At 43.3% G+C, this 71,683-nt stretch overlaps 2 protein-coding genes across 2 annotated transcripts; one reads left to right on the top strand and one right to left on the bottom strand.

Annotated features, from left to right (window-relative positions):
- Positions 1–11,754: 11,754 nt before the first annotated feature.
- On the top strand, positions 11,755–50,474 carry CDHR3 (cadherin related family member 3). Its single transcript, XM_014963368.1, has 20 exons — positions 11,755–11,803; positions 16,940–17,112; positions 21,090–21,285; positions 23,794–23,888; positions 25,911–26,005; positions 26,110–26,214; positions 27,161–27,299; positions 29,771–29,972; positions 31,285–31,474; positions 33,143–33,311; positions 34,813–34,912; positions 35,058–35,156; positions 36,292–36,518; positions 38,221–38,392; positions 39,505–39,749; positions 42,364–42,545; positions 45,247–45,260; positions 46,712–46,743; positions 47,285–47,333; positions 50,149–50,474. Exons 1-20 carry the CDS (start codon positions 11,755–11,757, stop codon positions 50,472–50,474), a joined length of 2,859 nt encoding a protein of 952 aa, XP_014818854.1.
- Positions 50,475–65,277: 14,803 nt separating this feature from the next.
- Positions 65,278–69,609, bottom strand: SYPL1 (synaptophysin-like 1). Its single transcript, XM_014963544.1, has 5 exons — positions 69,541–69,609; positions 68,695–68,813; positions 67,315–67,519; positions 66,278–66,466; positions 65,278–65,403 (listed from the first exon to the last, which is right to left on the bottom strand). The coding sequence occupies exons 1-5, from the start codon at positions 69,607–69,609 to the stop codon at positions 65,278–65,280; spliced, it is 708 nt and encodes a 235-aa protein (XP_014819030.1).
- Positions 69,610–71,683: the final 2,074 nt, after the last annotated feature.

Below are 71,683 nucleotides of genomic sequence, written 5' to 3'. Positions count from 1 at the left end.
AGTCTAAATGAGAGGATTGTTTCTTGCTTTATTAGAAAAGAGTGTCCATCTTTGGATTTCCCCTCCAATGGAGCAAAATCATGCCAGTGGACGGGGTCTTTAGTAACTGTTTCCTGACTTTACACATGAGAGAGCAGAAAGCTTGCAGCTTCCTGTTTCATAAATGAAGAATATTTTCCTTATGATCACTTAAAAAAAATTAAAAACTCCCCAAATCCCACAAAAAATCCGCCAACTTGCATTGAGGGAAAAGGTGGAATCCAAATACTTATCCTTGATTTCTCCCTGTCTAGGATAAGCATTTCATCTTTTGGTCTTTTCAGATATGCCATCAGAATGAATGGATAATGACCGTAAGCTTACCTCTGTCTGAGATGGTGATACCACCCATCCAAACTTGCACTCAAAGAGTTTGTTAGAGTAACACAAGTCAAATATACAAGTCAGTATCAAAAAAACCCCATGTCCAGAAATGAACACATCTGCCAGATACTGTATGGAAGCAGCCAAACCAAAAAGACTCATAGAAAAATAAACAAAATTCTGAGGGCTTTGAAAGCTGAGTCAAATGTATTGAGCTCAGTTCAGAACTGTCAAGCAAGTTAAAAAGGGATATCTCAAATACAATGTATAAATTAAAATTCCTGTATTAGTCATAGTTATTATATCCCAAATTTTGTTTGGATAAGGAAAGGGAGCACTTAGATTTTCTCGCCTCTCCACCCCCCTAAAAAAAGACTTCCCTTTGCTTGCAAGCATTTTTTTACACTGAGAAAAACGCCTGGTTTACACTCAGAGGAAAAGTTTAATTAATTCTCATTTTACAAATCCTCCACAATATTTATTCAAAAGATTGGCAAATTCCAGGAATTTCACCCATCCCTGAAAGAAAAGTTTTGTAAACAAATCTGGCAACAAATTTATTTTAACAGCAACAACCCTGCTAATCTGTTAAGATGTAGTTTATTTCTGACACTTGATTAAATTCTTTTTGCTTAAGAATAGAAAGTAATTTGCTACAAACAAACCATTTAGCTGGGACACAGTGACTGCCCCTCTGATACTTCACAGGCCATTTAGTTATTTTCAGGAGAAAAAAGCTAGTGGTATAAAGTTTAGCACATAAATATTATTTTATTTTAAGAAGCAAAGCTAAATTTCTGTATTCACAAAACAGCAACAACATGAGAGGTTTCAGGGTCTGTAAAACCCATTTATAGTGTATGCCACAACCTGGAACAGCGTTACTCCACATCCTCTGGACACAAATGAGGGGAGTGTTTCAGGCTGTGGTTCCACAGGCACTTTCTTGCCCAGACCCCCTATTTCCTGACCATCGGTTTCAGACTATGTCTTCCCCTCCTCAGCTCCTATCCAGCACCAATTCACTGACCCAGTTCCTTGTGCGGCAACACCAGCGGTTGTGTGGCCACATCAGCCTGGGGTAGCCCAGGCTGAGATGAAACAACTGGGTGGCCGTACAACTTAGGCTGGTTTTGTCGAGAAAAACGCCCATGTCCAGCAAAATGGTTTATGCAAGGAAACAGTTTGCAAATATCAATAAGCAAAACAGCTAAACCCCACTGTCAGCCATTAGTGTCAATTGAAAGAAAAGATACATAGGTGCTGCTGTGAAACGTGTATAGACATTACCTGTCTTTGCATTAAGGCTGTCCATCCAACTGGACTGCTGGGTGTGTGAACATTTTGGGGCATCCACCTCTTGATTTGAAGAGATTTGGCATCTCTCCGCTGCCCCTTAGTCGAGGAAAACAATTTGTGAATTTATTTTATGTCGTAACTTCATAAAGCTGTACACCTCCTGGTGTAAATGCTTGGCTCATGTCAGTAGAGCCATGACAGCTTGTACCAGAAAGGAAAATGTCCATCCTTCCTGCCACTTCCCCAGCTCCTTCAAACCTAAAAGGCTCATCCAGATTCCACTGAAGTCGGTGGGAACTTTCTCTGGACACAGTTCTAGGCAAGTAGGAAACCTTGTAAGTATGGCCATTAAGATTTTGGGCTAACGTTAGTAATCCTTTCCTACCTGCCTAGAACATTCAAACTGTCTGAGCTAGCCTTCATCTCAGGCAAAAGCCTGAGGAAATCAAGCGTCTGAAAGGTCAGTCCTTGTCCCCATGGACTAAGAGGTATGGGGGCATTCCAGAGTTTGCTGCCAGCTTCTTGGTATTTATTTCTGGGAGCTGTTAGCTTAGATTTTTTTAAGCTAATCTTAGTTATGGGGAACTGAGATGATAAGAGTGAGGGTTTTAGAAAGTCACATTTATAGGTACTTTAAAATGTGTTTATAAACCTACCATCCTTGCTTTTCAGGTTCCTTTTTAGATGGAATTTTAATTCAACATTATTTATGGATGGTGAGGATAGTGTGCACACATCCTATTTCTTTTCTAATACTACATGGAAGGACTTTGCTAAGTGAACAACCTCTAAAGCAAATCCTAAAGCAAATCCCCTAAAAATCCTGGCAGAGTTTTATATCAGTAACTTTATGCACTACTATTATTGTGAGACACTTTATTACCTAAATAATTCCTCATTTGGGGGAACTTGTGATACACATTTTTGGCAGCATATTTAAAATCAGCATAGAAAAGGAAAAAATCCCCCATAAGGATTTATATCTGATGCTGTGAAATAATGAATTTTTAAAATATAAGCAAATGAATTTAGCAGCTTCTTGCTTAATTGGGATTCATGCTATTTAAAAGAAAATGGAGTAGTGGGTGTCTCAAATATTCTAACCCTTCTCAGGCTGAAAAATAACATTACATTATTGACTCTGATTCCCTCTGTGATTTAATACTTTTCTTTACATGGTCAGTGGGTAGAAATAGTGGGAAAGTCACAACCATGAGCAATAACATGGCAATTAACTGAGAGATACTGGTGGGCCTTTTAAGTAATTTTATGTCAACATATATAAACATTACATTGCTGTCTTGAAAATCTGGACATTTTTTGCAGCTGGAAGATTTGATTGCTTAATTGATTTTGATTTTTGAATTGCTTTTGAAAATTAACCAGTGGTTTGAATCTGCTCCAGATGGGCAATGGCTGAAAATTGTTATAATTTGGCACATATTTGGTAGCATAGATAAGTGAGCCGACGACCTCATTAAAAGTGTCTCAAACATATGCACTGATTAAAAAAATCCTCATCTCTGGCTCAGCAGGGTCTTGGCTGAAAGGAACTGAGCTGCTCTGTCACCCCTAAGGGCTCTTTCTGGCATGGTGGTGGAAGGAAGTTCATAATGCTGTTGCACACAGAGGTGAATATAAATTATGTCGTGGCCCGGTGTGTCTGTCTATCAGGGAATGCAATGGCCAGTGCTCGTTTCCACTGTGATCAGTGGAACTCTTGTGTGAGTACGTGTGTCCCCCCCACCTGAATGAGAATCACACAACTAGATCATCCATTTTAGGAGTCTGAAAGTGGCATTTATTTTTCCACCACCGAGTCACCAAAATTATTGCCTGCTTGGTTAAAAAACAGTACAGAGAGACAGACACTGGGGTTGGAGGGACCTGAACATCAGAGTAATCTCAAGCCCCCTTTGTTGTCACTGTGGAAAAACAGATGTTTCAGAAGTTCAGCGCTCCCCATCCTAAAGGCGATGACTAAAGTTGGTCACACCAATTGTGCCCTAGTAGTGCCTCTTTGTTTCCAAAAGAAGCCTAGGGTGACTATATAATATTAACATATGCAGGTTTATGTTTTAGTTATTTCAAGGTAGGAAAGATAAATTCCATCCTCAACAGCATCCCATTATTTTGACTGCTACTTGCTAAAACATTATGTGAGAGCTTTTGCACTTTTTTCTCAGCCTCTGAACAACTGTGAACAGGGTCTCTCCTCCGAAGCTTTATGACTCAGTTCCCACAACACACTGTCATTTTTTTTCAAAGGAGAAAATGTACCGTTTTCAATAATAAGCTTGGCAAAGACACTGACCAAAATGATGTCCCTGGCACATAATGTCCCTGGGTTTAAGTATGCTTTGTAACCATCGCCTACATGAATTAAATGGCTCTTTTCTGTTAAGGCGGCTGGATTTCTGTGTGGCACTAGATGGCAATATTCCCTCAGCTCCAGCAATGGTCAGGGGAGCCATACACAGCAAAGGGACATATTCTGACCTTGTTTCCTTGTTATGATGCATATACCTCATATTATGGCAGCCAGGTTTTGTGTGACTATGGTCAGTCTGGGCTGCAGAGGTTTTTTTTCTCTCTGTACATTCACCCACCTACCTTTATGGCTTCACAGTTCTCTGTCAAAACATTTGTTGGACAGTAAGCTTACTGTGTGGGGTCTTTGGTTTCATTAAGTAAGCTCTTGTTGTCTCAGGCTGTTCCATGACCTTGATGAGAAAATCCACAGGCAAGAAGTATCTACATCTGGAGTATTGCACTGCTTTCCTGCTGCCTTTTGCCTATCGATATGGTGGCAGACTCAGTCAAGACATTACTCAGGAATAATGTTGCCTCATGTCACTCCTAAGTGGCTCATTTTTTTTCACTCATGTTTGTTCTCAAATAAATAAGTATAATCTAAACTCAGCAACTCTAAAAAAAGTGATTCTGTGTCTGTACCCAGATGAATTTTGTCCTATCCCTATGTGATATTTCTAAAGGCTTTCTCTAGTCCCAGAGCTTACAGGCAGCAAGGAACAGAGCCAGTGATAAATACAGCATCTGTCTCCTGTGCGTGATTAAGATTTTGCTTGCCTTTGGGTCACTTTATTCAGGCCCAGGTCTATTGAAAACACTTCTTTCAAAATCAGGCTTGTCGTTGATCTTTGTGAGACCAGGATTATTATAATTATTTTCCAATAGCCTAGATGAAATGGTAGTGCTACCCAAATGTAAAAAGATTCCAAGGATGGCTTTAGACAATGTATGTCCCAGGCAAGATATTGAGGTAGAAACTGCATTACTGTGGAAAAGTTTTTTTCTGTTCCCTCATTGTCATAGGACCTCTCAAGCCTCCTCTTCAAGCTGATGCCTGCCATTACCTGTTCATCCCACCACACAACCTTTTTTCCAAACTTATACACCTTCTTCCATGCTGTTCTGCCACATACTTCTCAAAGCAAAGATCATTCCCAAACCACACCCACTATGTCCCTCCTCCTCTCATTGCACATCTCCATGTCCTCAGATCAGGACCCCAGTTTCACATGTCCCTCCTTTTACTTTTTTCCACTCCTCAACTTTCCCAACAGAGATCCAACTTTTTCTCCACCAAGTCCTTTCACTGTCTCACAATTCACAGCCCCACCTTGCAGTTCTTTGCCTCACAAGTCCTCATGTCCTCACATCCTCACGTAGCTGAGTAAATCATGGTACTACTGCATTGGTGATTGCTAAGCATGAGAATAGAGCAGAAACGACAGTGATACACCAGATCCTCAGGTGGTATTTGGCTGCTGCATGCTGTCTGATCCACAGTAATGGTAGGATTGAGACCCTGTGCATGCTGTGGTAACCATCAGTCAGTCATTTGATGGGAACAGAGGCTCACAGGAACACCAGAAGCCCAGAACCCTGAGCTGTCACCCGCAGTTATTTAAGGTCCCACATAGAAGAGTAATGCCCTGCTTTGGACAATTCAGTCCAAGAGCCAGACTGCAGCTTATATTGCGCTGTGAAAAAAATGGGGAAGAGTGTGAAAAGTCCCTCCTTTGCCACACGTCTTCTAGGTGCCAGGTACAGACACAGAGGAGGGCAGAAACCAGGGGAGGCTTATGCCAGGAGGCATGTGCAGTACTTATCTTTTCTTCAATGGCTTTGCTGTGCCAATACCTGGAGGAGAATGTCCTTTCCCAGCTGTGGGCTGCCGTTGGGCTGCAATCTGCAAAGAAGTCAATAGAGCACCCCTTGGGACTTCAGGCAAAGCCCACTGGAGCCCTGGAGCAATGAGACAGAAAAAGATGAGGCTCAGGGAAAAGCAGAATCAATTGAAAAGCAAGCAGCAGAGGTAGAAATTTGCTATTGTTTTGTGCTACATTAGATTGAAAAATTAAAGCCCATAGGAGAATACAGAGTTCCTTCTGGTCAGTGTCTCTGGGGAAACAGCCACTGAGAGAGGGTGGAAGTGAACAAAGACGATTATAATACACTGTGGCACCTCAGGGCTCTGACAGAGGTCAGTCCCCACCGCAGCCTTGGCAGCCTAAGCAAAACTGGAGTGTATCCAGGGCTACATGCCCTTCTCTCATCACACGTCCCGCCTCTGCTCCCCTGGAATGCTACAGAGACCAGCTAAAGATCTCAAAGTTCTTGAAACTGTAAACAAAACTTCACACTGTTAGGAATTAGTGAATTATTCTCATTCCTTCTGTTCAAAGGGTGCGGACACTTAGGTGTAAAAAACTGTCCACCTCCAAGTGAAATTCCACCACCTGAGCCCTTGCCCAGTGCCCAGCCATGCTCTTTTCTGTTAATTCCATATTCTTTTTATTTTTTTTTTCCCCAGAGCCAATAGAACAACATTTCTGCTAAAATGCAAGGTTGCTTTTGCTAACTGTGATCAATTCCCTTTTGCTAATCAATAGGTAAGGTGTAGTATGTTTCATGATGCAAAGGCCTGTTTAAGTAATTCTCGGTGGTGCATTAAAATACTTGACTAAGTGAAGTGCATCATGCTGTGTACATAGAAACCTCAGAGTTTCTGTACCCGTACTTGCCCAGAGCATTCTTTCTTGTTTCATTTGCATCATTGCTACTTCACATGCTTGTTTATATATTTACCAATCAGCTCAGGTGGCCAAGCAATTACAATAACAAACTCGTAATACGTGGTAAACGCTGTATCATGAGGTACAAGGAGTTGCCACATGGGTTCAGGCCCTGATCCAATATCCAGTAAACTCAGAAAGAAAGAAAACTTCACTGGCCCCAACAAATTTTTCACTGAATCTTCACTTATGCTAGAACTCTTTTTGGAAGAAAAATCACAAGACTAAAATTCAAGCAACACACATGATTGGTGTGGACAAGTGACACCATTTCTCAAAGGTATTGAATGTTCTACACCACCACAGGTTTTTGATCTTGAACCAGAAAACACCAAGTACTTGCTAATAACACCTACTTTTGCCCAGGTGAATGAATATTGAAGCTTCTGTTTCACTGACTTTCATGTTGTGTTAACACAGAAAGATGTGGTATTTTCAAGAAGCATGAGAACTTCTTAAAGAGAAAAACTTGGCAGCAATGTGCTTTTTACAGTCATGGTGTCTTATTGTTGTCATGATTGAGCTTGGGAGTGGGAACAAGAAGTTTGGCTTTTGTGGCCTTGGATAAGTCACTTGACCTTTCTGTAGGGAGGATTCAAGTACATCTAGAGCTTTCTTGAACTTAGGTCCTTGAAGTCATCTATCTGCCTCAGTCCACAATGACAAGAAGGAAGACAGAGGCAGGCAAGATGGAGGAGATGGAATGGGAAGGATCAGAACAATCTCCGCTATCTTAATGCCTTACATACTCCCCGTCCTCCTAAAGTAAGTGCTCAAATTCTTTGGTTCAAAAGACAGACTCCCGGGATTCCTTCTTCTTTGGCAAATGCTTTCATCCCTCAGGTGTATAGCTGCTGGAGCAATAGGAGATTTGTTTTCAGCACTGAAAACGTCTGTGTTTTCAGGCTTCTGTGTGTACTCGCCCAGATTTTAGGCTGTTCTTCACATAAACCTTGACCCTAAAAAAGCTCTTGATGTGATGGAAGCACTTCTTATTAACAGATACCTCAAATTAATTATCAAGGAGGTGAATAGTGGGTTTACGTGTCTACAAGTCAGTGCTAGAAAACAGATGTTCCAGATATCTGTCTGGGATTTTTTGCATAATTGCATGGGTTACTAACCTTGCTAAGCCGGGATCGCTTTAGGTGAGATTAAAGTTGCCTGGGTAGTACTCATGACTTTTTGTTTGCTCTTGTCACTTACAAATGGTACATAGGAAGCTTTTAGCTGAGAAATCAAATGAAATGGTGCATAAGTTTTTGGTGTAGGATGCTAAGGTACTGTTTTAATATTTTAGGAAAGGTTACCAAGGCAGCGGATGGAGAAGCTGTACTGCTTAAAGAGAAAGGCGATGAAAATAAAACCTGACAGTTGAGGTAATTTGATTCAAGAAATAACAATAAATACTCTTGAACTGAGGTTGGATCAGGTGCGTGAAAATTCTCCTTAGACTGCTCAATTTTTGGTGAGCAATTACCACAGTAAGAGCAAAACGTCTCCTTTCCTGTGAGTTGGCTAAGCAGATGAGAGCCACTACTCTGGCTGAAATAGCCATTAATGGGAAAATTATGTCTTGAACCTCTGATGCGTTTGAAAAGTGAGAGAACATTTCTTTCCTGTTGACAGACTGGAAGTCAATTGAGAATTAAACACACAGAAAAAAGATTAATGTCCTGAACCTGCACATTTTGTTATGCAAGTAGACTACTTCTCTAAAGCTGGCCTCTGTTAAAATCTCTCAGTTCCTGAGGACAGGCAATTGATCGCTGGCACATCAAGTTCTGCTCTGTCCCACCCAATAATTCCTCACTTCCCATGTTCTTTCTCTCTGCTTCCCAACCTAAGACCAGTGCAGTCTCTTGCATTCTGATTTGTTGCTCTTTCCCCTGTAACCAAGATTCTTTAATTTCTTGAAAGATGTAGCATCTTCCTCTCATTCCCCACCTTACTTGATAATCCAGAAGACATTTTTTCAGAAGTACAATTTTTTCTGTACTGCTCTAAAATGCCCAGGTTTCAAATAATCTTGAAAACCAAGGAATTATTAAAACCCTGCTTTGTTCCTTGACCTTTTCATTTGCTCCAGTCAAATTTTCTTCCCTCTATTTTGCCTGCAAACTCCCTGGTTGCATTCTTGCTTGCTCTGCTTTGACCTCTTTTCATCTAGCTGCTTTAAATTCCCAGGAATCTCATTCCTGACCTTCCTGCAGCAGCAGAGCTACTGCTGCCAGCCTCGCCAGGGAATTTCTGCCTTGCTCACCTTTCCCTAGCTCATCAGTTCTTAATCAGCTCTATATTTGATGATATGCATATACTTATTTTTACTTGATTTTCAACCAGTTCAGGGTTCTCTTAGCTCTGGCTGCTTTTTCACTGTGTTCCTCACAACCTGTCAGGACCAATCAGAGAACCACAGAAACACACTCAGTGGAGGAATATAAGAAAAGAGGTACCTAAGGCAGGTACTAAGAGATACTGGCAGTGACTGAAGGAAGAAGAAGGAGCCAGAGCCCTTTCCATTCACACTCACTCCACCCCTGAACGGCCCTTTTTTCTGCACTCTCCTCCCCCACTGTATGCTACACTTGGCTCTCCCCCTGTCTCCCTGGTCACCTCTACAGACTCTTCTCACAACATGCTTGAACTGTGAGGCTTATCAGGGACCACTTGAAAGCCCTTGGAGATATATTTAGATAGAAAACAGAAATTAACTACTCCATGGGTATTCCCATAGCACCTGAAACAATTACCTATTGCACTTACAGGTGAAGCTGGGGAAAGGCTGGCATTTCAAGTGCATCTGTATTCCAGATGCCTTTGCCATCCGTATCTCCCATAACCCTCTATGGTGTCTCTATCACAAGATGTGCAGAGGAAAGTCTGATTTATGTGTATGCACGCTGAACTCGTGCCAAAAGTAGATCTCTGTAGGTTCTCAGATGAAGCAAAGACAAAACAAAGAAGTTGAAAAATATATTTATAGGGAAAAAAAAACCCACACCAAAACCCAAACCCCCAGAAACCCAGCCCAAGAAGTAAGGGAAAGGAAATAAAGGGCAAAAATTGTGACCTCTGAGTTCTGGAGAAGGCTTGGCTATTCAGAGTGTAGGATGGAAACAGTCCTATCACTCAAGCTAGATACTAAACAAATTTAAACATGTATCGGAAAGACGGGCTATTTTAAAACTTAGCCCAGATGTTTCTATAGTTCTTTCAAGATTAAAAGAAACAGCAGTATAGATAGATTATACATTGCAACTAAAAGGAGGAAAAAAGCATTTTTACAGTGTTCTGATAATTAGTAAAAGGTCACAAGCTTATTGTACAAGCCTGGTACATGTCTGTGCAAACCTCATCTTTGTGGGATGTCCAGTCAGATCAAAAGCTTCTTTGTGGACCCAGGAAATGCATATGAAGGAATGGGCAATGATCTGGTAGGTAACGAGACAGGCTAGATTTTTGCCAATATAAATACATTTACATTAGTATCTTATCAGCATAACTAGGTCATTTGAGGGTGACGACTTCTATGTATTTTTTTACTAATGTAGATTCTAGGCACACATTTCCTGGGGCAAAGGAAGATTAGCTTCCTCGGTTGATGCAGTGTGTGTTTCCAGATGACATGGTAGTGGTCACATCCACTTTAAACCCAGGCTGCATCTGGACTTGGCAAGGACCTAGAAACACTTTAAAATAAATGCAGATCAACTATCAAATGAATGTTTCTTATGATTCCCCAAACTAGTATCAGATATGTAGGTATGGCTCAGTTCCAATCAGTAGGTTTCACCGATGCATCTTTTCCAGTTTAATATATCAGCAGAATCCTCCAGGGCACGTCTGTATGATTGTTTAAGGTGTTCATGCAGCAAGCAAAGGCAACGCACGCCCCAGCATTAAACTAGCTGTTCATGTTCAGCATGTTCAACTAACGTGCTCATACTACACCAAACATAGGAGCACAGGACAGAGATTTCTGAACTATTGTCAGCTTTCACTGGGACAGCCACAGAGTGTCATGTGGAACCAAGCAGAGATGCTAGCTTGGCTCACAAATCAGTGTGGTTTCCCCAGAGCTGTGTTACACCTGAATCTCTAAATTCCACATCTTTGCAGGGTTGCTAAGTTTGTGTGGAGGTGTTTGAGAATCAAGTAGACGAATCCCTGAGCTACCTGATCTAATTAAGCCTGCTTTGAGCCCAGTGTTTGACCAGATGACCTCCAGAGGTCCCTTCCAACCTGAATTATCCTGAGCCGATGCTAACGCACCTATATTGCATCCAGTTGCAGTATTAGTGTCACCTCTACATAATGCTCCACAAAAACCTGCTAGGACTGCCCTTATATAAAAAAAAAATAAAAAAAATAAAAAAAATGCATGTGTGTATTGTGAACTAACTGGATAAATGCTTCATCTAAAAGAGGCCAGGGCACTTTTCCTAGTGGTCCATGCTCTTCCTGAGACAGCTACAGCAAAGCTAACTTCGTCATGTATCTATGCTGCAGTCTCCCCTCCAGGTGTGCAGTGTGTGTGGTCTGAGTAATTCTCTGATACCCAGAGAAATGTGAAAACTTCAGGTTCTTGGTTTAAGTAAGAAAGCATGAGTATTGAACCTGGTGTGTGAAGAGAGCACCTCGTTTGCCAGAACAATGAAAGCAGTATTTCCAGATTAAGAACATACTAGATTTTTTTCATAATGCTTCAATAAATAAGATGATTGCAGTGAAAGGACTATTAACGACTGTTTTCTCAAGTGTGGCCCAGGGCTGTGGACGAAGTGTCAGCAAGGAGCAGTTCTCTGACAAGCAAACAAGCTGACGGTGTTTAGAAACTCCCTTAGAGACACGGGGCCTTTGTTTTGTTTCTCACTCCACAACATGACAAAGAGGAAGAATTTAGGTGGAGCTGATGTAACCTAGGGAAAACACACTGCGATCTTCCTCCAGTTTGCATCCTGCAAACATGAAGGACAGGGTCGTAAAGATGATGAAGAGCATGTTCCTTCTGCTCATTTTGCTGGGAGTAGTGACTGGTAAGAACATGATTTCATTATGTTACTAAAATTAGAACACTGTTGGCTGTTATACTTTCTCTCGGGAGCTTTATAATATTTAGGGATCAGACACAGATGGAAAAAATCAAGTAACAATTATTTTCCTACTGAAATAGATTGAGCTCTGTGGTTACAGCACTATAATGAAGAAGAGAATATGACTCCTTGCTAAGACACTTTGCTGGATGAGGCAGTTCACAGTGCAATAGCCACTGCTCAGTATGACAGTGTTGGAGTGGGAAAGGAGGTCACTTCTCCGTGAAACAATATCTCATATGAATACTCCGGTGTTCTCCTTTCTGCCCAGCAGATGAAGGGAAGGTGGTGGAGATAGTTTTTCTGGATTTTAGTAAGGCTTTTGATACTGTTACTGTCAGCATCCTTCCGGACAAGTTGTCCAACTGTGGGATGAGCATTACAAGGTGCACTGAATGAAGAACTGGATGAAAGGCAGAGCTCAAAGGGTTGTAGAGAATGGGACTACATCTGGCTGGTGACTGGTAACCAGTGGAGTTCCTCAGAGTTCAATTCTGGGGCCAGTTCTGTTCAATATATTTGTCAATGGCCTGGATGCAGGAGTTGAACGCACCATAAACAAATTTGCTGATGGTACCAAACTGGGAGGTGCTGCTGTCTCTTGAGGGACAAGATGCCTTGCAGAGGGATCTAGATAGGTTGGAGCATTGTGCTATGATTAATGGGTTGAAATTTAACAAGTCCAAATGGCAGATTCTGCACCTAGGATGGAGTAATGCCCTGCACAAGTATAAACTGGGAGAGAAGTGGCTGGAGAGCAGCCCTGCAGAAAGGGATCTGAGGGTGCTGGTTGACAGCAGGCTCAACAGGAGTCAACAGTGTGCCCTGGCAGCCAAGAGGGCAAACTGCATCCTGGGGTGCATCAAACAGCATCACTAGCCAGTCAAAAGAGGTGATTATCCTGCTGTATTCAGCATTGGTGTGGCCTCGCCTCGAGCACTCTGTGCAGTTCTGGGCCCCACAGTTTAAGAAGGATGTGGAGGTCCTTGAATGCATCCAGAGGAGGGCAACAAAGCTGGTGAAAGGACTGGAAGGAATGTCCTTCTATGAGGAGCAGCTAAAGACTTTGGGCTTGTTTAGTATGGAGAAAGGAGGCCAAGGGGGGACCTCATTGCTCTCTACAGCTTCCTCAGGAGGGGAAGCGCAGAGGGAGGTGCTGAGCTCTTCTTCCTGATGTTCAGTGATAGGACATGTGGGAATGGTTCAAAGCTGTGCCAGGGGAGGTTTAGACTGGACATTAGGAAGCATTGCTCTACTGAGCGGGTGGTCAAACACCAGGACAGGGTTCCTAGAGAGATGGTCGATGAGACAAGATGCCTTGCAGAGGGATCTAGATAGGTTGGAGCATTGGGCTATGATTAATGGGTTGAAATTTAACAAGTCCAAATGGCAGATTCTGCACCTAGGATGGAGTAATGCCCTGCACAAGTATAAACTGGGAGAGAAGTGGCTGGAGAGCAGCCCTGCAGAAAGGGATCTGAGGGTGCTGGTTGACAGCAGGCTCAACAGGAGTCAACAGTGTGCCCTGGCAGCCAAGAGGGCAAACTGCATCCTGGGGTGCATCAAACAGCATCACTAGCCAGTCAAAAGAGGTGATTATCCTGCTGTATTCAGCATTGGTGTGGCCTCACCTCGAGCACTCTGTGCAGTTCTGGGCCCCACAGTTTAAGAAGGATGTGGAGGTCCTTGAATGCATCCAGAGGAGGGCAACAAAGCTGGTGAAAGGACTGGAAGGAATGTCCTTCTATGAGGAGCAGCTAAAGACTTTGGGCTTGTTTAGTATGGAGAAAGGAGGCCAAGGGGGGACCTCATTGCTCTCTACAGCTTCCTCAGGAGGGGAAGCGCAGAGGGAGGTGCTGAGCTCTTCTTCCTGATGTTCAGTGATAGGACATGTGGGAATGGTTCAAAGCTGTGCCAGGGGAGGTTTAGACTGGACATTAGGAAGCATTGCTCTACTGAGCTGGTGGTCAAACACCAGGACAGGGTTCCTAGAGAGATGGTCGATGACCCAAGCCTGTCAGCATTTAAGAGGCATTCAGACAATGCCCTTTATAATATAATTTAACTTTTGGTCAGCCCTGACTTGGTCAGGCATTTTGACTAGATGATGATTGTAGGTCCCTTCCAACTGAAATTATTCTATTCTATTCTATTCTATTCTATTCTATTCTATTCTATTCTATGCCATTCCATGCCATTCCATGCCATTCTGTTCCATACTATGCTATGCTATTCCATGCTATGCTATGCTGTTCCTTTCAAATATTGATGCTATGCTATTCCTTTCAAATATTGATAACATTTCTATTTGTTGAAATGAAACAAGCAACCAAACAGGATGGAACTGAAAAATACTTGTGGAGAGTATTATTAGGGTAATATCGGTGTCTTTGCCCAGTGTAAAAACAGGGGAGAATTGCCAATACAAATATGTGCGCACTAGCATCTTAAAGTAGATCTTCAAACTGCAGTCTGTGGGGCTACACGGAGCACCTTTTTTTGCTTGTAGCAAGCAAGCTGCTCAGGTAGGGTCAGTTTGCTCTCAAGGAACTGAAAGAGTTCTGGTAGCCCTCAGAAACCTGTCAGTATTTGGTGGTTTTCTGTGATGTCCCCAAAACTGTGGTTGGGACACTGCATGTGGGTCTCAACTTTCTGTGAAGAATACCATTTTTCTAACCTGCATGGTTGTGGAGAGAGAAAAACTGGAAGGTGTCACTCAAGCACACTGTAAAGACTAACAAACCACACACAAATAAGACTTAAATGTACATGTACTTCACAAAGCCAGTCTCATGATTGCTTTGTCTTGGACTCAGCATTTGTCAATGTTTCGAGTTGGTAATTCTGATAAATAATGTATTAAATTGCTTCAGGCATGTTTTGTTCTCCAAAGTAAGGAGGTAAGCAAGGACTTGTGAATATGGAGGGAGGGACTTTTGTAAAATCAGTTTGAAGAAGAAGAAGCCATTTAGATGCAGTACTGAAAAATTCAGTTAAAAATAAAGAGCAAGAAGTAAGAACTTATGATTTAGGAAGGCAAATCCTGAATAAACAGCCAATGAAATCTTTTGAGATAATATAAAAATAGCAGCTCTTTTCTTTTTACATTTCTAAATGTTATAAATGATTTCATTGATTTTATGAATGGTTTCCATTAATGAATTGTGGCTTGCTGAGAGAACCGGTTTCATTAGGTATTGTCCACAGGAGATTAAATTCAAAGCTCAGCTCCACTTATGGAAATGTATCCCCGAAAGCCTCTCTCAGCTCAGTCTGATTTGCAGGGGCAATTTTTGTTGCTGATGTTTACCAGAATCTCTAAGAACATTGATGAAACCTCAGTGCTTCACTGGGTCTTGCTTCCACTGACATGAATCAGTAATGCCTCAGCTGAATTTAGTCTTCGTCCATGTGAAGTGCCATGCAATTGTGGAGAGGCACCAGGGAAGTGCCTCAGCTCTGCCTCTTATCAGTGAGGCCCTGTGCTCAGAAGAGGTCTTCCTGGAGATGAACTCTTTGGCCACAGCCTAGTATGGCTGGTTCCATCAACCCCACCCTCCATGCTCCCTCCTTCTCCTCCCCACAATGCAGTGAGACTTGCAGGCTGCAAGAGGAGGGACTGGAGGTGTCTGATGGAGTCATGCTGCTTAGAGGTGCTCGAGGAAACCTTGCAAGGACAAGAGCACCTTGCAGGGGGATGTGGGAAGAAAGGGGACCATGGGGCTCCATGCATTGTCTCATGAACTCAACAACTGCTATTAGTTTTCCTTCTCATGTAGCAAAGGCACTGGGACCCTAAGTCTTCTCTAATCTTTGAGGAACAGTTACTTGAGAGGCCAGTGATAGGAGTAATGTCTATCACACAACGGCCATATGTGGTCTATCCCTAAAACACTCAAAAATTTTGCTAGGAATGCAGGGAAACAAGATTTTGGATAGTTGGGCAGAAGTCACCAAGGCTCCTTCTAATGTCATTGGAAAGCATTGAAGCTGAACTCTCCCCCTCCAGATTAAAGATCCTGCTGCCATTGGAGGAATGGCAATTAGGGTGCCTCTTTGGTAGCTGCTATGGGCCATCCTTTACCAGCTACATGAGAAGGGGCAAAGGGAGATGGTTCTCTCCCACACCACATCGGTGCTGCCAAGCAGCAGATTTCCCCTTGGCACTACATTCCCAAGTTCCAGGCTGAGCCTGAGCATCCAAACAGAAACACACTGCGGCCCTAATGGCTCCAGACTAGTTCCCGTAGCAGCTTTTTACTTTGCAGCTGCCTAGCAAAAATAAAGACTTCACAGAGTTTTTGCTACAGTAATTGCTGGTGTATGAACAGCCTGGCCAGGACAGGCTGTATCTGCCTCTGTCTTGGCACACGGTGTGTAGGAGATTTTACTGAACACAGCCAGCTGTTGTCTTATTCTTGGCCAACCTGGCCCAAACCATGACAATGAGACTATCAGATACCACAGCACACTGTACTGCTTCAGGGTGCTTTTGGGGGCCCCCTCACATCTCCTCCAAGGAATGGAGGTTGCTCTTCCATTCTCAAAGCTGAAGACACAACAGCACAACATCCCAGAGTTGTTGCTGACTCCCACTACTGATGAGGCAGACGTGCACATAAAGAGAAAGAAAAGGGGAAACAAAGGAAAAGGACACTGTGGATGGTGTAGTTCACATAAAAATTTGCTGCTTTAACATCCAGGTCTGTGTGACTCAAGGTGCTTTTTGATGTGATTAGTGTATAGAGGCAGACATTAGCACAGGGATGAGATGAAATCATAGAAGCGTGTTTGGTTTCTTTGCTTCTATATAAAGGCATATATGAAGGCAAATGATGGATTAACAACAGTACTTCAACATCAGCCACTCTAGGTGACAACAGCAGAGTACTGAATTAGAGACAAGATTGATTCTTTTGCCATTAGTACTGCATTTACTACTGTGTGATGCCACCGTTCATTAGCAAAAGGAGAACCATGCCATTTTGTGCTCATTAATGGCAGCTCTTGGCACAAGCTGTGTGCTCCTGCTACCCTAAGATTCCCAGAAGTAATTTTACATTCATTTTCGTCTTGCAGGAAGAAGAATCCAGTTGCTTCAGGGCTTACCTGCAACAAGCACTATTGAAGAGAATGCGGCCGCTGGTGTTTCAGTTTATACCTTTAATGTAACGGTTTCTCCAATGTCTTCTGAAGGTGTTGCAATACCTCCTACCATAGTAAACTCAAATCCACTTACAGAGGCTTTTGATATTGAACCGAAAGGAGATCTTGAATTCAGTGTGAGTTTTACATTTAGCTTGAGCAATGTTCAGTCATGTAGGCTGATGTTTCCTGGATTACTGAGCACTGACAGCGCACAGTGACTCATCTTTTAATCGGAAAAGAGTTGCAAATGTGTTAGTATTTGGACGTGCTGTAATAGATATGACAAATGAGTAGCAGTAGTGATTATAATTTTTAATTGCATCTAGGCAAAAAACACCTATCACAGTAATTCCATTTATTCTGTAATAGAAAAAATGTGATTTTTGGAAAAGAAGAGTGAAGAAGGACATATAGACCTGCTTCTGTTTTGAGGATTTATCAGTAGTTTCTCATCTTAATTTATACAAAGTCACTGTGAATTTAAAGTGGCTTAGTTAAACCACATGCAGGTTCTGTTTGGCCATTCTCACCTAGAACTAAAATGAATTTGACTCACTTCCAAAATAATGTAAGCTGAGTCAGATCAAAGTCATATTTAATTCTGAATGAAGGCTGTGACACATGAGGAAGTTTATCTTGAGGTAAGAAGTTATCACACTTCCACACATCTGTGGTCTATTTCTGTCTATTGCGTGCTCTTGTCCTATGGCAAATGCAAAGCCATTTCTATTACTTCACGCTAATTTTCATTGCTGGATAAATTAGCAAGTATTAGCTCCCATTTGTCACTGACAATGAGTGTTCAGATGCATGATAACTTGTCATCCCATTGTAACTCACTTGTATGTCTGAGCCTGAACAGTGACGCTGAGGAGTGTCTTTGGAAGATACGGATAGACACTGAGTAAAGACTTTAAAAGTTAATTTGAATACATTTTTTCTGGGTATTTCCAAGGAAGTTCAGATTTTCACAGAACTGAAACTCTTTTCTCTCTGAGTTCTTTTCTCATTCTCTTTGCTGCTTTTTCTGGGAGAAAACTTGGGGGAAGTAAGACAGTGATACCAGACAGTTTTGGCTCATTGACCTGACCTGCCTGTGGGGAGCTGCTTGTGTTCCCGTGCTCCCACCTCCCTGCAGAGCACAGTCGTGCCAGCTCTGCTGGTTCTTTAGCTTCTCCCCAGCCAGATCAGTGAAATGGTCAAAAAAAACCTCTCAAAAAAAGCCCTTTTTCACCTGTGAAGCATAGGATGTGGCCACATAAGCTCTCTCAGCTGTGGGGATGTAACAGCCAGATGGAAATGGATATGTCCCTTAAGCTGGCTTTCCTGACAGAGAATTCATGGTATGGGACTCCCTTCCTAGGCTGTATTTTGGCATTTGGAATTAAAGCTATCCCTTCTGCTGTGAAACATAGCCCTTTTTTTATATCTGCTCATTCCTGTCCCGTGCCTTCTCTACACTGTGCAGCACAGGCATTTGATGTTGCTGCTTGTTGAGTGCAGCTGAGAAATTAATCTGGAGGAAAAAAGTATCTTCCTTGTTTTTTCGTTCCTTGTTTTGTTTTCATGGCAGGGATGATGGAGAGATTCTTGTTCTAGCACAGTGCAGAGAGTGACACAAGGATAAAAATGAATGGCTGAGAAAGGTATAGGCTGGAGACTGCTTCTTCCAAAGTGTCAGTTTATATCCATTTCACACCACAGCCCCATTACCAGAATGGTCTGTGAGGACTTAGTGTGTCTTGCTTGAACTGTAGCTATTTTCAGGGTTTCCTAACTCACTCGAGGGACTAGAACAAAGCGGTTGGGCCAGTGAATAACAGTCATGAGCAAATCGTAAGGAAAGCTACATATGAATTCTGGAAACTAGCAGCTGAGCGAACATACACAACTCATAAGGCAAAGATAAATACTCATGAGTGTCCTTAGCTTATTTGATGAGCATTGCTGCTTTTAATTATTTATGCTATGTTGCAGCATATTGGTATAATATTTTGCAAAAGTCATGTGATCCAAGATGAGATACCTCAGCTCTACTTACTGCCATTAAATCTTTGACAGGATATAGAAAGAGGCAGTATTTCATGTATGAATTATGGGGTTTGCAGATTAGCTAAGTACCTGTTACCACAGCCTTTTCTGTATTTCTGGAGCACATCTACTCCTGTTGCAGCAAGCCTAGGCAGTATCACATTTCTGGCTGCCTTTTGAGATTTCTGAGAAAGCCACAGTTAGTGAGATCTGAGCCCTGCCCATACCTCCTCTCTCTACTTGTTTGAAGAGTCCCACAATGTGCTGAATGCGTGAAAGCATCCTGCTGCCCAAAGTTGCCTTGAGGCTGCTAGTGATGCTTCCTCTGCACCCTGGGCGCGGAGCAGGGAGATTCTCAGGTGGAATGAGGGGTAGACAGTCACAGGCTGACTCCCTTTCATGAAGTCTGCAGCTGCCTCAAGTGTGTGCAGTGCTGCATTTAACAGTAAGTATTGCTCCTGCTGGAGGAGAGGTGAACTGTGGCTTGCAGGCTATGCCACTGACAAGCTGTCCTCGAAGGCAATCTAGAAATAGACCATGTAGATTCACATCTTCACTGGCAAGGTCTCTGTAAAGGAGGGTAGAAGATGTGTATTTAGGCTGTCTGCCTGTAGTTACAACACCAATGAAAATATTTGGCTGTGAACTGTAGGGTTGATCCCCAGAGCACATAAGTTCTGCTTAGAATTGGACAGTTTCTCATTCTGAATTCATTGTGTCTGTTTACTGTATCTAGATCTCCAGCAAACATTCATTTTGGTGAGCTACCTTCCCATTGGTGTTACAAGCTTTTGTGGGATGTTTTTCCTGAGTTAGCATCACTTTTATGGGAAACTGCTATTTGCACAATATAGGAGGGGAGGAGACCATCCAGGACACAGTTGTTTTCTCCTGCAGTATTGTAACAAGGAGAACCATAATGTTCCAGAGAGCAACTCTTTCACATAACAGAAGCATAAAACATTTGTGCCCCTGTTTGCTCTTCTCCAACTGTCTTCGTTAATTGGCTCTATTTTGGCTTCTGTCTTCTAATTTTGCTGACATCACTTTTTCATTTTTCCTCTGGCCATGGCATCTCACCTAAAATTAAGGAAGTGTTCTCCTTCTGCATCCTCTCCAGGCTCCTCCACTCTGCAGTAGTATGACTACACTGACACACTCCTTGTCACACACACCTGTGAGAGCCCATTCTTCTCCAGATCCAGAGCACCCATGCTGCTGGTACTCAACCTTCAGAGTTTTTTTAGCTACACAGCAAATTTAACAGTCAATTTAACAGAAAGGAAACTTCTTGTTTCTTTCTTAGTTTCGGGAGTGAATGTCATAGCATACAACTTCAGCATCCTGCTCTTGCTCTGGTCTCCTCCTAACTCCAAAATGAATGTATTTAATGTTTTTTCATGGAATGTCGGTCTTGTGCTTGTAAATCTTCTGTGTTAAGAGGTGATATGCAGAGCTGGAAGTCTTAAAAAAAATCCTCTAAAGCAAATGTTTGCTTTACTAAGGCAGTACTACTTCCTAATAAAACTTCAGGCCTATGTTATTTTTTCATTAGTTCAACATTTTCACCAAACAGCTCTGGTCCCTCTCTCATACAGTGTGCTTGTGCAGCTCCCCTCTTTGTTTTCCTGCAAGTCTTCTCCCAGACACTGCTTATACAAGGAAGGGGCTGCTACCTGCTAGACTATACAGTCTCCTGCCCCTCCACTTCTTATCGCAAGTAAAAGATCTTCCCCCTTGTGCTCCTGACTCATAGACACAGTGAAGCTGCCCTTGTGTCCTGCAGGGCTTCCTCCCATTTTTCAGTCTCATCACACCTCGACTGCTCCTGAAGCTTGGTCAGAAAAGCTGAAGACTTGGTACAAGCAAGGACCTGCAAGGTGCAGTCATGGCCTTGAAGGCAAAGCATTGCTTGTGGAGCAGAATAGCTCCTTCCAGGCTTTGTCCTCCTGAAACTGTCCCTCACACAAGAGGTCCTTACTTACTGATGGAAAATGTCCCTTCACTTGTATTCACTCGTATAGACTATAACTTATATTTCTTGCATCACGTGCTAATAATAATATTTTCTTTTCAGGTTGTTACCACTGGAAATCCTGTCCTAGATTATGAAACTATGCCAAAGAGCTTTGATTTACAGATTTTTGTTGAAGATACAACTGGGAGAACTGACCTTAGCGTACTGACTGTCCAAATAAAAGATAAAAATGAACGTCCTGTATTTCGAGGAAATTTGGCAATTCAAAGTAAGATAATGGTGGTATTTGACAAGGACAATACTTGAAAAGACAGCCTCAGATTAAAAAAGTCCTATAGCTGCATACAATGCCTGTAGCTAAAGTGATCTAAGCATTTTCCTTTAGTAAAACAAAGGAGGAACAGGAAACTGTCCTTATTGGACCTTTATTTTGCATAAATATTTGGTATGAATCATCCCTAGAAATGACCTTATAGTTTTCTTGAATTTTTGACCAAAAATGATTTAACCATTTGAAGCACCTGAAGAACTAAAAGAAAATGAAAAAGTTTTTTGTACCAATAAATATATATGTTCTTTTTTGATGAGATGAATACCTACCTAGACGTATGTATAAGAAGCTTGAAGTTTTTTGGGGATATAACCATTAAGTACAGGTACATGTTTCAGTAATTTGTTGCAACCTGGACTGATTTGGAGAAGCAAGATAAATTTAAGTAAGGGTATATTGTGCATGTGCAAGAGTTTCTGAGAAAATGATAAAAACATTGCCAGTGTTTTACACCTGTATATTGCGTTTGCACCTGCACATGAGAAATTAAGTGGAAAATCAGTTTGAAGAGTAAGATCTCAGAGATTGTGATCTATGGTGGGGCAAATGGAAAGATGCAAAGCGTTCTGCCTCCTGTGTGGGGCAGATGCTGTAGAATGGGTTTGCTTTCAGACCATGGGCAAAGGTACCAGAGGGAGGAGAATGCAGTAGCTGTAGGAATGAGGCTGGAGTGCTTGGTCCCCGCTGTCATCAGTGCAGGCTTTGCATGCCATGGAGTACCTCATATCAGTGACAACGCCATCAATAAAAAGGACAGGAAATAGTTGTCTTACTCTCTGAGCAATTTTATCTTGTTTATTTACTAATAAGAGGAACCTGTAAAAATTGTACCACGAGGTGACAGAGTATAGCGATGTATTTATTATGTGTTCACACACAGACAGAAGAGTTCAGGTAGTGAGTAAAAATATGCTCTTTTTGTTTCATAAGGTACTGAGAGTCTGTTTGAAGTCTTGATATTCTGACAGCACTGTACGGAAAAGCATTCAATAATTCAATATTCAATTTTTTTTTAATTTTTCTATCTGAAAATATCAAACTGTGATCCATCTGTGGGAGGTATTCCGAGCTGGCTGCTGACCCCCCCAAGATGTGGACCAGCAGCAGGGCTGACCTTGGAGCGGTCAGCGGTGCAGCGTGGCTGCAGCCTCCACTTCTGCCCGCTGCAGAGGCCAGGGCATGTTTGCCAGGACGGGTCCAGCCCAGGACCCCCCAAATTCAGCCCGCTTCACTGATGCCTCCCAAGCACAGTGACTTTCCTGCTTCCGTACAATACTTAGTTTGTAAAGCAAATTATCTTCCCCTAGGGAAGAGGCTGTGTCATCTTCTCAGTGTAGCTGGTGTCTTGCATATCATGGGTGCTGCTGGAATCTAATAATAATTAAATGTGACACTTCAGGGGATCGGCACAGCATGAAACACACTCTACGTGGGAGCTTGTTACAAATAAATGCATCAGCTTAACTCTCAGCTAGAGCTGCCATAAATTGGTGAGCACAGATGTCTGATCTGTCCAACTGTGTGGCTTTAGTTAACGGTACCAGCTACAATTAGACACTAATTGCGCATTCGCTGGTTATGAAAAAGCATCTCCCTCTCATTAAACTTTATATTCATATTGTTGTCCTCTGGGAACAACTCATTATGCTGCTCTGGGATTCCCACTGCTCTGATGAGAAACAGCAGTCAGCAGGGGTCACAGTGGAAATTAATAGTCCAGAAACACCAGGTCCAGCAGACACAAAAGGGCATAAAGCAAATAATGTGATCTAAAGACCTGTTGTTCTGTTAATCGCTATGCCCAAGGAGAGCTCAGCCTCTTTCCAGTGGCCCAGTATGGGGTGGCCCTGCTCTGGGAATTCCTGCCATGGAAAGCAGTACACCTTGAATTAGCCCCCTTAATAAAGCAACCATTGAATTAGCCCCCTTAATAAAGCAAAAATTTAAGTCGGAGCCGACCATTCCCTATTTATTTACCTCACAGGTGTAAAGGAAAAGCAGAAATTAAGAGGAAAGGCTCTGAGGTCTTCTGGCAGAGAGCAGGGGGTGGAGCAGGAGGGGATGGCAATGAGGACCTAGTGCAGGGTTATGTTCTTCCCCTCTGCATAGTAAAGAAAGATGCAGGTGTAGCACAGATGTCCCATTTTACTCCGTACCCTGTGAGCAGCTCAGGATAGGCCGTATGGAAAGATCAGTCTTTCTCCCGAAGGCACAGTTCATATTGCAACTCACAGCGATGTCTGCCTGTTTACAGGTATGTAATTGTTTCATTTTCATTTTTTGAGTATTTGCACTCTTTCCTGTGAGGATTTTGGAATTACACTGGTGAAGTGGGAAGACGCAGCAGGCAGTAATAGGTCAGGACACCTTCAGTGTATCAGTATGTTTGCTGTTGTGTCCTTTATTCTTACCCAATTAACACCAAGTATACTTGTATCCACGCAGCTGTAACAGTCTATGTCTTGGAAGGAACAGAAGGAACAAGTGTGGAACGCATTTACCAAGTTTATGCAGCTGACCCTGAAAATGCTGAACTCAAAGTAAGTTGTATTAAGGAAAATAAAACAGAGATAATATAATCCACTGTATCTGAAATGCTAATTGCCAGGGTCTTTCAACAAATTCCTTCCTTATCAGGAGTACAGGAAAAGGTTTAGTCAGGAAAAAAGAAGTGTTTTCAATAATAAATGAAGAAAACCCGGTCCCAGTGTTTGGGCACAAATTGCATTTTGAGTTCTCAGCCCTCCAAAATTAGGGGATATTGAAGGCAGAGTTTGATACAGTTAATCAGAGATACAGTGAAAATTGTCTCCCCCCACTTTTTTTTTATATCTGGCTTGCAAAACATTTCTTGTAAATGAGAACAACTAAAAGTAAATTGAATTTTTAACCTTCTGTATCGCTATGTAAATTCTTTTAAGTGAGACAGTAAGGAAATCGCTTACAAGGCAACTGCATCTCAGCTTTTTGACAATCTGAGGGGAAACTGTGACCCTCAGTTAAGACAAGGTGTTAGCTGATCTGAAAATACTCTTGGCATCGACTAAAAATTCTGGAAGGTGATAGGTTTGTTTGCAGACGGGGGAGAAGTAACTGCACTTACCTAAGAATTGTGTTGTAGCTTTGCTTCATTGGCTTTACAAAAGACAGCACGTTCAAGAGCTGAACCTGAAGATGCTACTTCAATGTGCAGCATTACTCAAGAGAGCAATTAGCTTGAAGTCTGTCCTCAGGCTTTGCCCAGCCAAACCACCAAGGCTGAGCTGGTGAGGAGGGAAGCAGAGGCCGGGGGCTTTAGCTCTGCTTTGTTTCTGAAAGCAACAGCTGTGAGTTCCACACACCTTCTAACCCCAGACGAAGCAAAATGAGAAGCTAGAAATATAGAAATTCTGGGCAGCAGGTAAAATAATAATCCAGAGAGGGAATTTAGAAAGGTCAAGTTTGAAAATTTTCATAGAAGAATTGTGATCACCTAGCTGCTTTTTCCAAAGCATTTTCAATTAAATCTGGAGGGAGCAAGTTGTTTCACTCAGCTCTCTGTACCTCCTGGTTTTTTTCCAAAAGGTAACACGAGAGCAGTTGCATCCCCTGGACAGGTCTGCTCAGTGGGTTTCACAGATTGCTTGTGTGGTGCACGGCCCTCTGATGTTCCATACTTCAGACTTTATGGGTATTATTAGCACCAGCAAAGGAAATGTCCTTAAGGGCTTACTGGTGGTGGCCTGGCAGGGGCACATGGTTAATAGCAGGGAGGACATGGTGTGTGTGGTAGCTACCACGTAGCCCTGGGGACCAGGGTGCTGCCTTTCTCCTTCTTGTGAAGGGTGTCATGGTTCTCAGCTCCCTCCCACACCTGTGCACTGCTGTGTTACCCCTTTGTGTTGCGCAGGGCACAAAGGGGCTGCTGCCACGTGCCACCGCTCAGTAGCCACCTTAACACTGAATTTCATTGAATTTTTAGAGTTGGAAGGGACCATAGACATCATCTAGTCCAACTCCCCTGCTAAAGCAGGACCACCCAGAGCTTGTCAGAGCATGTTACTCAGGGCTGTCGTGAACACCCTTCAGCCTCATACCCTCCTGTACTCCATGAAAGCCCACTCTCCCCTCCTTGCCTTCTACCATCATCTGGGCCATCAAACTTCATTGCCTCCTCCACAGCTCTTATGCCCCCAAGTCCAGCCTTAACCCTTCTTGTCCTTTGTGCGTGTACTCTGCTACCACCACAAAGCTGTTTTTTGCCTGCTGTGCTGTGGCTCTGCTGGCTGGCCTCTACGTTAAATTCTCATTGCAGACCTGGAGTTCACAGAGATGGAGAATAATGCGAGCTTTAACGTTGTTCAGTGTCTGTGCCTCTCCACTGGCTGCCAAGCAAGGCATGTATGACCAAGTTTGAGCTGCTGCAGCTCAGATGATCAGGGCTTGTGCTGGCGTCTGTATGTTTCACTACACAGAGTTTGGGGCAAATGCTGTACTATAACTTCGCCCGTTCTACAAGGCAAGGAATGAATGGAGGGATGTTTAAAGATACAAAGACTAATTCCTTGCTCTCTTCATTTCAGTATTCGCTGCTCCCTAAATCAGTGCCATTCTTCATCTTGGAAAGTGGAGCCATTTTTTCCACAAAAGTATTTGATTACGAGAAAGATCCACATTGGTGAGAATGTATTTTATTTACATGGTCTGTTATCTTACAGTAGGCAGAGAAATGTTTTCCTACATAACCAAGAATTATTCTTGTTTTGTTTTCTCATTTAATAGTTACTTTTTAAATATAACAGTAACAGACCCAGATGGTCTCAACTCAACTAGAACAGTGAATGTAAATATAATTAACATCAATGATGAAAGACCTTACTTTACCACGTAAGTGAAAAACTTCCGTTGTTCTCAAAATGTAGATGTTTTCCCAGCTTTACTGCTTGAGCACCAACGGGAGGGTGTAACATAAGGGCAAGCAAATATAACAACAAAATACTACTGAAAACAGTATTTTCATTTTGTTGTGATTCCTGTTCTTTTACTGGAAAGTTTTGACCTCATTTCCCTCTTTTATTCTTATTCATATTCTTAATAGTTTCAAGTTTTCCAGGCTATGCCTTCATGTTAAGAGCAGCCAAACAAGCTTGTTAGTGTCTAGAGAGGTTAAATCTATGCAAAGACCTTTGGACAAGTTCAGACAGGGAGATGAATTTTACCCTGTGTGAACACAATCATATAGACTTTACCCTTCATGCAGATGTGCATTTCACCATAATGATGTTTATTCATGTGGAAATGTCTAGACATAAAAAGGTCTGTCTTCCTCTTCTTCCCAGACACTTACCCTTGTAAACGATCCCGGTGATATCTGAAACATTTCCATCCCTTACTGTGTCATAAGCAGGAAACTGTGTCATAACACACAGGTCAGAAGTAGCTTTTGAAGATTAATGGAGTTTTGGTTGGAATCAGGAATATTGTTGAAAATTTGGAAAAACGGGAAAAAATATACATGTGCCACCAGCAGGCTGTTTTGCAGTAGAAAGCATGATGGATGATTGTTTCTGAAGCAGGAGCTTGGCAATTTCTGCAGTCGATCTGATTCTGTTGTTGATTTATCTTTGTCACTTGCATAAGCCACTGGTTGGATTCAAGTCACTCTCTTTATGTCTCCTGATCCTGAGGCTCCACCAGGTCCCTGCTGAGAATATTTATGGTGGCTGCTCTCCTGCCATCTCTGCAAAGGAGAAGACAGTGTAGCACCTGGGCCATGCCCAGAGGTTTCCAGCCGCTTGTTTGGAGCAATCTTCTGGGTGCTTTGTGGATACAGAGCAATGCACGGCTCCTGGGCCGAGGCAAGGATCTGGACCTTGCTGGGTAAAGGGGTGGAAAATCTGAAGAAACAGAAGAATGAAATGTTAGAAAAACATGGATTTTTTGTTGCTACTTATTTAATACTTGAAAATCATGTCTGCAATAATCAATAAGGTTAACAGCTCACTCCATGTTACTGTACTGCAACAAGCTGGAGGAATCCTCTTCCCAGTGCCAACATTTGCACATTGTGTTCTAGACTGATCATTTCCTCCAAATGTTACCATTTATGTTTATTTATCCTTATGTCTGGAATGCTAAAGGAGCTCTTTTCATTATTTATCTACTTGTTTGAGTTAGTGAAAGCTGCAGTGACATGAGCATCCATAACACCTATGGTCTAAGACTCAGTTCTCATATGGCACAAATAAAGCCTGGTATTTGTTTGAAACTTCTCCCTTTTAGATTGACACTACAGACCAAAAATGCTGCTCAGTTTGTAATGAACTTCAGATTAAATTATTCTTCATGATCTGTCCTCAGTATGCACATGTATGGCCCTTCCCCTGCTAAAATGTGAGCTGCATGCTGGGGCTAAGTACGTTCTGACACTATAATAATTAGTGCTGGGATGGGAGCTGGGAAATTTGACGAGTTAGCAAATCTTCTTTATTTTCTCCCGATCAAAGCTGTCAAGAACCGAGTTTCAAAGGGTCTTTTTAATTGTTCCCATAGTATATGCAAGCACATCTGGTTCTGGTGTTCACAACACTGCATTGGCATTCAGCCTTTTGAAATTCTGGCTGTTAAAATCAATGGAAAACTTGTGGAGTCAGGAAAACAAAGGAGAAGACAAGAAAACAAACATATGCTTCCTTCACAATTACAGTGTGGTGTCTAAAAGGTCTGCTTGAACCGTCCTGTAAAAATCCACTGGCAGGTGGCAGACAGATGGACAACAGGACACAGCCCAGACGTAGCTGCGTGGGAAGTGGCCCCCAGCTCCTCCCCAGCTGTACTTGGTGCTATGGGGATATGCTGGATAATGTCCTGCTTCTTCCCAAGACAGCTGGTGGGGACAGGACAACAGCCCATGCAGGCTGCAGGAGGGCCAGCAGGGCTATCAAGGTGGAGCTGTCGGGAGTTTGCTGTCCACAGAGAGGTCGTAGTTGTGGTCCCCATGGGCATAGGGAGTTCCCTGCTTCAAGCCAAAACCAGAGCTGTCCCTCCCATGCTCCTCAGTGATCAGAGAAGCATTTTAGGGCGGCATTTTTGGTAGCAGTGAAGGAGATCTATTGCTATTTGTTTTGTTTCTAAGTGACTCTGGAAACAACAGGAGAACAAGGAAGGAAGAGATCCAATGCCAAGAGTGAGATAGAAACTTAATAAATACCCTGGCTCTGCAGCCTTCACAACCTGCTTGTTTACTTCTGGCTGGCAGTTAGGTGCTTTTGCTGGGAAAACCCTATGTGATTTCTCTCCTGTGTGCTTTCCTCTTTCCACACGAGATGACAAAACAGTCACAGATACTGTGTCTTCTTAACCATTCTTAAAATTGCAAGCGGAGACCTGGACGCATGGAATCTTCTGTTCTGGCTCTGCAGTTCTCTACTCAAATTGCTAAGTGCCCCATGACAGTGATTTTCAGAGGACAGCAAAGGGCTCATGTTTTCCTGTACTGGGAACTATAGACTTGTCAATTAGCTAAGTGGTGACACAGGACGTTTAAAATGTGCAAAAACGATTCAGTCTTGAAACATACTCCTAATGCTTTTCTGAACTCTTGAGCACCTTCAACTCCCTTTGATATCTAGAAGCAGGAGATATTTGTGTGTGTTTCAGTAGTATAAATCAGCCTTTATAAATTCCTTGCACAATTTTTGTGTGCTTATCCATGCCTGTTTTTGCATGTGGTTCAAGTGTCATTGTATACCTGAGTACCCATGTGTTCATGCAACTGCAACCATTATAAGCAATCCTGCTCAACTGCTGGCCATACTGTATCTGAGCTATAAAATTCACTAAATTAATGGGAAGTTTGGGAGCACTGACTGGTATACCAAAGAGCAGCAGTAAGGAACCTTTTTCACTGTGTAAAATGAATTGGACAGACAAATGTTGCTGGGAGATTGGAGCATGTTCATTTGGTGGGCACCCACAAGAGTGCTCTTCCCTCCAGCTACTGCAGGGGCAATTCAGCTTTTTAGCAATACCGTTGTGCCTCAAAAACCTCTAGCATTCATTCCAAAAGACAATTAATTACATTACTGCTTCTATTTTTGTTTTTCTCTCACAAACTGAAGGAATTAAAGCGAGTGGTTTTACAAGCTGGTGGCTCTGCAGGGAGATGGACCGCATGACTTAACAGCCCCTTCCATCTTCAGCTTCCATGACTCTGTGAAAGTCAAATAGTTTTTACTGTGAAAAAGTTGCAGGGGAAGGAGACACTCGTTTGTGTGGCTATGTCCTGCCTTATGACCACATACCACTTCAGCTATTGCTACACGTCCAGCTGGCAGAACCAGCGACAGGGACATTTACCTCGACGTGCAAACAGCCATCTCTGACCCCAGCGTGGCCATGCCTCTGCTGCTACAATTGGCTGCTCAGCTAAGTCTATAATCAGCTTCCCTTGCAAACACAGATGTACGCTTTGCTGAATTTTGTTTTATCTTGTAGAGAACAAAGAATCTACAGGATTCCAGAGGAGCAAAGGCTGGGCACTGTTGTTGCTAACATAACAGCTAAAGATCCTGATGATGAAGACTCTCCCAGCAGACTTTTCTACAGCATCCAGTCTTCTGACAGATATTTCTCCATAAATCCTTGTAAGACAAACAAAAACGTGCCTTCTGATCCCCAGAAAAATAGAGTGGCTACTTGGGAGAAAATGTTTTAAATTGACTTACATTATTCTGTGGCTACCCCTAGAAATAGAAAATGCTCGGTATATTATTAGGGTGAAATTCTTTGATCAGATGACCAAGATTCAGTAAGATATCTTGAAAAAAGTAGACCAAAGGTGACTTCTTGACAAATACTGACTTACAGCTAGAGAGTGAGGATTAGCTGCCTTCTTTTTAATCTCTGAGGACTGCCCTGACCCGTCTGGGGCTCTTGAACCAGCTGCACATAGTTAGGCTGTAATGTCTTCTCTCCTGCCTGAAATCTGCTCTGGCATTGAGGTGCACAGCAAATCTGCGCTTCAGCTTCGTTGCTTGATTCATGACTCTCCTCAGGCAAGGCCATCCAAAGGAGTCCTGTTTCTCATCCTCGTCCTATCTTCTCCTGCTCTCTGAGGTTTGCACACCACTGCCCTGAGGTTTTAGCTCCAGGGCTGGCATTCAGTGACTGCATTTGCTATTGCTTTAGAACTGCTTATCTCAACTGTTAGAGATGCCACACAACACAGTACTGTGGGGGATCAGGATGATCCTTAAATGCTTTGGATTCCCTATGCCCTTTGGCCAGGTATTTCCACCCTAACCCTCAATTACACTCCAGGAGGCAGAGGATATATGGACAGTTCCTTTACCTCCTTTGTGCTCTGGGAATAGTATTGTGCTGTGTCGTAAAAACCTTTTCTTTTTGAACAGAGGCTAACAGAAGTGAAAAAAAAATAAAATAAAAATTAAGTGAATGGCTGACCAGAGAATTTGGCACAATCTGTCACAGCTAAGAGCAGCTCTGTTGATGTGCGTGTAGATTTAGAGGTGCTGAAGGATGCTTGAATGATTACAGTAGGAAGTGAAGTGGCCTCACCAGATAGAGAGCAAGGACAGCACAGGCATTAGCAGCTTATTGTCCTTGATGCTCCCTGTGAGTGCCCTCTACTCTGACTTGCACTAGCTCTTTGAGAACATAAGGGAAATCTAACTGCTTTCCAAGCCCTTTGCTGAGGCCATGTACGGCGTATTTTTGAGCCATGGTTATCTATCCATTAAAGTCTTACGTAGAACCTTCAAAGCCATTTGATATCATTTTATGAAATAAGTAAACCAGCCATGATTTGCACAGCAGAGCATACTTTTTATTCTGCTACCTGTCTGCTGAGATACCCTGTCCTCTTGCATATGCTCAATGAGTATTTGTTACTTCCCTCCACGGTGAGCATGTAACTTCTGGCTGCTTTCCACCCAGCCACTGGAGTGCTGCAGGTGACTGGGAGAATCGACCGAGAATCACACCCACTGCGGCTCCATCCTAACGTTTCAGTGATAGTCCGGGTGGAGGACAGTCCCAGCGGTGGTCACTACAGCGAAATGGAGATCACAATCATTATTGAGGATATCAATGACAACCCACCAGAATGCAATACTTCAGTCTTCAGGTATTGAGGCCCTTCATTGCCTTAGTGCTGCCTGATTGCCCCAGACCAGCATGCACTCTAGGACTCATCAGTTAGGGTCCCCAGACCTACAGCTAGAGGTTCAAATAGACATTTATCTCTAAGCCTTTAAAGGTTAGTGTTCACTGTAAATGTCTAAGGGCACAAAATTCAATTTCCTGACATGTTCAAACTGGAGATTTGAACTAAAAATATCTGTATATGATCAGATACTTTATTTATCTTTCTTTCACATACCTAAAGCCTATGTTTCTAGAGTTACCACAGAGTTGCCATGTATTATAGAGCTGCTTTTCTCATACAGATCACTGTACAGATGCAGGCTCCTCCTTTCTTGCTTTATGCTAAGCTGTGGGGAATCATTTACCAGGGAAAGCTTGCCAGTCAGTTCTGGAGTTTTATTTTAAACTGCCTGATCTTCTCTTCTAAATCTCTCCCTGGTGATCTGCATAGTTTTTGTCTAATGCAATCTGTAAGGTCCTCAGAACCCAGATCACCGCCTGTTATAGGTGTCCTCTGTGCATAGTGATTTAGTCATGGACTTTGCTATGGCTATGAGCACACTGAGACCATTGCTACAATCAGATAGTTTATGTTTGCAGATGACGACATAAAATTAACTCAATTTTACAGATGAAGTGTGTCATAGAAAGACTGAACCTACAATTGCCCATCTGAAATCTTTGTTTTGATGTGCCTGGGCTCTGATCTTTCAGGACATACCACATTGCATAGTGCACTTCAGGTGCACTTGTTGTAATTTGACAATCCTGCAGATTAAAATCCAGCATCTCAGGCCAAGAACCTGTGCAATGAGGAATTCCCAGTTAGTAGATACCTGACTAGATTGCTTCCTTACTGCCTAATAGAAATGCCTTGTATTTAAATCACATGATTTTACATACTGGCAGGAAGATAATCCAATTCTTCAGAGTGCTGCTTAGTTACAACATCCATGACAATAACACAATAGCCTCTTGCTATCTAGTGAACTTAAATTTTGATCTGAAGGAGACAAAAATCTTCAGGGAAAAAATGTGATCAAATAAAGAACTAGCTTTATAGGGATTGCACAAGGGAACAAGGGCTTAATGGTATTTCAGTTGGTTCTTCATTTTTTTGTATTTAATTGCCTTGACTAAAAAAAAAAAAGAAATTGGCACCCTCTGCCCTCAATTCCATCATGTGCATCACAGGGACTCTCACTGTCAACAGCAGGGTCAGAAATCCTTGTTTCACAAAACAGCAGAATGATCCAGCTATTAGTGAAGGAGAAAAGAACTAGCTTCTCATCAGGAGAACACTATAACATACTGAAGAAAGAAGTGTTTTAAAGATGTTCTGAAATACTAATTACTAATTGAACTAATCTTGAACATTAAGACCTTGTGGCAGCTTCTGAAGTTTAGCCGAGTTCAAGGTTTATGGTTTGGATCTGGTTAAATGTTTATGTCCTGCCCACAGTACAGGGCTGTTGTCCACCAAAGCATATGGATCACATTCTGGGTTGCTTCATCAGCTGGTGCCTATTTAGATGTATGATTTCACTTACAAAATAAATGGAAGTCAATGTTTTGGCATGAAATATATGAAGAGTTCAAGAGGAAAAATATAAGTTGCCCTGATGGGATATGTGTTTGTTTTAAACAGGAGAGAGGCAAATGAAAATACGACTGCTGGGACATTTCTTCTTGATCTCAGAAATTACTGTACAGATAATGATGTTGATCCATCAAACAATCAATTTAGGTTCACTGGATTATCTGGTTTTGGAAGCAATAACTTCGCTTTGGAGTCCCCTGTGTCTGGAAGACTTTTGGTCAGTCATTTGTGGCTTAATGTTAGATTGTCCCATTTCAGAAGTCATGTTTGTGAAATATGATAGGTTCTTTGAATTCACTGTCTGTAAAAGAAAAAAAAGAATTACTATAATTCATGTCACAGTGGGTATGATGTGGAGAATAAGTGTTTTGGCTGGATGCGAACTACCCTTTGGTTGATGCTTTCTATGGATCCTACAGAATTTGGTGAACAGAGAACTGCTTTCTCCAGTTTTAAATAAATGTGTTAGATATGATTGAAAAAAATAATCCTTTTCTAGGGAGTGTGAAGCATCAACTTTGATATGGATAAATACGGAAATGTGATGTCATTTCATACCCATTTTTTCATGACAGACTGTGGAAGATCTTTGCTATTCAGCATGAAGATTTGTAATACTTTAGAAATCCCACACTCAGTAACTATTTCCCAGCTCCATTGGTCAGAATTGTAAAACCACTTTGAGTGGTAAATTTTCACAAAAGTGTGGTGGGATTTGCACTTGTGTGATTTTGCATGTCAAAACATGGGTTCCTTATGTTGATAGCTGCAGACAGATTTGCATTGGCCAGAACCCCCACCGGTTGCTGGACACATGCAATGGTGGTTGTTCCGTTGCTTTAAAAAGAACTGTGAATAACTTCAGAAAAAGGGAAACATAACAAAAATAGACATGCTGTCTAAATGACAAGAGTGCTACAAAAGGAGTAAAATGATTTTGTATGGAATACTTTAATTTTTGATCTGAGGTATACACGTCAGTGAGCACTGCCCTTAGTTGCTTCATCTGCCAACATAAAAAGGATTTTCATTGCTGCACAGGACACAATTGTTGTCAGCCCTTTGATCACCTGTATGTATAATGAAACAGGCTATCTGAAGTGTCTTGATCCTCCAGGAATTTCCTGGTAGACAATCAACAGATGGCTGTGCTTTAGTCCTACTGCCCCAAAGTTTACGAGTCTCCTACAGAAAGACAGAGAGTCCAGGAGATAAGGATTTAAGTCTGCGTGAGCCACTGTTTAGTAACAACTTGGTTCCTGGATAAACACTCACAGCTGAACCTGATGCCTTTAATACATGTCTGCAGGCATGAGCTCAATGAGTAACTACTACTATTTAGCAACAGCAGATTCTTGTTGAGCCAACAAAGGGCAGAGTAAATAGCCAACTCATTACATGAGCTTTGAATTAACCAGGTAAAAGGCCAAGACCTCATGATCCAAATGATAAAACTTCCTGCACTTAAAGGGAAGAAATTTTGTTGGCAGAAGGAAAGAGTCTTGAATTTCCAAGAGACACCAAAGTGTGGACATGCAGAAAAAGCCTAGAATTCTATCCTGTAGTTGATTAATAGCCTATATTTCTCCTTCAGGACAATTCTATGTGTCCAAGGGGGAGACCACACTTAGTGAATGCTGAAAAAAGTAATTGCCACCATGTGTATTGTGAGTTTATGTAAGGAAGTATAAATACAACTGTGTTTCTTTTTAATTTAGGTGACTGAAAGTGTTGATTTAGAAAACCCGGCTAATCCAGGAGTTGAAGTTTATTCTTTGACTGTCAGAGTGCAAGATATTGCCAGTCCTCACTACACAAGCAAGTATCCCTTTTACACTTCTTTTGATATTTTCATGTGCTGCAACAGCATGAGGAGAGGAATACCATATGTATTTTGAATATATGCATGAGAAAATTTCACAGCCATACTTAACTATGATTTAATCTTCTGTTATATTTCCAGATATCATCTACATTTACATCAGGATAAAGCCAGTGAATGAATTTTTTCCAGTCTTCAGTGATTTATCATATGAATTTAATGTTCCAGAAATTACTAAAGGTAGAGTAAGTAGCACCTACATGATAGAAATAATGTTGTCATGTTGGTAAGTACCTTTTTGCTCCAAATGTATTTTCATATATTTGAATGAGAAGAATGGCTCAAAGTTCCAGTTCAACCAGGGTCTCACCATACAACCACCTACTACCCTTAAATAGACAAAGCTGGCAACAACTCCAATTGTACAGATGGAAACTGAGACATAGAAAAATTCAGTGATTGCACAAGAAGCCTGTGACAGAGCCAGGAATTGAACTCAGATGTCTTGTTTTAGGCCGTCTTTCTGCTCTTGTTAAATTAGCCTTTTGGAGGGACCGTGACAGTGCAAAGAAACCACTATAGACTGACAGAGATGAGTGAGGACTCCCTTGACCCAGGCATGGTGCAGGATGGACACCCCACTGTCCCCTTACACCCAGCTCACCTCAGGTGCAGTGGATGCCCTGGAGATGGGGTGGGATGGGAGTGCTCGGATGGGGAGACTTCACTCAGAGAGACGGCAGCCAGAGCATCTCCTCATGCCCAGAGCCAGGGTCCTTCCCATTCCTGCAATAGCCCAGGACCAGTGGCTACAAATGTGGCCTTAAAACTGAATTTGTTGAAACTGTTCACATGTTACTCCTACCTCAGCACCATTCCTGTCCTCTGGTGAGTCCTGTGTCTCATGAATTTGCAGAGCAGTGCCACGGCATCTTGTCTCCTTGGTAATCCTTGTGTGCTGGGTTTGACTGCCAGCCAGCTCTGTGCTGTGCTGCTCGGTACGCGTACGCAGAGGAGTTGGCACGGGAATGGCATCTTCCCTAGCTTCAGCCTCTTCCTCATGTGACCTGATGTACCAAACATGGTCCTTCTTCCCCAGGACCTCACTTACTGGCTTTGCTCTCTTGGCTAAATAAAAATTGACAGGTATGTTAGATACATGCTGGATAAATCTTGACCCTCATTCTGAACTTCCTAGAAAAATTGAAGGTGTAAGGGACCTCTGAAGGTGTCACGTCCAACTTGTGCTCAAAGTGATGTTAGTTTCAAAGCTAGATCAGGTTGCTCGGGGCCTCATCCAGTTGCATTTTGTTTGTTTGCTCTGTACTTCCTTTTCCTTAAAATGTTAATGAAATATGGACTTTCTGTCTCTCAGTTGGATCCATCATTGGAACAGTGAATGCCAGAGACGACGACTGGCCACCCAGTGTCATCACTTATTCCATTGTAGCTGGAGGAGGCACCAGGGATTACACAAATATTTTCTGGATCAGCCCAACTAAAGGAGATGTGAAGATTTTAGCTAGATTAGACTATGAAACAACTCAGAAACACATTTTCACAGTACAGGCCTCAGACCAAGAGAAGACTGCAACAGCATCTGTGAGTAAATCCCCTCTACTTCTCCCCTTCACATTTTTCTCTCTTCTTCCTGACAGGAATGGTAAGACATTGAGCAAAGCACTTCGGTCTGTAAAAGGCAAGCCCATCCTTGCACAAAGTTATATATTAAGTCAGATGAAAGAGGTGGTGTTCACTCAGTCTTGCTTTATTTCTTACAAGAAGGATTCAAGTAATATTTTTATCCTTTTAACTCTGTGGGTTTTGTTTCTCGGTCTTTCTTTCTTAGTTTACCTGGGTAGTGATATAGTTTTGTGTGCCCCAGACAATTTAAGATATTCCTTACTGCTACTTATATACTGGAAAATAGAAAAAGGAAAGTGTCTTGAGGCTAGGTAGCACAACCTAATTTTAGCCAAATCCTTTTTGGACCTTGTGTAGTGCCCCTTGGCCCTCAAACATACTTTTGATTTTGTATGTGGTGCTTTTTCGCTGCAAAGTGCCCAAAGTAATGTAAGAATCATGTTGCAGCCCATCAGAATTGTATTCTCATGGGGTAGGACAGAGGGGATGTGCTGCGTATCTTGGGGATGGGATGAGGGCTTGGGCAGCTTCTTGGGATGTCAAAAGGTCCATGCAATACAGCTGTGTCCACATGGCCTACTGGGGATGGACCTTTGCACATGCCTTCCCCTGACCGTAATCTAGCTTTGTCCCCAACAGTGCTATCTGACATTAGCCAAGAGCATGCCAGGGACCATAACATTAAACAGTAGGGTTGTGCTTGAGTTTGCTGCTCAGGCCTATTTTATTTAGAAAAAAGCCCAAATATAGGTGGTATATCTACAAAAGTATTTTATAGTCACTTCTTTCAAAGAATCTCAGTGTCCTTCACATACGGACTCCTTTTTACTCCTTTTCACATCTTCTCCCTCATGACTGCCTTATATTTGATTTTTGCACATCTGTTGGAAGGAATACATGTAAGGTCTGCTTTCTATTCCAGCCAAGCACCACCTATGGAGATGTTAAGTACTTGATCTCTCTATCACCTGTATTATTTCAGGGTGATGATTAAGGAAAATTTAGCATCAGGAGCCTTTTAACAATGGCAAGTTTAGCTGTTGCCTGTTAAAAACCAACAGACATTAGAGGAAAGAGCTCTGTGAATGGTAACCACCTTCTCAGCCAGCTAACCCCAGCTGATGTTAAGCACATCTGGTGCAACCTGGGGTGCTCCCAGCCCTGGAGAAGGCCATTACCAGCATTTCTGTCTCACAAGGAACAGTCAGGCTATAAGGAGTCTTCCTTTCTTCCATGGATCATGTTCTGAATTACTATTAAATATGCTAAGAAGCCTAACTAATGACTGTGAAGCAATTTGAGAGGTTTGAAAGGAAGTTTAATGAATATCTGGTACCATTATTGTTTCTCATTCTTTCTATGACACGCTTCAGGAAATTCAAATAGTCAGACACACCAGCTCAAAACCACCATGGTTTTGCCAAGATGGTTTGGGTTAAAGAACCTGTTCCCAAGTAAGTGCTGATCACAACAAGAAGCAAAGGTCAAACAATCACAGATATTTTCTGGTAGAAACTAGGTGAGAGGGGAGGTTCATTGCTCTTCAGCTGCTGTTGATCAAAAGAGCAAAATGGGAAAAGTCAAGCAGTTTCTGAAGTTAATAAAATTCTGGCTTAGCACAGTGGAGGAGCTTCAGCTTGCTACTGCTGTTTTCTTTCAGGTAACTGTCAATGTTTTGGAAGTAAATGATGAAGAACCAGTTTGTTCACCCAATTTCTATTCGTTTCAAATCCCAGTTAACTTAGCTGTTGGGACCAATATTAATGGCTTCAGGATTGAATGTCAAGATCGTGATTCTGATCCCAGGTCTTTCCGTTACTTCATTGATGCAGGTACTGAGTCATGGTGTGTGAGCCATGAGCTGTAAGCAGTGCAAAAATTCATGACATGTTTATATCAGTATAAATGTGATACGTGTTTATATCAGTAAGTCAGGGCCTGGCATTGGACCACGCTGCTGAAGCATTATTTGGTGACATGATTTTGGTCTGTGCCAAGCAGTACGTTCCTCAAAAGATCCTGGGCATTGCTGAGGGATCAGGGACCTTGCCCAACAGATGCTCTGTATGGTCTGACCAGGGTGAAGACCCAGGGGTTTGGCAGTACAGATGTGAGCTGTGCCATGCAGTTGGCCTCGGAGCCAGAGGGCAGCCCATGGCTGATAGACATGGTCTTCAAGGTCACTTCAGTTTCTAGAGCTCTATGTGGCAGCAGGAGCAAAACTCAATCCTTTTCATGTCTCTGATCTCTCCTACATGTGGTTTGCTTGGAGCCTGAGAGCTGGACCTTGCCCAGGCCACTAGCAGATTTCCAGATACATGGACAGAAAATGAGGGCCTGAGGGTTCAGCATCACTGAACTCTCCTTTGTGCCCCCACAGTGCAGAAAAAACCCTGGAGACAATTAATTTCTCCTGAGTCATTAGCTCTCTTCTGGGGGACCTGCTCAAAGGTCTCTGCCTCTGGGCAGAGGGAGAAGCCATGGAGAGGGGCTGCAGGGGCCTCTGGAGACACTGATTGTGTACATGTGGCCTAGGGGCCACTCCAGGGGACACCCCAGTAGTGAAATGAGCCCTGCAACAGCGTAGGGTCCTCACCCTGGCTGGATGCTGTTGCTTCAGGGTGCTCTCCAGGCTGTAAGGACAGGTCATTCAGGTGACTTCTTGTGTGTCCCGTGCCTCTGAAGTGTTTCCACAGCCTCTTCTCAGCTGTGTCCCCAGACAGGGTCTTATTCCGTATTTTAATACTTTTATGACTACATTGTTTTATCTGATTTTATATGATATCAGGAAGATCAAGGAGCTGTTCTTACCAATATTTAACTGCACAGGTGCATAGTAATCCATAACAAGTTGTCAACAGAAACTGATCTTTTTGCTTGTTCCAACCATTTACTTTAATGTGGAATTGTGTGTATTGTTTTTGTTTTTTGCTACTGCTTGCAGGCAATGTGAACAATCATTTCACATTTTCACCAAGTGCTGGCTCCAACACATCTCGGCTGATTCTTGCATCGAGGTTTGACTACGAGAGTGGACTTGATACAAACTGGATTTACAGACTGCGCGTCTATATAACAGATGACAATTTACTGTCTGCCAGGGACAAAGCTACACACCTGGTTAAAACTGGAACAGTGACTTTAAACATCAGAGTTATCCCAAACCCAACTACTGTCGTTGTCACAACAGTAAGTTCGCTGGAATTTATGTCCACTTCTGTGGTTCTTTCATGGGCTGCTCTCCATGGGGGTGAAGAAAAGAGGGTAGATGTATGCAAAAGAAAACCAAAAACCTACAGTGGGTCTAGTCCTTGGAAATGCTGAGCCCCGTGCTCTTACACTGGAGCCAAAGGAGGTTAAAGTGCTCAGTGTCATGAAGGATTGGGCTCAGGTACAGAGTCATAACATATGTTTTGTATTTTAGTTTCTAAAACAAAAAGGGCAAGTAGCCAAAGTACCGGGCATACTGCCATTACCACGTAACTGGAAAGTTAAAGATTCTGGCAGCTTTATTAATAAGGAAAGAGCAGAGGTTAACCTTTGCTTGGAACCTTGAAATTACCTCATGCATTTTGCACTACCTCTTTTTTTTTTATTCATAGCTATTCACTCTGCCAACTGTCTTGCAATCAAATGTGCTTCTTTAGTGGTGGGACACATTAATCTGTGGCTACCAAAATTGAAATGGGCAACAATAACAACAAGAAGAAATCCTCATCACTTAGAAGGGTTTTTTTTTCCCATCCCTGAGGTCACCGTCGTGTAAAACTTTGAGCTGCCTGTCAGGCACTGAAGTGGTTGTGCACAGCATCAGCATGTTGATGAGCTTTCAGCAGGTTTCAGACAGCAAATCCAGAGTGGTGGGATGGGTCTTTCCTGAGTTCCCTGCCCACATGGTGGTCCATAGCTGAGCTGGGGAAGCCAGCACAGCTTTCAGCAGCCAGGGTGGGATCTGGCCTTGCACAAGCTGTGGAGCTGTGGGCCTGCGTCCCAGCAATACACTCTACTCCTCCACACAGCCATCCCAGGCAAGTTCTGGCTCACCAGTTTCATTTTGGACCTGATTTTCATCTGGCTGGTGCAAGCTGTTTGGAGAGCTTGCTTTTCTCCTGCCTGCAGAAGGGGCACAGCCTGAGGGTCCAGACCACTCTGTCCCCATCTGTGTGCCAGCCACCACCTTCATCCCTCCCTTCACCATCTCTCCATCAGGCAGAGCCCACCCATTTTCTGCCTGTCTGCAGATTGTGTTACCCATTTTTCACTTGCAGGCAAGAATGAAAACATGAGTACGTAGGTGAAGGGGTAAAGAGCTATTCGTTGTAAAATGGTCTGGATCTGCTGGGGCTACTGGTAACTGAGGCAGAACCAAGGGGATCCTGCAAACAGCACATGCAAGCCTGGATGCTCTGCTATGAAAATGCTTAAATCTGAAGTCGCAGACTGATTAATAACCCTGTTATTATCTAATGCTCTGTTGGGAAGGAATAAATGGTTTTCTCACAGCCTTCTCCTCCCCCTACTTGATGTGGAAATGAAAAGTTAAGCTGAATAACAAACCTTATTCTGTATTTCTTTCCCGTGCTTTACCACAAATACAAACAGTCTAGACCACATACCACAGCGTTAAATCTGCCTCCCCAGAGATATCAGCCTTCCACTCTCAGTCTGTTTTCCAGAAGAGCACCTCCATTACAGCAGCTTCTCCCATCACTACTCCTGACGTGTTCAGTGTGGCAGCTTGATGCATCAGGTGCTGGAAGGCTGGTAGTGCAGAAAAGAAGCCCTGTCACAAAAAGTCACTAGTGACTTCAGTCCCACTGAGGATAGAGTGGTGGTGTTGCTCTTGAGATTATCTGAGAGTTTCTCTAGGGATTGGAGATACCTTTTTCTTTTTCCAAGACTAAATAGCTTATTTTACAGGTATCCTTAAACAGAAAAGAAATAGATACCCTACTAAATTTCATACACGATGTGATTACAATTGTCTTACAGAAAAATAAATAAAAACTCCAGTAGATGATCAAAACTAATAGTACCACACTGTATAATGACCCAGGTAGAGCAAATGAGTAATTTGTGATCTATGTGAGGCTAGTTTCGTGATGGGACCTTAATGAATGAGTTGCTACCACCAAGTGACGTGCCAGCTCAGAGACGTGTCTCCTGGCACTTGGGGAGATAGGAGATCGTGACTGCTCAAGAAGTGTTGTTTTTCCTTCTGGAACAAGTCACAGGGAAAAAAAAAAAAAAAAAGGAGTTTCATTTATTTTTATACAATAACCCAATTCCTCAGGGTTTAACTCCTCTTAGGAAAGGGGCCCAATGATCACTGCAATGAAGATGACCTAATTCCAGTTTTGCCTTAGGTAACAAGAAACCATTATCTCGGTAATGGCAGTATTCCCTGAACTTGCTCACCCTCCAACACTGCACTCGCAGCTTATAAGGCAACCTGAGGCTTTTAAACCCCACCATGGCATGCTTGTTTTAATATAAGACATTGAAAAATGATCTGGGATCTCCTTTTTGCATTGTGGGTGGGCTCCGTTTCACCTACCTTTGGTTGCCCCAGGAGCCTGGTGGTCCACCTCAGTTGTCTGAGCTGCCTCAACAGTCAGGTACGTGGGATGAATCACTGTCTCCAGCAGACACTATCTCCCTCTGCCCATCATCTGCAGAGCCCCAGGGCAAGCTTGGGCCAGGTGCTTCAGTGTAGAAGTTCAGCCAGGTGAAAGGTACGGTTGGTGTCAGTAACCTTGCAAGTACGCAGCCTTGAGGAACTTTTTCTATCTTGCTTTAAAAGCCCGGCTTCACTGTTGTGACCAAAAGGGAAAACATCTACTCTGAGTCAGCGTGGTACGTGCCGTTCGTCATCACCCTCGGCAGTTTGCTGCTCCTCGGACTGCTGGGCTACCTGGGGTTCCTGCTGGCAACGTGGGTCCGCAGCCACTGCCCTCCAGCAGGCAAAGCTGGCAGCACACCTCTGTGAGTCCTCCCAGATGTCACGCTGGGGAAGTGCCCAGCAGCACCCGGCAGTAACAGAGGGAACTCCGGCCTTTCAGCCGCAATGAAATGTATAATTTGGGTTATCTTATAGCAGTATGCCCTTCACTGTAGTGAATGCTATTAGCAGCTACAGTGATATTTGGTGTTAATGATAGGAAATGAAGGAAAAACCTCTGTGGAATTTTATTTCATGGATTTACTAACAATTTAACAAAAGCATTAGCTGAAGGTAACAGTGGAATTAACAATTACAGCCTCTAAAGGCAGCTACGCTTGTGGGGCGTAGTCAGAGCCTGTGCTTGACTGTGCTCACCCAAAATACAAATGTTTTTGGTTTGTGTTTGGCTCACACACCAAGGGAGCTCCCATCTAGGTAGTTACTGGATGCATATTCCTCCCCTCTCAGCTACAGACCCCAGAGTCCTTTCCTTGGTGCTCGTGCCAAATTCTTTGTTCTGGCAAAACTTCTGCAGATTTCCTAGAGCTTTACCCAAGCTCATTGCAAGGCTCTGGCCCATAAAGTTTGTGGTACCTTTAAGTGCTCGTGCTTGGCAAAAGCCACGGAAGCACCTGGGACCAGCTCTGGTTCATTGTGGGAAGTGGCAGAGAGAGCTGCTGGCTGCCTTCTCAGAGAGCTGCAGCCACTCTGCCTCTAAATTGACTTTTTACTTCACAAAACAAAGATAAGCAGCTCTTTAAATGGACTGGGATTAAAAAAAAAAAAAAAAAAAAAAAATTTTTTATGAAGGATTTTAAGTGACAGATAAGGGTTGGGAGAAAGGGGGAGGGAGAGTCAGCCAAAGGGAAATAAAGGACAGTGAGTGGGAAAAGTTTCCAAACAGGACAATAACTTGCACTCACTGATTAATATGGGGAGGAAATGGGAAGGTTCTTCATCAGCCCAGACCAAGCACCAGTGAGATGAAACCCTGGGCTTGAGTCCCCAGCTGTGACAATACATCACAGGTCCATGCAAAGGCCAAGGGAGATGTGTGTCTGCTCTGCACCCTTGCTAGAAGTGAGTTGGCATCAGAAACAACAGGGAGGCTCTCCTCTCACTTGTTCAGAGTGAGTTAGTTTGGTAACAGCTGTGTCTGCAGAGAGAAGGGAGCATTTCTCACTAATGACCTGGGATGAGTGGTGGGGGAGTGGGTGTCACTGCTGAGGATGAGCTGGCCGTGCATTACAAGCATTATCTTCTCTTGGTTACAGTGACTCACTCAGATCCTCCTCTGAGAAGGAATCACTTCACAGTGCTCAGGATTTGGAAGGAAAGCCAAAGAGAAAAAGCTTCAAAACCAAGGATTCAGCCTCAGACCTGGTCTCAGGATCCCCAGCCACCGACTGCTGGATCCACTGTCCGCTGAAGGAAGGACAAAACAGGTAACTACCTCTCATCTTATCCTTGTGGGCCTTTTCTTAGCCTTCTCAGTGCCCTGACTCAATATATTGAATGGCCCTGGAGCAAATATCTGTTCTGCTCTTGAGACCTCAGCCCCAGTAGTTGCAAGAGGCTGGCACAACCAGATAGGTGGGCTTTCAGCTTCTTGATGTAGGAACCCAAGCACCAGCCCCAATAATTGATGCTCTAGGGACAGTGGACACCATGCCTTTCCTTCTGCTTTGGAAGGCAGATTGTCAAGCAAATGCTTTGACACCAGTACCTACTGGGACCTCCAGGCTGCAGGCACCTAGTGGGCACAGCTGAATTTAACCCCATGTCCTGGGAATTCCCCTGTACTCTCCACTTTAGATATCTAACCAGAGCTGCTGCATTTTTATTTTCTTCCCTGGCATTTTTAGCTGGCTGAGAAATATTGAAAAGCTCCTCGCTGGCTCCTCCAGTGTTGGGCTGAATTTGGGAGATGGAAAGGGATTATGTTCTCTGACAATTCAAAGGTGGCTGCCCGCATCCGCACAGGATTTGTAGGCAAGGCAGATGTGCTGGTTGCACACAACGCTGGTCACATACACATCTGCCAAACGCTGTGAGTAATGGGATTTTTCAGCTCAGTGGGTGGAATAAATGGACTGGGAAAAAAAAAAAAAAAAAAAAGGATTTTTGTAAGTATTCTCAGGATTTGGACTTAAATTTAGACACTATAGTAAATGTAAAGAGGTAATATATGGCTGTGATTATAATTCAAATGGTGTGCGCAAGGAATTTAGCAGTTTGTGATAAAAATGACAAATGAATCTAGCAGCATATAGCCTGGCTATTGTTATTATTTATTAATAGGGCCAGGTTTTCCCATTAAAAAGCAATTTCTATTTTTTAAAAAACATTTACAACCTTTCAGATATTTTAAAAGGTATTATCTGAGCACATCAGATCAAAAAAATTGACCTTTCTCCAAGGATGGAACAAGATGACAATATTTTAAAATGTATTGTTCGAGATAATAGAAATCCATCATGCTATCATCAATAAGACCTTTTTTTTTTTAAAAAATATCATCCCTTCTTGGAGAGGTGTTAGAGCAATGCTCAGGGCTGTTTTCCTTAAATGATGCAGGCCTTCAGTAAAAGCAAAACCAGAAACCAAACAAAAAAAAGCAAATCCCAGAACTCAAGGAGACACATCCTTCTTGCCAAATGAAAGAGAACAAAGCATGATATTTTTATGTAGGCAAAAGTGTGACATTTGTTAACTACACTCTTAATCTTTTTTTCATTACAGGAGAAGTGCTCCAGGTATGTACCTCTTTTCTATATTTTAATACTTTGCAATAAGACCTTGTTTATGATTCAGTGTAAAATTTGTAAATGCATTTCTAGATAAACACAAGTACAAGAGTATTGAGATTAAATAAGCCTGGGTGATTATGGGAGGCCTGCCTAAGTGGTATCATGGTCCTTTTGGTCTTCAGAACTATTAACTATTAGGTGAAAAACAAATTCAGAGTGGCCCAGTATTCTGGCATGGATGCTAAAGAATTACTGTATTTTTTCACTTGCAATTCATATGCTATCTGTTAAAAAATAATCCCATCCCTCTATTGCACCTTCAAGAGTCCTCTGCACTCTAATTGCCTGTTCCCTGATCCCTCATGTGTTCCCTTGACACCGTTACTTCATAAGGGATTTGTATAACTTAGCAGGGGTATGATTTATTTTTTTTAAGTAGTTTTTTTAAGCAGTCGTGTTTCTTTTAGTCCCATTAGCTTTCTGCTAGCAAGCACTGCTCATGTGGGCTCAGTAAGACCCTGCTTTTATTACTCCCTCTCCTCAATCAGTATCTCCCAGCTTGAAAAAAACACAACTAACAAAACCCAACAAAATTAGCTGTTCTCTTGGTTGCCTAATTTGAGACATTTCAGCACTGGCTGGTTTCCAAAAAATGGGTGCTTGGTGCCTTCTGAGAAACTGGTTCCCAAATGCTGGGCAGCAAAGGCCAGACAGAACAGGTTTCCCATCAGTGCTCAGGTTGAGACCCATCTGCAGCACTTCAGAGTATTGCACACCCGGCTGTAAAGCCTGTTGGTGGCCAGGGATACAGCTCTCCACAGAAAAGCCATTAAACAAATTGGCAAGGAGCAAGCAAGAAGAAATCATAGCAACTAGTTGGGTATCATCCACAAATCCATGCTGTCGAGATGCCCATGGCACTGCTGCTGTATTTGTTTGCATGTGGGATGAGTTAATAGTGTGGTAAATTCACACATAACCAAACTGTTCTTCAATCTGAATTTTGCTTGACTGGATCTGCAGCACTTCCCTGTTTTGTCTCCAAGCGCGTGTTTGAGTGCACAAGCTTTGCAGCTACAAACATTCATGGAAAAAAAAATAATCTACATTTGTAGTTCAAATATCCCCAAAGGTGGATTTCTATACCTCCTCATATTATTTAGAAATGGAAATTTATTAAAGAAACCATTGTTATTTATTCATTACTGAAGGCTTTTTAAGGCTAAAATTTGATTGGTCATTGGCAACTGTGGATTCTCACTCCAAAATACTATGAAGGAGTTTGCTTTTCAAATAGTATGGGGGATCAACCTTTGAGGAGAAATAAGGCTCATGTGAGATGTCTCAGAAAATGAGTATCAAAAATGTCTATTTTTTTGAGGAGATCTTTGCTTTAGTGTCTATAGTTACTGTCAGAAAAATCTGATTCTTTACAATATGCATTTCCTTTTCTGTAGAAAAGAAGAAACCCAACAAAGAAGTGTTTGTGGTAAGTACAGCTGACCTCAAAACAAAATCCAGTTTTGCCCAGGATCGTAGGACCCTTTCTGTGAAAGGTGTCTGTTTTCTGAAGAGAACATCAAAATGATAGGCAAGGAAAAAAAGATTGCCCCCAAACACAAAACACTTCAGTGCCCCAACTGGTCTCTGTATTTGGAGGCAACACCATCTGTGAGGGGTGCTCACCTGTGCTGTGGCACTTTAATTAATGTATTCTCCCTCCCCCAAAGTTCTTCAGAGAGGGGATTCCCAAGCCTCCTCTGGGCGGAGGTGACCCTCTTGTGGTTGCACACGTGGAGGCATTTAGCATGTCAGACCTTATTAATTCTCCTTTGAACATCTAGTGGCAACACCCTATACCACAAATGGCTTTTGTTGCCAGTTTTGATTAAACCCAGCCTACAGGAATGCAATATGCAGGTTGTACAAATCCGCCTCCATCCATGTAGGTCACCGTTTCCAAGTCACTGCTCCTCCTTCTTACTTAACTGATTCACAGGATGCATTTCACATTTTGTTTCTCTTCACAGACAGTGACAAAGCTAAATGCTGTCTTTGATGGAGAAGCCAGAGACCCAGGTAATAAAAAGCAATTAACAGTGGATATGAATATTTGGCTGGAAACAAACTGGATTAGTTGATTTAAATATGGTTCGACATTTGCTTTTCATCTTTCAGGTTTGCTGTTTCCAAGGAGAAAGGGAACTATATTTCACAGATAGTGAAAAGCAAGGCAGTGCCCTAGTAACATTTCTGATGGTAGAATATGCTTGTGTCCCTTGAAAGCAGACACAGGATGGCCAGATTATTCACTGATCCTCTGCTGAACCTGATTGTATGGACCCAGTATTGGGAGGTGGGAGGAGGAATTGGCTGCAAGCCACCTGCTCTGGTGCTGTCAGGGCTACGTGGTTTCACCCTTCCCATGGCTGGGAAAGGGCCAGCAGATGAATGCAGCTGTAGATGTACTGACTTTGTCTCCGACACCTCTCCCTGGATGCAGGGGTGGGGGTGTGAGTTACTCGCCCCTGCACAAACCTCCTCCCTCATAGCAACAAGGGTGCATTGCTGCTTAGAGCTCATCACTGCTTGGGGAGGAAAGGGAAGACCATTTGCCTTTAGATATTTGCCTTAGATAGTTGTGGTGGCATCAGCTACTGAGTGTGTCACCAGGCTCCCACTATGCTAGCTCTCAGCATATCTGATGAACTAGCTGGGAAAAGTGAAATTAATGCAAAACTGGGAAATCCTGAATGGCCCACGGGGTGTAGAGTTTATCCCCTTCCCCAAGTGTTGGCCATTGTACTCTGCAGCAGGATTCATAACAGAAAAATGCTTTTTTTTATTAAGGCTTGATCCTTACCTCATCCCCCCAACCCACAGCCCCTGCCTGAGCCCACACCACGATGCTTGGCCTGGCATTAGGCTGCCCAGCCCTGCGTCTAATGGCTGAGGGCCCCAGCATGGAAAGGGGGGCTGCTGGTAAAATGTGACAGTCAGTCAGAATAGGTCCTTAAGAAATAGATCTGAAAATAGCTCTGAAACAATAGGTCTAAAAATTATCCAGAAGAAGGCAGGCTTGTTTCAAGTCTTGGATTCATCTGGTTGAATTTCCACCCAAGCGCCTGTACCTTGTGTTTCTTATTAGCTGGCTCGGAGCTGTTGGATGCCATGAGCTAATGGGAAACACTAGGCATGGGGACTTCAGTAGAATTTGGGCAAACAAACGAGACCCTACTGTGCAATTAAGTCCATCCACAAGGCTGCTCAAGGCCAGCTTGGCCCAAATCCAAGCCCACCTGCTATTTATAAAGAGGTCTAGAGGGATGGCCTCCAAAGTCCCTGCCTGTTCTCTGTGTAACTGCATTTGTGATATATCAAATGTGGATGTTCTCTAGGCCTCTGCAAGAACTGCTTCATGGTGTTTCTGCAGGACAGCTGGTGGCTCCCTTCCTCAGCAAACCTGACCACACCAGACTGGAGGATACCTGAGCCCATCCAAACTGTCCCCCAGGGCCGTAGCGTTTGTGTTATGCCTGACACAAACATTAAGCTATAACACATCTTTGTGGTGTCCGCAGAGAAATGTGTGTTCCCCGCTCCATCATACCTCCCCCCTCCCTGGCTCATCCCAAACCCTAGAGGATCAAGTACTGGCAGTTTGGAAATGAGATTTAATAATTCCCAGGACATCATCTGTTGAATAGGATTAGGAGGGATGGTCAGGAGCTGCTTCCTGATCTGGGCTGCTATAACACGCCTGTCTTGTAAGCAGTCAGAAAAAATAACATGTAAAGAGATCCAGTTTCATCTTTAATTGCTCAAATTGTGTTAATGTGTCAGAAACCATTAATTCTGATACAAACTGTAACATGTAGTAACACGTAACCACCGTTTCTTTCCAGGCATTAATGGTCTTTTGTTTGTCTCATATTAATAATGTTTAATTACAAGAAGTGCCACTATAGCTCCTGATTATCCATCTGTTTAGCAAGAGACAGTGATTTCAGCTGTGAGGCAATCACACTGGACGCATGGCAATTTTTCCACCTATCTCTAGGCAGTAAATAAACTGAAGGAGAAGATACTTGCTTTTAATGTACAAGTAGAAATTACCCATAAAATCTTAAGACGGGCAAAATTCTTTCTAATAAGGAAAGGTATCCATGTGTGCTAAACAACCTAAATTTAACAATTTTTTATATATATGAGGGAAACATATACTTGCACAAACAGAAAATACATAGTATTTCACTTTATTAATGACAAATGTGTACAGCAAGCCTGGAGGAAAGCCTTTTGTGCAAATAGAAGAGCAATGCATGCAGCCAGAACTCATTGGGGATCCTAGATCTCCAAATCTTGGGTCAACCTGGATGACCTGACATGTGTGCAGCATATTGCGCTCCTAACAGGTTTTGCTACCTCAGGGAGGCAACTCCCCTTGAAAAGGTAAGCACAGACATAAACAATGGCCTTGCTCAGCATGGCCAAAGGCAAAAGTTTCGGGAGAGTTAGTCCTAACAACTAAGGACTATGGATGTGTAGTTGCACTGCCCACTTTCACCCGGTAGCCAGAACTTGGATAAAGGTATAGGATGGTAAGAAGGTTATTATTTTTTTTTGAATATTTTAAAATTTAAATATTTTAAATATTCCTATCCCCCGAACTGCAGAGCCAGTTTTTATACTGAGAGAATAGCATCTCCCCCAGGTGGCCATCACAACGCCCAGGTCCCCACGCTCACTTTCCCTCTTGGGGCTGCCTCCCCATCTCTGCTGATTTTCCAGGTGCTTCACATTCTTGTTTCAACCCCACTCGGAGGAGAACTGTCATGTCTTAATCTGCTAAAGCAGGAATGATTTTAATCAGTTGTCTTTTCTACCTTGCAAGTTACTGGCAAAATGTACGAATTCAATACACGGTCGGGTGCCCGGAGGTGGAAGAAGAACAACGAGCCCCTGCAGCCGGCGCCAGCCATGCAGGTAACATCCAGTGCCACAGATAATAGTGGCCAAGGGATGGAGAGAGCAGAGGCACCAAGCAAAAAAGAGCCTTCAGAGAAGAGAAAAGAGCCAACAGCAGAGACAAAACCGAGCACCAAGCCCTCGGCAGGGCAATCAGAAGCACCAGGCCAGGATGGGCTGAGATTACAAAAGCAGAAAGAGGAGTCTGAGCACAGGGGGTTGCCCTCACCAGCCCCCCAAGGCAGATACTAACCTGTTCTCCCAAAATGAACACTGCATTCCCATTAATCCAGCCTTAAAGCAGAGTATATGAGACTCCAGGAGACCCCCATAAATGACCCCTGCTCTGAAGAGCCAAAGAATCAGATATCATTTTCTCTCTATATATGTGTCTCAGCTGCAAAACATAAGGTGGCCATTTCTTTGTAAACTGGATCCAAAGGCAGGATGAAGCTGGACTTACTTTTGGCAGGTTCAGGCAAGAGTGGGAGAAAAGGGAGGATGTGAAATGGGGAGAAGAGGAAAGGAGAGCAGAGTTACAGACAGAAGCATCTGCTGCCCATTGGCCATGGGCTATAGCAGCTGGCAGTTTCCTCCTGGAAGAGCTCTGTGCCCCCAGGCTGGCATAGCCACCTCCTCTGACTGCCTTTGGGGAGGGCAGCGTACACATGGACATGCTTTCACACCAGTGAATGTGGTCCCCTGTCCCTGCTGAGCAGCAGAACGGATGAAAAGCACATCAGGGCTGAAAAGTTTGATGGTAAAAGCTAAAAATATTTTCTTTTCATTCAGTATTTTATTTCAGCCCTTCCTCGCCCCCCCATCTTGCTGTAGAAAAGATCATGGGTTGAAAGCAGTTTTGGAGTGGAGAAAACCCACAGCTTGTTATGGTATCTCAGGCTGTCATGTCAATGTTTTCAGCTTATTTATCTTTTGTAACACTAGAAGCATTCAATATCTTCACCTTTGGTTTTTCCTCTAGCATATTTAATGTTTTACAGAATCAAGTGGAACACACTCAGAAGACTAATGACAGTAAACACGTGGGGTGAAATAATCTTTTCCAAGTGTGGGCATGTATAATGTTAAGTGCTGTCTAAGAACCTGATATAAAACAAGCAAACCCTACCAGGATTTCAGAAAATTATTTTAATCTGAAGAAAATGAATTATAAATGATGACTTAATACTCCATGTCTTGGCTTCTTTTCTTTCCTGGTTACAGGACAATATCTTGGTGGCAAGGGGCTGATATCAGGTGGTAAGAGAAAGTTGAGCAGGGACAGTCAATGCAGATTTTATCCAATCCAGCACATACATTGTTTATCGTCAAACAATGGAGGACCTGGATGGAGGGGCCCAGGGTGATTTCACCGAGGATTCTACACGTTACAAAACCACCCGTCACGGTGCTGCGACTCTTAGCTGCGCTCCAAAGGAGGGGTTTGGCTCGGGAACAACTTCCCTTGCAAACACCAAATGTCTTCAGCCAAATGCCATTTCATTGCGCAATCAGAAACCCAGTGTGTCACCAACACCACAATGATAGAGATAGGAAAGAGTGATTTATACTCTCTGAGCGTGTTATCAGTTTACTGTGTCTGTGGCGGTTGTTATAGTGTTGTTTGACCCTGCAGCACCACCAGGGCTAGCCACACATTCAGAGCTCCAACCCACCATTGTTTGCATTCGTTTGCTGTAAATACAATATATTCAATTTCTATGCAGGTGGTTCTCCAGTGACATAGAGAAATTCTGCGGTAACTAGTAGTACTGCTATAACTCTCATCTTTCTATTGCTCTCACACAGAGCCACCCACAGACACACCTGGCACTTACAAATGTTAAATCTTTGTTACCTGAAGTTACCTGCATTGTTTTTGTGAAAGGAAGACACACAGGCTTTTGTATTTATTTTTATGGGTAATTCTCTAGGGCAGCCTTGATTCCTCTCATTCTACTTTTGTAAATAAGAGATAATTACCTGTTTTTAAGGGGAGGCAGAGACAGGCTGTAGTTTCAGGCAGGACACCTGGGAAGGGCTGGATGAAAACTCATCTTTCTTTACTACTGTTCCTGCTGCTGAACTGCAGGAACTTCTTTCCTTCCTTCTCCCCACAACAGCAGTGTAACACAGTATCACAGCATGCTCTGAACATCCATGTACACCAACACATCGTCACAGCCAACACTGCTGGTGCCGTAGTCTCCCACAGCTGGCCAACAGCTGGGTGAAAAGCAACGACCCTTGCAGTGATGCCCACACACTCTAACCTCTGAACGAGTGACAGCTCTACAAAGAGGCACCACGAGTCTAAGAGCTGCCAGATCTAACACTGCGCTGGGTGCCCCCTGTCCAGTGGAGGTGAGTTTAGCTGGTGTGCTCAGCCTCTTGGGGGGCAGGTTCAGAGAAGATAAGCTGTCTTGTGAGTCCCATGCAACTTGCTGCATGAGGAAAGAAGTGTGCTGACCCTAAAGCACAGCTACGTGCGTCCTCACTCGCACTCTTGGTTCAATATGGGCAAGGCTTCATCAGAGCATCAGATTTACGCAAAAGCAGCGCAATTTTCCTATCAGCTGCCCCTACTGCTATTGACTTTCTTCCCTGTGAAGGAATCAAGAATGGATTCAGGTCTCACCAAGCTTAAGCAGAGCCATTCATCTCTTTGGCAGAGCAAAAGCAGAGAAAACAGAACTGACTGACCTAAAAATACACTTACTGCATATTGTATGGAACAATATATGAAAAGATACTTTGAACAGATGTAAAAGAAACATGCATTGTTTCATAAAATACAGATTACAATACTTATGTTGTGCAGTACAGCTTTAAATGTTAGAAACCTCATCTAATTGCTAAACCAGCTTTTGTCCTTTTTTCATTCAGAAGTGTCATTGAGAACAGCGATTCAGTGTTGAAAACTGCTGCTAGACGGACAAGAAAAGCATTTAATTATTGGAACAATTAGCTAAGACTGTGAGGCCTTTCCATCATTTGAAGTCTTCAGAAGTCAAGAACGGCTGCTGTGTGCGCCATAGAAAGTCAGACTAGATGATGGGAACAGCCTCTCTAGTCTTCAACAGCTCTGACTGTCTCTGTGCATACAGTTACAAGGTGTGAAATTTGGTGCCATTTATTTCAGATGACACCGATAAGCTGAGACTGGAAGAGGAAGAAAGGCACCTGGTGGTTCAAGCAGAGTGACTGGGGGCAACAGTTCCTGACCTCCAGCTACTTGTTACACATTATGCATTAATTCTATCCAAAGTCTACAAAAATCAGTGTGAGTGCTGCCACAGCTTTTGACTGCTGCATCTCCACCCATTACACATCCCTGAAGGGCTTTAAGACCTTTGGATTAACGTTGCTCTGAAAGTTTCAAGAGAGATTACAAAAAAGTACAGGTCACTTGTCCTGGCTGGGTCTAGTTCCCCCGGTAGTTTGTGTGTGATCATATTACTGGGTTTTTGGTGTTTTTCTCCAAAGTGAATAGTTCTAATGCATAAATGCTTTGCTTTCATGTTGGTATTATAAATAGCAATTGCAATAAACATCAGACTTCTGGCCATGTAACTTCATTTTTATCAAAGAACATAAAAGTGCTGATACTGTATTTGTTCATGGTCTCCAGGAGACCTACACAGGAGAACATTTTCAGCTGCAGAGATGGAGAATGTCTGCCCAGGAGGCTGCCACTAGGAGCAGGAGACGGGGCTTTGTCTCCCTTAGAGAAGAGGGGATCAGACAAGGGGAACAATCCTCCTTCTCCTGAAGAAAGAATCTAGCTTCTAGGTTACTTTATGAGACCCAGATTGCAGCACCATAATAGAAGTAACATTTTAACAGCAAGCAGCCACAACTACATACTGTGCACGCCTCAGCTGATCAGTTGCCTGAGATCCCCAACCACAACAGGCCCTTTGCAAGGCTCCAGCTCCAGGGCTGAATGCAGGCTTGGCTCCCGATGGGCTTCACCCACACATGCCTTGTCTGAGATAGTCACTGCAAGCTCCCTGTGTAGTCACGGGGGAGACAGAGACACTTGGGGGGTAACTTATTGCAAATTAGACATCTGTGTGGAATAGGTCAGACAAACTGTCCCCTGAAAGAAGCTCTTTCTGTCTGACAAGCCTATGCACCACACATGCAAAGGTAGATCAGCCCAGGTTGCTCAGGCGAGGGCAGGTCTGTGCTGCTGCTGTGGTGCCCAAGGAAGCTGAAAACCAGCAGGGAGGTGAGCACAGAGGTCAGCCTGGCTCTGCTGCTGCCTGGGCCCATCTCAGGAGGAGATGGAGCACCACTCACGCTTTGTTAGCACTCTGAGGTCTGCAGGCTGCTTTCTGGGACCTCCCCTTAGGGTCATTCTGCATTTGGAAGCATGTTAGAAGATGTGCTTCAGGCCAGCCAGGTAGATGAGCACAGGCCTGGCCAGGAGATGGAAGAAAACAAATATAAGCTTCAGTGGGTTTCTGCAACAAGCTCCACGTTATTGAGGGAAAGACACAGTTGCAAACAAAATAGATAGATCTTACTCTGAATGTCATTCAAGGATGTCACCACTCTGCACTTCCCTGGTACCAAACTCCAGCTGCTACAGGTCAATAGACTCCCTGGGATTTGATTTGGAAGCAAGGTCCTTGCTTAACTTCAGGGCTTGAAAAAAGCAGATGGTGAATGACACAGGGCTTGGTCCAGCCACGTACTCATGTCTGATTTTCAATTCCTTCCCGCAGATACCAGCTGGGACCACGCAGAGGGGAGCAGCAGTGCCATGTTTGCACAGGACCTACCTGGATTAGCCCCACCAGGCCCAGCCCTGCCGTGGTGCCCACGCTGGGCTCACCCTACGGCACCCTGCCTGCTATCGAGCCGTGACAGCCGACTCTTTCCAGGGGGGCTGTGCCTATCCCAGTGCCAACGAGCCTTAGGGAGGGTTTGCGGGCTGGTGTCCATCCATGCCGGCAGCAGAGCTGGCAGGGCCACAGGCTGAGGGATCTGCACACTTGGCAGAGCTCCGGGCATGACATCCGACAGGGGCCAGGCAGGCTGCCAGGACAACGCGTGCATGTCTGGCCACACAGGCCCCGGGGAAAGGAGAATCACAGAATCACCTAGGTTGGAAGGGACCTTTAAGATCATCTAGTCCAACCATTAAAAAAGGAACAAAGCAAAACAAAAAAACCAACAACAAACTCAAAACAAACCAACATTAAACCATAATCCTGAGCACCATGTCAGCTCATCTTTTGAACACCTCCAGGGATGATGCCTCAATCACTTCCCTGGGCAGCCCATTCCAATGCTGGATAACCCTTTCTGTGAAGAAATTTTTTTCCTAATATCCAATCTGAACCTCCCCTGGCACAACTTGAGGCCATTTCCTCTTGTTTTATCGCCTGTGACTTGGGAGAAGAGACCGACCCCCACCTCTCTACACCCTCCTTTCAGATAGTTGTAGAGAGTGATAAGGTCTCCCCTCAGCCTCCTCTTCTCCAGACTGAACAACCCCAGCTCCCTCAGCCTCTCCTCGTAAGACTTACTCTCCAGACCCCTCACCAGCTTCGTTGCCCTTCTCTGGACCCGCTCCAGCCATCCCCTTTGAAGCATCAGCATCCCCTTTGTTGGCCTGATCCCAGCCTGCTCTCGCCATCGCTCCTCTCCAGTAATTACTAAAAGCAGTGTCAAAGAAGAGGTCTCTGCCATCTGGTCAGTGACTACCCAGCCGAAGACTCTCACCAGGGCCTCTGGGCACAGCCAGCAAAGGGGATGGAGGGAAGCAGGTCAGTCCCATGCACCGCATTTCAGAGAGGGAAACTGAGGCACGGAGTTCCCCTACGGAAGCAGGACTGCGGGGTGCCTGAGCCTTGCTCCGGCAGAGCCGTGGTGACACAGGACCGCCTCCCCCAGCCCTCCCCCGACAGCTCCGGGCTCCCACCGCATCCCGCCGCCGGTACCCCCGGGGAGCGGGTCCCGGCGCTGCCGCCGCTTTAACGGAGCAACACTGACCTCCAGCGGCTCGGCCGGCGGGGAACCGGGGGCCTACAGGCTTTTTTTTTTTTTTCCCCCCGTTATAAATCTGTGCATGCAGCCTTATCCCTGCAGACGCCGCCAGCCCCGGGGCAGGAGGAGGGAAGGGTCCCTCTGCAGGGGCCCGGCAAGGAGGGCAAAGGCAGAAAGAGCAAGTAAATTCGAGAAAAGCAAGAGAAAAAAAAGCTAGGTCATTAAGGCACTGTAACACTGTAGACATATCAGAAAAGAGATGGTACCGTTATAGGATTAATTTTCGTGCAGAGCATACTGGGTCATTTCGGGAGTGATCAAGTGCCCTGTTTTCTGTTTCGTCGAGCTTGTCCCTTCACTGCACTGAATCGAACCCTTCCTTACTGCTTATGTGCTCCACAGGATGGATGCTCCTGTGCTCCATCGACTACTCTCTTACATCCCTGCAGACTGGGTGCAACGAGCAGGCAGGAAAGGATGCCCTGGTGTTTCTCTGCATGGCCACAAGGAATGGGATTCCATCCATTTTCACATTTAATTGCTTGAATGCTCATCCCTGCAATATCCCACTTCATGCAAGCAGTATCACTGCACTGATATCTACAGAGGAGGCTGAGCTTTCCCCATTAACTGCCAGCAACCAGGGTTAATTATCTGATGTACTAGCTCCAGAATGGCCTTACAGACTTGAGGGCATGCAGCACGGGGGCAGAAGCATTTACAGGATCAGACACCTCCAAAATTCCAGGGAAAAAAAAAAAAGGCAGTTCAGAAATTCAGAAAACTGGCAGCATTCAAAGAGATCAAAATGGACACCAATTTCTGCCAGTCATCTCCTGTCAGAAAGTATTTGCTATTCCTTACACTGAGAGACAGCAGTATTTACTTGCTATTGAAGATTAAAAAGCAAGGACTAAAATCTAGGCATGCAACCTCACCTATTCAGCTGCTACCCACCTCTGAAAGCATCTGAAGAAGTTGAACAGCTGACATCAAGCTGGCTTTAACGTACCCTCCAACAACCAGAAAAGCTGCAGCTCATACTTTACACCCCTTTGTCCCCTCTCCCGAATGCCTGTTGTGCTTGGCATAAGGGACCTAGCTGAGATGATCAAAGATGACCTAGTGACAGATGTTTCAGAGCAACATTTCAGCACTGTTCTGACAGGTAAGTCAGGACAAAGGTGGATGCTCCCAGGGATTTCCTCACGTGCAGCCAGGGTTGAATCAATACCACGCTCTTACATGCTGCTGAGGAGATCCTGCCCCATCACTGAACCAGAAGCTTTTTTCCCCTGAGTTAAAAGAGCGTGAACTTACCCACTTAGTAAAATAAAGCAGCAGCCAGCCCCAGGGTGCCTCCAGCCAGAACTTGGCTGTAATCACTGCGCAGGCTCTTCTAGCGTGGAAGATTCACTGTCCTTTCAGTTTTACCAGCTGCAGGTCATGACATGGTTGCAACCGACTGGTACCCCAAGGGATTAATCCTGAAGGGACTGATCCTTCAGAGTCCTGCTCGTTTTGGTGCACCAAAGTTGATGCGTGGCAGGTAAAACCGCATTGCTCCAGACTGAAGGCTGATTGCACTTGCTGTAGATCCATACAAGAAACTGCACAGCACAGAGGAGAATAAGTTCATGGTCTCTTGAAGAAGAAAACAGAGATATTCCAAGTTCTCAGCAGCCCTGCTCTATTTCCAGCAAGGTTGAAAACTCTGAAGTGCCCACATTGGCCACATGTAAAAACAGCCAATCAGTAAAGTTCAAAATTAAATTACTTCCTTGATTAAGAGCTTTCAGGGCCTCAGGACAAGATGGGAATATGGGTCCTTTGGCTTTTTTGATTTAGTAATGCATTTCTTAAATTAATATCTTGGTCTAGCTTCATCCTAGAGGAGCTCTTCATGGAGCTGAATGCAAACATCACAGCGTCCTGTGCCTACCAGCCCTTTCTCATTACTTTTGATGCACAGTCTCTGTGGAAACTAAAGCTAAAAATAATCACCCTCATCTCCTCTACTGGTACATACTATTTTCTTCTCTAACCATAACTGCTTAGTCTACCTGCATTCATGATCTTTTGGGAAGAGACCCTACTAGTAACATGAGTACCATGCCCGAGTCCTCTCCAGGGGTACTGATGGTGCTGTGCCTTGGGTAATTGCTTGTACACTGTCATGAAGATGCCTCTTATGCCAGAATCACTACTGGGAACCTCTGATAACCCTGAGTTCAGCTTTGAGCTTTTCCATCTTGAAGAACTGTATCTCTCTTTTCCTGCTTTGGGCTCGTTATTAGCTTATTGTGTCCTTTTCTCTCCTCTTCTGCTTTTGACCAGGGATCTCTTCTTTGCTGGCCAGCTCAACAAACAAGGTAAAACATTCAGTTGGACTGCAGGCTCTTTCCATAGTGTAATTGTGACTTGTTTCAGGAGTGCTGAAGCGTACTGTGTCAGTGAAGAGCCCACTGAGACAACACTGGCCCCTTTGATTGGGGCAGGCTCCTGAGATGCAATAATCCATGAAGCCCTTGTGTAAGAACAGTGTTATTTCAGTCTGAAGGTATCATAGCCTCTTTTTCCTGTGGTTGGACTGGGGTATTGCATGGTCACAGAAAATATTTTTTCATTAGCTAGCCAACACGTGTCCTTTACAGTTTGCCCAGTCTTTTGTTTCTTTGCTGGGTACCAAGCAGTGACCTCGATAAGCCACTAAGGCCACCTGAATAATACTAACTGATCCAGCTGAAGATCAGAGTAATATAAGAGAATCAGCCAAAAAAAAAAAAAAAAACCAACCCCAAGATGTTCCAGGCTACAGACACCTCTCCATGGAAGAAGGAATGTTTCATTTCACCCCACAGGACCGGAGGTGATATAGAATAAATGTTCTCTAGTTATGAAGCAAAACTTGAGGATACAATTCCTGTATCGCTATGACTGTTGTGGGAAGCAGCTAAAACATTTGTGCTGACAGAACCAGAGTAGAAGCAGAAAATAACTGCTTTGATCTGAAAATTGTGTTTTAAAAGAAAATGCTAAGAAACTGGAAAACGAGTACAATCTAGTGGCCCAAAAAAAGTAATAATGAAATACAGTATTTTCAATTCAGAAAAAAGAGAAAGAAAAGCAGAAAACAGCAGAATCCAGCCAAAGGATTAACATGCACAGTGCAGCCATTCACCCTAGAGCAAAGGAGAGCTCTAAGGGAACCTGATCATATTAAATGTGAAGCTAAAATTAGATGCTTGCAAAAGCAGATCAGAATGCAAAAATTAAAAATAGCTGCTGTATCTGCAGAAAGTGGTGGAGAATTAGATTTGAAATCACCAGAGGAAGATATGTATAAATGAGAAAAGAAAAAGGAGCTGGGAACCGCAGCACGTATAACGACAGATAGATCACCATCCCAGTGTGGGGGGTGCAGGACATGAAACTGCTGCTGCTTTGCAAGGCAAGAAATGACCCAGAAGACTTGGGACAGATAGCTGCTGATCTTGGGCCACAGAAAGCAAGCACAGTCGTGGGCTAGAGCACAGTCCTTTTAGACACTACTTCAAACTTTGAACTGAAATTAAACAGGCAAGTTGATTACAACTTGTGTGAAGACCAGGACTTACTCAGACTGTGAGTAAAGGATCAGTATACAGCCTCCTCAATGACTGCATTAAGTCAAATTGCCAAGCAGACAGGTAAGAAGAAAATGCAGCTGGCAGCACTAACATTAAACCACAAGCCAAAAAAATGACAGAGTGCATTTTATGAATAACTGAAGAATTGCTCAGATATTGGCAGAATGTAACACCAAGCACAAACCACCCATTGCTGATGGAGCACAGGTACCTGCAGCCCTCCTGGCAGCAACAGCAATCAATCAGGCTCCTTGAGCAGGAGATGGATTATGAGAACTGGCTGCCCAAATACAACCCCATTGCTTGCAATGAGTGCTGGTGTACAGAACAAGAGGGAACCTACCTAGAATCAGCTAGAAAAATACTTTGAAACATTACTGAGTATTATAGATTTGGTCCAGGAGGGAAAAAAAAGAGGGGGGGAGGGGGAAGGTTTCTGCATTGGCCAAGCAGGATCCACAGTGAAGCAATAACTGAAGGCATAGAGAGCAGAGAAAAGGATCTGGCTGATGCAGATTTTCTTAAGGAAAGAAAGCAATAAAAGTACAGTCAGGGTTAGCATAGATTTCTCCAGACCCTAGAGTCTTGCCCTAAAGTCTAGAGCGCTTACCCTAAAGTGAAGAGCAAAGCCTTTGACTGTGTCCACGGGGGTACAAGTTCTAAGGACGGTATGACCCAGCTCTATATTCCTGCCCTCCCAACTCAAGATGAAGGATGAAATATCCAGACAAGTACTACTGAGCACAAACAAGTTTTTGGAAGTTGCAAATGAAAAGTATAAAGCAAGCTTCTAAAAAAGCAACTCAGATTTTGACAGGGGGTGGTGTTATTAAGGGCACACCTGGATTCACTGACATGCCAGAAGAAAAGGGAATTCCACACTTAAGTCAGACTGTAAAAATGTAACTCTGAATAGCTGCTGCTGTGTACCGGATCTTAACTTTGAAAGAAACTTCCTCATTTGCTAGTATTTAAGAGCAGGAGAGGCACTCCTGTCCTGTAGCATTCTTTTGAATAATTTCATTACTCAGGTTAATATTTAAAGGGGACTAAGCAGCAGAAACTGGCCTCTGACTTTGTGACAGCAACTTTGCTTTAGGCTATACTGCAAATCTGCTAGGAACAAACACATCCTAAACACTGCCACAAGAATAAAAGCAGATGATCCAGAATGTCTGATGTGCAGTCATGACTTGCTCAAGAGTCAAGCATTTGTGAAAGCATCAGGGGTTATCTTAAGACAGCTTCCAGGAATGAGATACTCCACCAGATACTCAGGAGTTTGCAGCAGGGCAGGCAGCCAAGCCAGCACGGTGCAGCACAGCGTGGCCAAGCTCCCCAGCTTTACAGTCTGCTCAGTTTTAGGGGACAAGGAAAAATAAAAAGGCTGCAGCTACCCTTATAGCTCTTCACATCAAGAAGGCATCCATGCTCTTTCTTCCTTTCAGTGAGAGAGAGCTATGCACTTACCCATTCCGCTGCTAGGAATAGGGGGTGTGCAAGCAGAGGCAGAGCCCTGATGAACTCACTCAGTTTTACTAGAGCCATCACAACACTGCTCAGCTCTAGTACAATACCAGCTATTATTACTGCTGGCCTGTCAGCTAGCATTTCAGTGTCCTGGCTCCAGCCCGTGTTTGAGATGGGTTTGCTCACTGGGGTGGTAGTGGCCATAGCACTACAGATCCCAGAGTGACTCTATTCAGCACTGTCTGCTGGAGATCTGACATTACCAGATCTCTCTTGGGCTTGAGTTCCTGTGGCTTACCCTCCAGGTTGGCAGCAAAGCTCTCAGCCAGCACTGACACCATGCTAGCTCCCATGGCAGGGACACTTCTGGGAGTTAGTGTCAGCTGGCACACACAGCATGTAAATTTCTCAGTGTTGTCACACAGACCTGACTCTCAGGTCACTGGTCACAGTGCCCTAAACCACAAATTACTTGGTTCCTTAAACACATCCTGACGCTGATGGGATTTTATTATCTACCGTGGAGTTCCCTATTGCTATTCCATACTGACCCCTCAGCTTCATTTTCCTTTCACTGCCACCACACAGCCTTTTTTCCTGCCGGGGGTTTCTGATTACAATTCTTCTCTCCAGCGTCACACCATGCATCATACTTCATTTCACTGCACAACTGTAGCCTGCTACCAGAAGAATTCATGCTGTGAGAGAGGATTTTCATGAGCTTGCTCCACTAATGACTGCAAGAGAGATTGCTGCCAGCTGAGGGTACCTTACCTATAGAGACCTGGCAGATTTCCAGACCCTTTGTTCCCTCAATACAGAGGGATCAAGTGCACTGCGTCTCCTGATAGCAGTGGTGATTCCTGTGCAGTCAAGATAAAGCTGGCAAATCAGTCAGAGCCTTTCCCCACCCCTTGCTCTCACGAGCAAATAAGACAGTGAGTATTTCAGTGTTGCCAGCATGAATATGATGTCAACTTAAAGGCTAAGGCTGCTCAGCCCTTTGTGGGTGTCCAGGGTAAATGAGAGCAGCTGCTTGCTCCTGCTGCATGATGCTTTCCACGGCATCTCAGCTGCAGGACTCTAGCAGGCATCAAAGCCAACACTACTGTGCACCAGTCCCTCCCCCTTACAAAGGAAAACACATCTTGTCCTAATGAACCAGAAGGGGACATGTGGTTATTTTTCCTTTTTTAAATCTTGCTTGCTGTGGGCTGCACTCGCCTTAGCCTGCAGAGCCAGGACACTGCTAACATTTAGCTGTGTAGAACACACGTATGCAGCTTGAATTTCTACAAACTATAACCACCTATCTGTTGATCTACATTTTACCAGCTATACAGGGAGCCTCTGGCTAAACAGACAAAAAACAGGAGGCAAAGGCAAAAAATGGCCCATTAGGTGTTTTAAAAAAAAAAACCAAACCCAACAACCCTGAACATTACAAAGAAGGGACCTCTGAAATAAAACAAACCACCCCAACACCTTTATTCAATGTCCTCCTCAAAGCTGTGCTAACTTTGATCAGGTGACAAATACTAATTTGCTTCAGGTCTAGCCTTGAAATTTAAAATATAGTAATAGAATTATCAAAACATCTAAATATGGATTTTCATGGTAACCTTGTGCCAGTGATCCTACCCCAGCTCACCATGATTAAACAGCAGAGCTTTTTATCTCAGGCATCTATATCTTCTCTGGAAGAGAGCAACAGAGAAGGTCCAATAGTCTTGACTTGCCAAAGAAAAAAAAAAAGTCCTATGTGTGGCAACAAAGTAATTTTCTTTCCCTCCCACTATATAACACTACTACAGGCTATCTGCAACAACTGTCAGTTCAGGGCACCATAAAGTGAAAAATGAGCTCACTTCAAGACGTAATGAGGATTTAAGGTTTAAAGTTAGTTCCATATTCCAAATACTAATGCAAGCAAAGAGGTCAGAAAGGACACAAGGGTTATTGATGGCAGGGGTTCTTGAGAGGCAGGAGAACACCTGGCACAAGAGCACTTCAAAATAACACCTCCTTACATTTATATTCAACTACCTGATTCAGTACTTTAAATCTTGGCAAAAGCTTTGTATCCTGTGTTAGCTAACAACAAAACATTGTAAGTACTACACCCACAGCCTTTCCACAAGTCATACTACATTTATAGCTCAATGCAATTCTGCTGGGTAGAGCCTGGTAGCAGAGATGAAAGATCACACTCATCTTTTAAACCCTATGCCCAGGTCTTCTCCTGCTGAGAGCTGCCTTTTGGGTTGCAGAAGGTCCAGAGGGGAGGTCATACTTTTGATGCAAGAGTTAGAACCGAGTACTGCTTTTGTCTTTTCAGGCTGTTGTAAGGTGGGATTATACTTTGTACTTGAGTGACCACTGAGACAAGGCAAGCCATCATCTTGTGGCAATAACACAGCTAATATTGTTAATCAGGAAACAGCAGAAGATGATGACCATGCTTTTAGAAAAGGACAACCGAACATTGCACTTCTTCCCTCTTCCAAGAGGAAGTTCAAATGAAGTTTTGGACAGTTATAAGTAATATGCCCCCCACACCCGGTATGGGCTGACAGAAAGAAGTCCCGAGGAGCACCAGGAAGCTTTTGTCTGCAGGAGTGATAGATACCCCTCTCTACAAAAAAATTCAAGGCATAAGTGTAAAAAGCCTTCTGTAGCACCATTCTGTAGCACTCATTCAGCTAGCAAGGTCAGCAATAGCTACAGCCACGTCCCAGACACTACAAAGCCAATATATTTGCATTGCTGTTACAGCAGAAAGGACTCAAGGCACATTCTTTCAGCAGCAGTCATACTTATTTTATTATGCTCTTTGGACTGGAAGTTTACTATCACAAAGTCAGTAGCTCTGGCACACTGAACAATTAGTATGTATTATATACACACACTATTGTGTCCATTTTCATCCTAGACAGTTTAAATAAGAGCACCTGAACAACCACCTATTAGATTTGTCAAAACAAACATTTCCTGAGCAATTCACAGAGCACTAGATATCCTAATAAAGAAGCCCACATAAGAAGAACTAAATATTGCTCCCAATGAATAAGGTGAACAACATCAATGAAAACTTAGTCATATTCAGCCATCTCCAGTTATGTCCTTCCACAGGAAGGTTTTCAACCACCTCAGAAGAATTCATAGAAACCCAGACACTGGCAGTTAGGATATATTCTGCTGATAAGCCTTGATTTCTAGTGTTTGTAAGAGTTTCAGGCCATATTCTATCTTTTGTTAATTAAATGTTTAAAGTCATCTATTGCACATCTATACACTCTCTCTCTCATCTTTGTTAAATAAGTTTATGGTGAAATCATAAGCTATCTTCTTGTTCAGAGGTTGTCCCGAGCCATTAAATAGTAACAACATAAAGACAGAAGTAGTGTCCTTCCAGAGAGGCCTGTCAGCAGAATTAACACAGTAATCTAAATGGAGTATCTGGAAACCAGCATGTGATGGCTGCAGCTCTGACAGAGCTATGGGTTTTACTCTGATGGCTTTTGCAAGGTATCAGTGACCAGAAGAAGCTGAACTACATTTTCACACACCCTAGTTGCATTTACATTTCATTTTTCAGCCAAGGCTTGTTAGAACTAAAGAAGTGGCAGTAATAACCCAAATGTAGTTGCTTCTCACCCATTCCTCCTATAGGGCTAATTTAAGAACCTGAAAGGGTCAGCATCCAGATAATTTTAACATTTTGGTCTTCAAAAACTGTAATAAGCAGCTGCACAACTTCAAAAGGCATAATATATTTCAAGTTAATTAAACACTTCAATTGGAGTACCCAAGACCTTATGTCAACCCATAGTACAAGCCAGACATTTGTGCAAAGTATTATCAGTTATTGTTGAAGTAAATCCTAATGGATCCATGCTCTTGGCAGGGTGATATAAAGAGTAGAAGCATTTCAAAGTATCACCTTGCTTTTATATTCATCTTTGAGCTGAATATATTCCTGGACTTAGAGAAATTCTGTTTGATTGGTTGTGTAGGTTGGTGTCCTTATATACAAACCAAATATTTCCTCCCCATAAAACCATATTAAGGAAGCCAAACACCTGTAGGTTTAGAAAAAAGGTGAGATTAAGTTTTGGGTTTAAAAAAAAAACCAAACAACAAAAAACCAAAACCAAAACCAATTACCTAGAATATGACTTGAAGGCAGCCAGAAACAACCGCTATCTTTGGCACCCCTTTGATTTGGACAAAACATTTCCACACACTTTAGAGTATTATAAGCTATTTGAACAGACTTCTTTGGAAATCAGACAGTCAACTTACTCTATCCTTTGCAAGGAATTAGCCCAATTCTTTTCAGTCACTCAGCACCTCTGATATGCACATCCAGAGCACATGATTAATTATTAATGGACCAATGAACAGAAGCCAGAGTTTTTGAAAAGCAGGATTCACTAGGAAGATGATACAATAAGCCCTGCTGTAAAGAGTTCTTTCTTTGAATGTGAGCTTTATATCATCGTAATTGTATTACAATGAACCTCTATTTGAGGTGTAAAAGTGCTCACAGTTGATTAAAAAGCTAGGTTCAGCATCAAAAGGCAGTAAGGAGGAAATGCTATGCTTCCTGCTCTAATATCAGTCAACAAACCACTTGGGTGGCTCAATAACATCTTGTAAGGTGCTCTTTGCTACAGACAAAAATAATACAGAGATGCAGGTGTGTCTGGAAATGCTGCATCTAACAGCTCTAGAGACACATCATACAGGTTGATTCTCTTAATTTCTTTGAAGAAAGAAGTTTCCTCCCAAAGAAAAGAACCAGCTTTAGTCAGTCTTTTACCACAGTATTAATGGGCCTGAATGACTGATGACCCAGAAAGCAAGAAATGCAATCAGTGGAAGGAGGGCTCTCAGGTACCATTGGTTGTTTTCTAACATTTATCATACCCGTATGGCAGAAGGCATACATACCACAGACACATTCAGAATTTTCATGCTGGTCACAGAAGCAAAACGACAAGTTGTTCCTGGTGCTTTGCAAGAGTCAATTCCTGGAATAACGCTGGCCCCCGTGGACATTTTTATATCAGCAAGTGCCTTTGTCCAAGTAAAAGTACTGACCAGCCACAGAAAGGCTGTTACAACAGTGATAGCCAAGTCCTACAGAAGAGAGGTACCCAATATTAGGGCAAAAAAAAATTTCATGAATGTACCTGAGAGCAAGGCAAAGACAGTATCAATTATAGCCCCAAAAGACCCACATCAGTGCTAATCTTCACAAGCAAATTTAGCCATTAACAATATTATATTTTGTGTTAATAATCAGCTACAAAACTGTACACCTTTTGCATCTATCAAGCATAAGCAATCTTATCCTTTGTAAGAAATTAGTGTCTAAAAATCAGAACCCTAGCACTTACAATATAAACATTTAAGTTAAAGGTTAGTAAAGTGGGGGTGTCAGGGGAGAAGGGACAGAGGATTTAAATCTGGATGGCTGATATGCTAAAATTTGGCTTGAAAGGTCACTAGGTTTGTTTCTGGGCATGCTCTGAAAGCATTCTGAAGATCTGGGCATCGGTATTTAAGGTGACTAAAATTCACAAGATTATCATTTCCCTCTGCCAATTGCATAGGTGCTCTACACAGGCAAAATTCCCAGAGATTAACAGAGGTGGTTTCACCTATGGGACAATTGTATATTTAAATCATGATACAAGAGAAAAGTTGCAGTGAAGACACTGTTCATGTGAGAAGGTGGAACTTCATTCCACTCTGCTTTCAGTAACTGCAGAAGGTATGATGCTATGGACTTTCAAGGGCTTTAGGTTCCCTTTTCTGTTTGAGTAATGTAGTAACTAGTTTGAGACACTTGTGTACATGCCCCATCTAAGTTTTGGAACTACTAAATATTTATAAGTTGTTCAGATATTCTTGTATTAGCAGTATCTCTCGTATCTTTTTGTGGTTTCAAAAGCAAAACATTAAAATATCTTAGTATTACTTACAGTTAGGGGAAAGTTGCTATTTTGCTGATACACGTGCTTATATCCAATATATACCACCAGGGCAGCAATGCAGTAGAGGAATACCAGCACTGCAAGCGCAACAAAGAACTGTGCAGAAGAGGAGAAGTCACCCACGAGATAGACGTCACTCCAAGTGCCACCACAGCGTTTTGGGTCTGGTGCACTAAATTCAACAGTATTCAGTCTGCAAATATTATATCCTTCATGTAGTTAGAGTTTGCTATACAGTGGAAACTTCATACAGTCATGCTTCACAATAACACTGCTTCAGCATTCTGGTTGTATAAGTTTACTCTAAAAGACAATTTATTTGCCTAATATATCAGTTATACAACACAAAGGTTTGTCATAATATCTGAAGATTGTTCCCCATCCTACATTGAGATATGCAATAGCAACTTCAGGAGAAAAATCTTAACCTTATCTTTAGAGCAACTGCAGAAAGCTTACTTCCAAAACACGGTTTCTAAAGAACATCATTTTAGAGACTGGCAGTTAAGCAATGGGATCAGGATTTAAAAGGAACTAAGTTACATTACAGCTACAAGAAAATGCAAGCACAGGAAGGTCAATAAAACCTGTGTGACTAGCAGTGACCAGTCAGTGACCAGCACAGAATCATCTCAGATTCCCACTCTCCCCTTCAAGTGTGGCTACAATGCTGAGGTTTGTGACCAAATCCTATACTTCTGTAGTAGTTTTTACTAGCTGGCCTCTGAACCCATTTCTATACTTACACCTATGCTTATTGAAGACACATAGAACACTAATTCCACACTTCTTTTAACTGTGCAGCTGTGGGAACACAGAGGAAGCCTTCCTCCTCGTGCTCTGGGAAGGGAGCTTGTCTCTATAAGAGCACTACGTGGACACTGGAGTCACTGTTTTTATGCACTCAACACCAAGATCATAGTGGAATAAACTGAGAATTAAGTGTTTCCCATTTAGTCTTTTAAAAAAAAAAGATAATGGCATATGCAAAATGAACTTATCTAGGCCTACACAGCAACTACAAATTGATGAAGAAATAGGCTGTTAAAGTTAGTTGTATTGTTTTGCTTATTATTTACCATCTGTAGCATTCATGCACTGTTAGAATAGTGCTGAAGGTAGAGTGATACAAAGCAGCAACACAGCTTATTGCTGTTTCTACATACTTCTTTCTATAGGGCACTGACAACCACAATGCTTTGAACAATTTAAACTAAATATATCTTTATGGCTACTACACAGCAAGCCAGAGGTTTCCTACGTTCAGTCAGATATATACAGTAAGTACATATTCAGAGGGAGACAGATAGGGAAGAAGTGAATATAAATAATTAGTGTATGAGTGACAAGTGAAGAACTAATACTCACCTGAATGGATAAGCAAAAGCAGCTGTAACTGTTTTGTTTACTGCACCTTTGCAGGAAACTAGAAGGGTAGTTTCACCTTGATAGCCTCCACATGTGGCAAAAGCAAAGATGGAAAAAATCTGTAGGAAATGATACATAGACATATTAGTGCAAGCCACCGGAGCTCAAAGGAAATAACATTTAGCTGAAACAGCTAATGAAGGCAAGAAATAGGGAAATAGCAATGGTAAAATATGAAAATATGTCAAGAGGCCTGTTTAAAAGTTCTTTTTGTTTATATTTTTCTTAGCTCTACAGCAAAAGATTTTTTGTCTTACTTTTTTTTTTAAAGGCAAGAAGCCAGCACAGTACCTCTTGCAGTTGGTAACAGAAATATTTTTAGGAGTCTCAGACATCTACAACTGCAGATTAGAGTAGCTAGAAGGCAGATACTCAGAGTATTGCACATCATCTCGACTCTAAGTAGCTCTTGTTTTCCCTGTGTTCACTAGTAAAACCCTAAATCCCCTACAATCAGAAGGTGCAACACAGAGCAGCACAAGTTGCCATGACAAACTTGTCATTAACACACAGATTTTATGTATCTGCAGAACTGTTTTCTTCCCTCCCAGCTGGAGGATCTGGCTGAAGAGTAGCCTTGTGTTGAACATTTACCATCGTATCCATCCTTGTGTTGAACATCCATCTACCACATAAGCCAGGGAGCTGGCAGTCCATGAGCACACACCTCTTCACACCTACCCAGCTAGGACACAGGAGCAAACTCAGGCCTGGGAAAGGTGAAGAAAGAACCCCACAAACAGAATGAGGCTCCCTCCTGGCCTGTGCCTTCCCAGCCCTACTCACCAACTCAAGGACCTTGATGAAGCCCAGGGGCTCCAGGAGCAATCCAAAGTCCAGCCGTAAGCCAGCCATGCTGGGAGATACCAGAGGAACCAGCAGGGACCACAAGGACCCACACCATCACACGGGCACCTCCTTATAGGGCCAGCCCTGGGCTCCGCCCTGGGCTCCTCCCTGCCACGCCCCAACCACGCCCCTGCCACGCCCGCTCACCTCACCCTGGGGCTGGTCCCACCCACAGTTACCTCAAGGAGCTCTGATGCCTATTCTGAGAAGTCACCATGAGTGAGTGCCTGTGTGGTAACACATGCAGCAGGGGGAACGGGGGGTGTTAGCCCTGTGTGTGCTTGCAGGGCTAAGATCTCATTTCATGCTGCCATGGATGGATACAGGCTCCTCAGAAAGCACGAGCCGGGATGGTGAAGAGGTGGAGGTGCCCTTTGTGAGAGAGCAGAGGGCATGTGTGGAGCTCTGCCTTAGGATGGATGGTGAGCTAGCTGAGAGTTCATGGATTAGGACCAGAGAGAGGACAGACCTACACGGGTGATGCTACTGTGGCCATCTGCTACAAACTACCTGATCAGGAAGAAGTAGAGGAGACTTTCTTCAGATAACAAGAAGGTGGCCCTGGTCCTCAGGGGGAACTCCAGTACCTGCTGGAAAGGCAACATAGCAGGGCACAAGCAATCCAGGTGGTTTCTGGAGTGCAGTGATAAAAGCTCACTCATGCCTGTGATGGAGGAGCTGCCCAGGTGAGGTGCTCTATGGACTTGATGCTTACAGATAAGGAAGGTCTGGTCAGAGATAGGGAGGCTGTGGGCAGCCTTGAGGGAGTTTGCTCTGTGACAGATGTTTCTTCTGTGAGCAAGTTGTGGGAAGGGATCCAAGGGAAGCTGCCAGGCTGGGGAATATGTATGGGAACGGTAACAAACAGCCAGTCTTTCAACTGGCCTGGGGCTGCACTGCTCCACAACGCTGGCAGCAGGGCGGGATGTTCTCACACAGTCTGCTTCTCTGCTCAAGGAAGGTTTTTGACCCTAGCTTTCTGCTCAACAAGCAAGAGAGGTGCTGAGATCTGCCGGCTGCTAGGGGCTGCTGGAGGTGGTCCAAGTTCAAAGCTGTGGGAAGGATGGCTCTTTCCTTTCTTTCACTGCTGCTTTACAAATACAGCTGGTGTCCAGCCTGGCAGCCTCCTCCCTGGCTGGAGACTTCTGCTTTGTTCTCATTTGTGCTTGTAAGAGTAGTATGGACTCTGCACACAAAATGTGGTGAAGCCCCAGTTGTCAAATTTTCATGTACCTGTCCTTGAAGGTTAGAGAAACTCTATAAATGAATAGAATAGGCCCTTTTTTATTACATGAAAATGATAATTTTGATACCTTAAAATACAATAAATTAGTATCACAGATTCTATTAATTCCAGTATCATAAATGGCTTTTAAATCTGATGTAACTGTAGGCTTGTTAGCTTCCCTACTAAGCTCATACTTAATGTATGAGTTTGCTGTTAAGATCAATCTACAGATTAGTAACTATTTAATTACAAATGATGGCTAGTTGCCCTGTATATTGGAAATCTCAAGAACATGCGTTTGTGGGTTAAAAACCATACCTGGTGCAGAGTGCACTGAAGGGTGAGAGCACCTGTGTGGCAGGGGCTACCTGTGGAGCTCTCCTTGGCAGAGCGAGGTCATTCTGCAAGCTCTTAGGAGGCTGGGAACAGGGTGCCAAGCCTCCAAGGACTCTAGCAGAATGTACAGGTGTGATCAAGCATATGCTAAAATTAATTTTTAAAACGTTGCGTTGTCTTACATTGTCCTGGGGGTAGAGGATTCCCAGATGTATGCAGGCTTTTGAAGCACAAAAATGATCAGCAGCTACTAAAACACTCGTACTGCTAGAAATCCCAGCAGGGCATCGTGGGAATGGGAACCCCCCAGGGTAAGAAGGAGCCTAAATCACCGATCAGTAGAACAGCACCTTGCACTTCCAAATGAAGGTAACAAGATCTGTGAGGGTCTGGACCTCCTCTGTGGGGTCTGGTGTGGTCTTGGGCACAGCTCCATCTCCTGCAAATGTGTTGCTCTGCAGCACCATCAGCCCTTTAGTACCACAGGGCCAGAGCTCTCTGCCTGAGCCTGCATCC

The sequence above is a fragment of the Calidris pugnax genome, unplaced genomic scaffold (genome assembly GCF_001431845.1).
Source record: "Calidris pugnax isolate Ruff unplaced genomic scaffold, ASM143184v1 scaffold44, whole genome shotgun sequence".
NCBI classification, from domain to species: Eukaryota; Metazoa; Chordata; class Aves; order Charadriiformes; family Scolopacidae; genus Calidris; species Calidris pugnax.
The sequence above is the reverse complement of the archived record's forward strand: the minus strand, read 5'-3'. Positions and strand labels throughout refer to the sequence as shown.

Bases quoted from the DNA above. Each gene is read 5' to 3' on its own strand.
- CDHR3 (XM_014963368.1), top strand. From the start codon at position 11,755: ATGATGAAGAGCATGTTCCTTCTGCTCATTTTGCTGGGAGTAGTGACT. The intron at 31,475-33,142 runs GTATTGAGGCCC...TGTTTTAAACAG, and splicing joins TGCAATACTTCAGTCTTCAG to GAGAGAGGCAAATGAAAATA. The intron at 33,312-34,812 runs GTCAGTCATTTG...TTTTTAATTTAG, and splicing joins CTGTGTCTGGAAGACTTTTG to GTGACTGAAAGTGTTGATTT.
- SYPL1 (XM_014963544.1), bottom strand. From the start codon at position 69,609: ATGGCTGGCTTACGGCTGGACTTTGGATTGCTCCTGGAGCCCCTGGGC. The intron at 68,814-69,540 runs GTGAGTAGGGCT...CATTTCCTACAG, and splicing joins TCATCAAGGTCCTTGAGTTG to ATTTTTTCCATCTTTGCTTT. The intron at 67,520-68,694 runs GTGAGTATTAGT...TAATATTTGCAG, and splicing joins GCTTTTGCTTATCCATTCAG to ACTGAATACTGTTGAATTTA.